Below are 72,089 nucleotides of genomic sequence, written 5' to 3'. Positions count from 1 at the left end.
AACCTGCCCATGTTTCTGAGTGCTGGTAGGGTTTCTGGCAAGGCTGGCTCATGCAGGGCATCCTCTGGCTCCACACTTTGTATTTCCCTGAGAAAGGAGCCAGGCCAATTTGACCTGCCACCTGGCTGGGACATCAGGCAGTTTTCTGCATCCTTTGGATTCAAACAATGTACAAAGCTTCATGTGCTCTCCTGGCTCTCACAGCAGGTTTTGAGGAGAGGTTTTTGTACTGTTATAATTTTCTTTTGTTGTCTTTTAGGCAAGAACATACGAAAAGTCTCACTAGGCCAGTGCAATGATTGCCCCAGCCCAGCACCTTGTAGTGACTACAGAGATGGCATTTTGAGTTGACTTGTGGACAAGGATCACCACCTGTGTCTCTTCACACTGACTGCTTTGTGCTTTGATTGGAGCCGAGCCCATTCTTTCCAAAAAGTCTGGCTTTGAAGATTCCCATGAAGGACACCAGTGGCACCTCCTACTAAGTTCTTCCAAAGATTATGTATCTTCACCACTAGCATTTTTTATAATATTTTCAGTCTGAATTATTTTCCTACATGAGCTTCTGACTCCAGAAAGTCATTGTGCTTTCCCTCACTGGGCTGGGGCAATCTCTGCCATCACAGACTTTCTGCATGTAAAGACCCAATTTTTACCCAAAACCTCCTCCACCAAACCCAATAGACAGGTACTGTTTCCTTTGCAAAGCACCTTTCTTGCCCAAGGTCAGGTCACTCTTGCAGCTTCTCTGTGTATTTTCTCTACCTCCTCCTCCTCTTCCTCCCCCTTCTCCTCTCTTCTCGAACCTGATCTGCCTTTCACCATCAATGAGTACAGAAGCAAAGAGACATCATGGTACTCTGGTTACAAGCATGACCTGCCCACTCCTTGGGGTCTCCATTCCACACCTCCACTTTTCTTGCAGGGCAGGTTTAACACCAGTGCAGCTACAAGGAAGCCAGAGCTGCCTGAGGGCATGGAGGAGAATCACAGATCTCCCCCAAAAATGCAGGGAGCTACTCCCTCCTCTCATCTTATTGGGTGACTGCAATGATGGGAGGTGAGAATATAAGCAGATTTTTTTTCTCTTATTTAATAATCATCTGTCTTTTTTCAAAAGCAAAGTGTTGTCAGAAGGTGTTTGCTTTACCAAAATTCTTTATCTGTGGTGAATTATTTTGCCAAAAAAGTTTTCAGAAATCCATTTTGACTACATTTATAGCAATATATAAGCAATAGCTGCACTGGAACTGTACACATGCTTTAAGCAGAAATTGATCCTAAATGTCTCAACAGTTTTTATTTTCTCAGAAGAACAGCTTTCATTGGGCAAGAACTATCAAAAGCAGTTAAATAACACACCAATTAAGATATCAGTGATAAATGCCACAGACAATCTTTCAAAACTTGTGAGAAAACAGAATTTGCTGAACTGTAGCCAATTTTGCAACTCTGCCATTTTTCCCAGTGTTTCCTGAGTGCTGCCTTTCTGCTTCCCCTGGGCAGTTCACCTTCAACAGTGCATGGTCATTGCCCTCAGAGCTGCTTTGCAACGCTGCAATCCAACACCATCATTGGAATAACTGGGGATTCACACTGCCATTTTTTTACACACTTGGGCCAGGTCTCCCCCATCTGTCACAGAGCAAAAGTCATTTCTGTACCCCCTGGCCACCTGCAGAGCATTGTCACTGCACAGCTGCTGAGCTGGTCTCTTCCCTGTTAATCTTCCCCTCAGCAGAGACTTAAATTTCTTGCTGGTATTGGAGGGCACTGATGTGGCAAGATGTGTTTTTCTTTTATTCCTTTCAAAGCCATCCTTCCTACATTAATATTAGCACTACATGAGTTTTCTAGTTCTTGGGTCAAGAGGGAAATTCTTAATTTCTCCCTGGGGTACATCTGCTGCTGAGGGAAAAATGTTGCTGCTTCTACCATCTTAATTTTGTCCTTTCACATAGCTGCATTAGGTATTCTCTGCCTTCCCCTGCTCGCTTATTAAAGGAGGAGTTTATGGCAGTATCTCATGCCACTTCTCTGCAAATGTTATACCCGAGAGAGCATCTCCTTTAACTCTCACCAGCAAGCCAGCAGCTCAATAAAGGCACTTCACATTTTCATGCTGTTACTCAATAAAGTAACTGCCATCATTTCCTATTCATAGTGCTTGCCTGGTGCCCAAATTACCATAAAGACCTATTGCTTTCAATTGCCAGCCTAACAGTGCCCACCGGAGACTTCTGCTGCCCCAGGCCACAGCGGCTGGGTGGAGGGACCGTATGGAGCGAAGAAGCTCCTGGAGCCAGAAATGACGCACGGAGGAGACTCCTTTTCCTGCTGACAGCGTGAGCAACAGCTTCTTCAGAGGCAGCCTCTGACTCTGAGGAGGTTTTAAGGGATGAGGAGCTTTCCTGTGGCTGGGAGGCCTGCTTGAGAGGTTGTCTCTGCCCTCTCTTTGCTCCCAGAGCTGTGCCGAGCCAGGGGAAGCGGCAGTCGGCAACGCAGGCTGGTGGCAGCTGTGCTGCTGCCCTTTAATCTCCTCAGTGTGCTCTCAGCTCCAGTGTGGTGTGCAATCAGGATGCTGGGGGCCTCCCTAGGAGCCTGCCAGAGTCCCAGTGGGCTTTTTTCAGTCCAGCTGCTTTAGAACAGACACAGAGACACATGCATGGGGACGTGCAAAAGAACGGACAGGTAGCAGGAAGGAGACAAACTCGCTGCGCTCATGTCAAATGGTGAGAAGATTTTTGGGGCTGCAGAGGAGCCCTGATGAACCAGGTACTGCTGCTCCTGACTCCCCCACCAAGGAGGAGGGCATGGAGGAAGAGGTGGAGGGCTGTTATCCAAACGACTCAGCAACACAAAATGAAGTCCCTGCTCTTCTGGGTCATAAGAATGATAAATTATTCAAGTTGGGAATGGTTGAACAAGTGACTGAATTTCTGACCCCTTTTCTAAATTTCCAATCACTTTTCATAAGAGTTTCTGGGACAGATTACAGCAGTATCTTCCCTTGTAGTCCTGGTGAGACCAGGGGCCACCTTCACTATCTGAGGGTCTCACCAGCTCCCGTCAGCTAAAGGCTCATAGATCCCACAGATGACCACTTGCCAAGATGCACGTGTAGCCTTTCCAAATCTGTATTTAGTCATTTGAAAAATGTGCCTGCCAAAGCCAGTGTTTCTGAGGCGCTGCTGCAAAGCTCAATTAGCTAATGGCACAGAGACTGGGAGCGATGAGGATGAGAGGCCGTATCCAGTGCCAAGTGCTGTTAAGATGATTGCCGTGTCCCAGCGTGTCACCAGAGGCGCCCGTCCTGCATGAGCTACACCCAGGAACAGCTTGCTTGGAATGAGTCCTTTCACATCTGCACAAGTACCAAAGGCATGCTGGCAGCTGGTGGCATTTTTCCAGCCTACACATAGCTTAGGTTGAGCCCATCAAAGTCAGAGACAGTGCAGGGACTCATCTGCCCAGAAACTGTGCACAAAAATAGATGTTGAAGAAGAAGGGCCTCACCTGGAGGACCAGATCCTCTTCCTGTGTTCACATGTGGTGGTCCCATGACACCAGTGGCATTTGTAGACAGGTATCTGATGGCAAAACTTCCCTCTTAGACTATTTATTTCACCCTCAGGGTAATCTCAGGAGGAAAAAAAATGAGGTGGCTCCCCTCTGTTTCAGTCCTCCCTGAAACAAATTCTGGGGCTGTCCTTCAGCTCAATATACCCCTGTGACTATGCTGAATGAAGTGGAGATGAAGCAGAGCAATGATTGCAATTGCCAGGTGCCCAGGGCAGTGAAAGCCCCCCAGCTCCATCTGGGCTACATTCTGCTGGGATTGTGCCTCCCTGTGCCCCTGGATTAGCATCTCACAAGTCAGACACAGGCTGAGGTGTCCAGGCTCTGCATCACACAGCCCATCTGGCCTTGGATAATGTGGCAAATACCACAGCAAGAAATGCTGGGGAGAATTTTCCAAATATGACTTCTTTTTACCTCTTGTTTGCATCCCAGGTGGAAGAGCAATGCCATGTTTTAGGTGTGGCTGGAGTCATGGACAGGGCAAAGTATGTTGGTAAAAGAGTGGAGAGGGACAGAAGGTGACAGCTAGGGGGGTAGGACTTCTGCCTATAAATAATTCACTTTCCTTGTGTGGTAGAAGGAGATATATCTGAAGTTATTAACCTTGGTTATAAACCCTTAATTCACTATTTCCATGGAGCAAGACAGCACAACTTCCCTTTGTGCTGGTGGGCATGTCACCCAGAGTCCCTCTGGACAGGTAATTCCTCACCATTATTGGCTTTCAACAGAGCTTGAAGTAAATTTAAAATATGTAGCACTGGAAATGACAACAACCAAATGAATACTTGCAGCCACATCACATTTCTGGTTTCCCTGGGGAGAGCAGTTTCAATACTGACAGTGTTGCCTGTTTTGGGGCACAGCCACATGACAGACCTTATTGCTTTTCTTCCCGTGTTTGTAAATGTAACTAAATTAATTTGATTTATATAGTCAATAAACAGGTGCTTTTGCCCCATGCTCTCAGACACAATTGTCAAGTGGACTGCTCCTGCAGCCACTTCTCCACCAGTAATAACAACATCTTTTAGTGGAAAATAATAATTTTAAGGAGCAATGGCCCTAATTGCATAATGTCTTTATGGGGGCTCTGTTTTCCAGAGAACAACTAATGTTTTTCGCAACGAGATCAGTTATCATCCCTGGGGATACAGCCACCTCCTTCCTGGAATGCTTTTTCATGCTGGAGGACGCTGACTGAAACCAAGAGCAATATTGTCAGCACAAATCCCAGCTGACACCACGCGTTCCTGGCTGTGATACAGCCAACTCCCGAGGGGCGAGCAGAGCCTGACCTTGGGCAGCCAGCAGAGACCAAGGCTGAAAGCTCCAGCCTGGGCTATAACTCTGCTGCTTTCTGCTTTACTCTGGGGGGAAAATTCCCAGAGTCTGCTCTCCAAGGTTTTCCCAGCAAAGCGACTACTTCGAGTGAAATGTCTTGATGTGGAAGCGTCCCTCTGCTGGCAGGAGTAGCTGAGGGAGCCTTCCCAGTGTGATTTGTGTGCAGTAGCACTGGGACTAAAACTGTGTGTGTTGATCCTCATGGCACACCACACTCAGGCAGTAATTCAAAGCCTGATTTCCTTTCTTTGGGGGCTCAGGGTTTCAGCTGCTTTTTGACATTTCTTACCAGGAGTCAAAGCCCTCAGTAAAACTGAGCATCCAGATGGCTCAACACAAAACCCTAAAGCAAGTTCTCAAGACCAACCTGACTATATCTTGACCTATTACTAGAAAATAAACAGCTCCTGCAGATCTCTTGCCAGTAATTAGCCAGCAGGCCCCAAAATGCTCCTCCTCAAGCCCTTCCACCACTGCCACTTTCCCCCTGAGCTGTCGCCCTCAATCAAGGAAAGCCCCAGTGAGCAGATGAGCCCTGACCTCTGGCCTCAAGGCCACCATGCTCTGGCTCAGGGGGTCTCAGGGGACTTCCTTCCAGAATGCTCATTGGTTTACATTTTAAATGGCAATTTAAAAACCATGATGCAGCTAACACTGAAAACATGACTTGTTTGAAAGCAATCCCTGTCACACAGCATAACAATGGCATGCCTCAGGATTTGCCTTGCTTCTTTTTTTTTTTTATTAAATGTAAAGATATTAAATGATCAGCTGACTCTCACAGTGTTATTTCACCTCTCCATGTGAAGCAAGCCCATCAGACACACTTTTCTTAATTACTCAGCAATCCCACTGAGATTCATTTATCTCCAAGGTTAAAATATGCCAGGCATTTAAAATACAAACCAAATTATTGTATTAAAAGTTTGCCAGAAGGAGTATCAGCCTTTTATGGGTGTAAACTTCCCTGTTTGAATGATTCAGAAAGGTGGCTGTGATATATTCAGTTTAATTATTTCTTTCGATGGCTTTATAAATGTCTTCTCTACTATCTACAAGAAGTGTACATCTCAATTATATATGACATGTTTGTTTTTAACCAAAAGCAAATCAATAAAGGGACTCCATTTTTTATTTAATCTTGTTGGTGGATGGCTGCACACAACCTAAAACCCTATGAATATAAGTTGAATCATAAAAATCCAAACAGCTACTTAACAAAGCATAAAAAATAGATGCTAAGTCTTTGTTTTTTGGAATTGGGCTATAAACCATGCCCCTGCATCTGAAATGCAAAGTAGCAAAACTGGAGGATAAGACATGAAGCAGAATCTTCTGGTGTGGTGGCTTTGAATCAAAGTCCAAGAGGAGTCATCCTGCCTCAAAGAACATCTACCACCCATCCTGGCCCGTGGCCCACCATAAGAAAGGAGGAGCTGGGACAAATTGCAGTCTCAAAGTTCAGATTGGGAATTTTTTTTCCTCGAATTTTTATTTTTCAAATTTTTTAAAATCCCAATATCATTCAGTGCCTGATCCAGTGTGCAGCCTGAGCATTGCCACCTTGTCTGCATTTCTGCTGTGCCTGCTGAGGGTGAGATGTTCCCGTGCACAAGCACAAGTGGGACAAAGTCCTGAAGGAGGACCTCACCCCTCTGGTGATCTTGGCTCCTGAATACATTTCCTTTGAGCAAAGAAAATAAGCACACTTTTTCCTCCAAAACACCACTGGGGGAGGCTTGGCCACCCTGTGTCTCTTGGCCCTTTGGTGCCTGGCTGAGCCTGCCTGGGGCTGGAGCCCTTCAGCAGGAGGTCAGAGGTGTGGGCCTGGGGACAGCATGGTCACATCCCCATGCCAAGATTTGGCATAGAGTCTGGGTGCTCCAGGGTGAGGCAGGCATGGGAGGCAGCCATGGCACCCTAATCTCACCTGAAGGAGCATTGAGACCACACAGGGGTCCTCAAGCCCCTGACAAATCCAACCTTTCCCAGCTCATGCATTTTTCACAATCACAGTCCCGTTCATCTCCTGCTGCCCAGCCTTGGAGTGGTGATCTCTCGTCTCCTGTAGCTTGTCTGGGTCTGGCCACATCCATGGGTGATAGGGGCTTCTCTGCCTCCAAGGCCAGGGCAAGGAATGTGGGGGAGGAGGAACACAGCAGCACCCTGATTAATTCACACTTAGCAGCTGTTTCTAGTATTACTGGTTTCCATCATGAGAAAGTTGGGCAAAGAAAAGAGCTTAAATGGCTTTTGCTTCTTGTACATCTGATTTTCCACTGTTTGCAGATCTCATCAATTGATTTCTCCTGAAGAAGAGAAAGTCCTTATAGATGGTTTTCCAAGGCTTTGTGACCAATGTAATCGGAGCCCTGATGGGTGTTGATTTGTGTAAGAGCGTCAGTCTCATTTGCAGGTAACCTGGGACAGATCCACTCCACTTCACTTTGCTGGGCTGTAGCCCAGTCAGGTCTGTGAGATGCACTTTGTTACCGCAGAGGTGCCCTCAGGGCACGGCATCAATTTGGAAATACTTTCTGCTCCTTTTCAACCCTCTGGACCACCAGGTTATTTCAATGTTGTAAGTTAAATAAACTGTATTCGGTGGCTGACTGGGGTAAATAGGAATTTCTTTAGCTATTTAATCTGGTGTGAGTAAGGCAGATGAATTTATCCTGGTAATATTGTCATTGCACATTGATATTTCAGCTGAGGATCTTGGGCAACATTATGTGACAGGGCGGGGGACAGGGCAGAGGGGTGGGTTGACACTGAGTATGAGAGTGTCCCCCATGGATCAACACAGGGGTAGAGTGACCCATTGCTGCCTGCAGCAGAGCCTGTGCAGGGCCTGGAAGTTTCCCTCATTTCTGTGCCCTACTCCCCGTTTCCAGCTCCAGCCTTCTCCTGCTTCCAGAAGTAAATCTGTTAGTTGGTTTTCCCCTGACACCAGAGGACATGAAATTCCACTGGTCTCCGGGACATTTAAATGATGCTGACAGGCTTTTGCAGGGGCAGGGAGCTCCGACCCTTTGACCATGCACTGACCCTTTGACCACAGCACCACCTCTGTCACTGGCAGAGAGGGAGAGAGGCACTTGGGCAGAAGGAGGCAAAACACCTGGAAATGAAGCAGGGTAGGAAAGGAGCTAAGGCTAATGTGTGACTTGATCTGCCAGACTGGTGAAGAAAATTGTCCCTGATGTTTTCCAGTGAAAAACAACATTTGCACTCAATACATGTTTTCAAGCACATGATTATTTTAATGATTTTTCATGATCTGAAAAGTTTTGATTGTCAAGAAACTCCTAAATGTTTCTGTTTTGCAACCTATGGGTTTCTCATGCAGAAACTTGAAAATCAGCACAGACAACAGAAGTCCCTAATTCCAGGGGGAAAAGAATCCCATGAGCTCTGGCTGCAGCCTAGAATCAACCCTGAAGGTAGTACCCAAGAACAATCTCCCATCCTATTTGCTCAATTCAGCATCAAGGAAAACTTCTCCCTTGTTTAGGGCTCCAGAGCAGGCTTCCTCCTGCATCCTCACAAGAGGGAGTAACTGTTACTCCACATAGCAAATGGAAGAGGCAATGATGCCATGTCCTATGTCAAGGTTAGTGTTCTTCTAGACTCTTACAGAAAATATTGAGAGAGGAGAGAAGTGGACCCCTCTTGCAGCAGCTTTAATGAAAGCTGGGTCAGGAAAAGCCCAGAAGCGAGGGGCAGTAAAACTGGGATGTGCAGCAAATGCTAACAGGAGAGTGTATTAAGAGGGTTTAAATGGGCAGCTTGCACACAAAGCATTTTAAATCCAATGGTAAATGACAATTCTGCTCCTTTGTGCCTTATTATTAAATTGTGTGGGATTAATTTGACATTAAGTGGTATTTCTGACTCTCTCAGTTATGTGGATGCATCATTCTCGTGAAACACAGTGTTCACTTGTGCCTCAACCAGCAGAGTGGGACCAGCTTCTGTTTGCAGAGGTAAGAAGTGGTTTCCTCTTCCCTAGTGCTTTCATAGACTATTTTGCTAGATACTATAGGGAAAAAGGAAGTCTGCAAAATGGGGATATTGACTGTTCAGGTTCAGCTTGGCTGCTTCTGTTCTTCCTAATCAAAATCTGACTATCTTGAAGAAATTTTACACTCATGAAAATTGCACTGTGCTGCTACCAGACAGAATTGTGATGTTCCACCTTGGAGAACACAACAATTAAGAGATAGCTCTTCAGGACACATTTTCTCAGGTGCTCTGGGATGTCTTGGCATATAAGGAACAATGGGCCTCAGGTGCAAACAGAAACAAACATCCTTTAAGAAAGTTCACTTTTCATACAGCCGCACTGAAGAGTGAAAGGAACAGCCCCGAGAGCTGTGTTGCTCCTTTGAAAGTGACCCTAGGACTATAAGCCAAAAGTAATGGGTTCTCTGCAAGATTTTCCACTGATCTCAGTAATTTGGACAACTTTCAATTCTTCTGTTTTAGACCTCAAAGCTGGACTAAAAATAATAATTTAAAAAGAAATTTAAATAGCAGTAATTCCTGGAAATTCTCCCGAGCTTTCTGGTACGGTCCTAGTAACATGTATCAGGAAGCAGTGAGTGACTGCATAAAGCATCTGACATTGATTGAATATATAGATTGGTGGTGTCTCAACCCCCATTTTAATCTTTCCATTACCTATGATATTTTTTTTTACAGAGAAAGTCTTATTTAGAAAACAATTTCTTGCAGCCTTCAAATAGAGGAGAAGCTGCAGCATCTTAATGGAAGGTAAATTACTGGTGCTTTCACAGCCAAAGCCTCTCCCTGTCTGATGGAAAGGTTAACCATTTAGCACCTCCTCTGTCTGAGCACTACTCTTCATGAACATGAATTTGGCAGAATTTGTCACAGTGTACTCTGCACTGGGAAAAGCTTCTCCACATTTGCTGCGAGGGGTAGTGATTTCATGCCAAAGGGGATGAAATAGCTTACAAATAAATAAATTTTCAGCAGTGGGGAAATCTCATATGGAGGGAGCATCTGGTAGGGGAACTTGCAGGGAGCCAATGGCCCTGGTTGCAGTGGCTGCCACCACCCCTGGTTGCCAGATGACCACACAAATTCACGTGGTCGGTCCCCACCTCCCTCCCCCGAAGCAAATGGGCAATTACATGAAAATCGGATTCCAGCCAAGGTGTCTAGGTGGGAAAGGCAATTCCTTTAATCCACTAAGCTACTTTAGTTCCCCATCTTTATCTGAAACTCACAGACAGAAAGTGTCACTGGGAACCTGATGGACCGAACTACTTAATGCAATCAGCATTTCGGGGTGCAAATTGGGGTTTCTTGGTTACCTTGTTTAAAAGGGAAACAGACAAAAAAACCCCAAACATTTTATTACAACATTCTATTGGATGTTGGAGATAGTATTTTGGAACCAAATCCTCATCAGACAATCTGTGCAGGTCAAAAAAATGTCTCAGCATAGGATGGGGAGGACAGAGTAGGGTGGGGTGTTTAGTCTCAAAATGTCTGCAAGCCTGAAAGTCTGTCTGCTTTTAAAAGCAAAGCAAATTCACCACAATTGTTAAAATATGTGGAGCTGGTTAAGTCCATCGGCCTGCTAGCAGACACCGTGTGACATGTTGATTTTCCTGTCTCTCCCTGTTATTTGGTAAACCACAGAGGCTTCCCACACCTCCACCCTGAATCCAGCTGTCACAGATCCAATTTGGGGAGTGCACCAGCATCGCAGCGCTTGGATGACTGCAAGCAGTGTGATGAAAGTCACTTTTGACATCAGGCTTTTAAAGCTCCCCCCAGCTCTTATTGTTCTTAGATTTTGGCATGGGGGAACTCCTCTGACAAGAGGTAATGCTCAAACTTCCCTCTAGCTCTTCCTGTGGGTGGGCAGCAGGTGTGGGGCTCGGGGGATCCTCCTTCTGTCCTGCACCCTTGTACTGTCTCAGCCCAAAATTTCCACATGAAAGTCACAGAGGGACTAAAGAAAATGTGGGAAAAGATGTGGAGCTGGCATTGAATGGGGCAGGGAGTTCTCAGCTGAAACTGCTGCAGCAGCATCCTGACCCTGGGGCTGAGCCTTGGGATGTCACATTCCCACCCCAGGCCCCTGCTCAAAGACATCTCAAAGCCTTGACCCAATTTCCCAAAGCCTTTCCTGCCCCCACCACACCAGTCAGCTTGACACAAAACTTAAAATGCTTCATTACCCTTCATGAGGTTATTAGAGACAATAAAGTGGGGAACTCTGGGAGGGGAAGGTTACTTCCAGTGCCACTGAAGCAGGGAGGGGTGTAACAGCTGAACAACGTGCCCTCATAGGGCTTTGAAAGTCAAAGGCAGGGGCACCAGGATGATTTGTTGTTATTTGTTGTTTTTTATATTTGTTGTTTGCCTTTGTAATCCACTCAGGCATTTTATTCCATAAAGAGTCCATTCTACATTTTGCTCTGACACTCTGACCATGTTCCAGGGCTCCCTATTTGTCCTCTTCACTCACAGGATCAGGAGATGGCTGCTCTTGGGTAGCTTCACCCCTGCCTGTGTTTTACTGGGGAACAGCATTCTGCCCCTATGGCCATCAAGTCCATTTCCAAACAGTGATCATTACCCAGAGTTTCCCTTCATCCATCTCTCCTTACTTCCTTTTCCATACACGTGCAATCCTGGGGCTTTTGTCCTACTATGTTTTCCCTCTTATTCCTTTTTGCTCTGGAAATTGACACTTCAGAAGTTTCTAGCTCTTCTCTCACCTTCAGGTCAGATCTTTGCTCCTCCCTGGGCAACAGTTCCCAGTCTAGGACCCAGCTGAGGAGACAGGACAGTGGTGCCCTGGAGAAGAGACCACAACCACCTGGAGAACAATCTCCTATTTGTGCAGCCCTGAGTCTGGCTCCAGACCTGAGGACATCACAGCTCTCCCTGTGTTTCTCTCATCATCCCTACAGGGGTCTCCAGCTGTTTCCTGAACCTCATGGCTGTTACAATCATATCCCCAAAACTGAGATGTACCACAGTTTAGAGGGAGTTCATTCCACAGCCCTTCCCAGGGGGGATTACTGACAACAGCCACGTGGGTGAGAACCAGGAGTAAATTGAAGGCCCCCTTGAAAACAGGGGAAACAGATGTTCAGAAGGCTCACACTCCTCATCATTAACTTCAGAATGTAAATGCCTGATAATTCCTCATTTTATTGCCCAGCCTCCAGTTAGTGTCAGGAGATCATGCAGGGATGCTTCATACCTCAGTTCTGAAGGTCAGAGCAGTGGTGGGAACATACCCAAACAGGAGAGGGAAAAGGGAGATGGGGACCATTGCTGCACTGGCTGGGATGTGGTTGGAAACAAAACAGTGTCCTGAGCAATGAGAAAATGAAATACCATGGTCTGAAAGCAAAGAGGGAAAGGGGGACACCTGTCCTGGACAAACAGGACTACTGGAGTTGCAGATTATCCTCAGCTGGATTCCTGATCATGGCATTCAGATTTTTATCGGTAAAAAGACACAGCATTTTTTTGCTTAAAAAGAATCTTGTAAAAGACAAGTCCCTGAATCCAACATGACTTTGTTGGGAGCTAGGTCTGTCCTGGAAAGCAAATTACTTTTCTCTGTGTAAATTTTTACTACCTGATGAATAGAAATTTCACAATATATGCTCTTAAATTTTCTAACTCTTGCACTTCCTTTTTCCAGACATTTGTTTGCACTCTTGTCACTTGCTTTTCCTTTTCATCTTTCCTTTTCTCTCTTCCCTAGCACTGTCACAGTTCAGACCCAGCTGACAGTGGTTAGGGTCACAGGTTAGGATGTGGTAGTGAGCTGGGAGGGAGCGAAGTTTAGCACCCTCCAACCTTGTCACTGACCCCCACACTGAAGCTCACACTCACTTGGGATCTAACTCCTTCTGTACAGAAAGGACCCTGCAAGAATAACATTGATAAGGAGATTTTACTGAGGACAGCACATGGACAATTTTGTGGTGTTGTATCTAGAAGGTTCCTGCACTTACTGCAGCAGCTCAGCTGGCCTCTGCTGCAGAAAGAGGGACCTGGTATTGCTCATGGAAGAAGGTACAATGGAAAGCAAGAGACTGGAAGACACAGGACATGGAAGGGGTGCCACAGCCCACAACATGAAGGAGTGGCTTACTGAACCTTGATGCACAGCAGGAAACACTGGACCTTGATGCACAGCAGGAAGCAGCACTGCTGATAATATTAAGCTGGATTTACAATGCAAAGGCTTCTCTAGTGAGCTGTATTTCCATGCAAATGGATTTCTATGAATGCATGTATGGAAAAACAGCAGCATGGATGAGTGGAGCGGAGCTGAGGCAGGCAGGTGCATCCAGCATGAGCAATTTACTGTGTTAGTTGGGAGACCAGTGGAAACTCCTCTTGTGTTCTCTTAATGTCTAGAGTTTGGCTTAATAAGCATAGAAAACATGCATATTTATTCTAACCTTTAGCAGTGTTTACCCAGGATAGGTCAAATATATCTTTGAAGACAGCACGACCACAGCAGTATTTCTCAGGGATCTGAGTAATACAAAGGCACCTCTAAGTTTTCCACTTAACAGACCTCTGTATATCATCATGGACACTTGTCCACACTTGAAATGTGGCCATTTAATAACCATGAAGCAACTGGAAATAATAAATGAGAAAATGTCTGACTAGGGCCGTACTAATTATTTGTAACAAAACCCATGTTTGCACTGCAGCCAATATGACGTTGTACATGCAACATTAGCTTCAGTTACTGCATTAAAAGGTCAGTATGAAATGAGGGGTAGAAAAACATCTCTGGTTTGTGAACATGTGCTGTAGACAGTCAGGAGTGAGTTATTACAGCCCTCATCCTGATGTTTAAAAAAGCACAGGGTTGTGTTATTCTAATCACTCACTTACCATTTATGAATTTCAGCTCAAACTAACCAAACAGAAATCATGTGCACATGCACAAACTACTTCTGATTAGTAGCTAAGGCCCATTCCCAAAAAGACCACAGGCACAGAGAGACTCTGCAGCTGTGCCTACAACCAGGATAACATCTTGGCAGGGACCAAACCTCCATTATCCTTGAGGAATAAAATATGCACAGTAATCAGGCAAGGGAGATGTCCAATGTACAGTTAATTTTGGTGAGGCATATTGATCATTTTGCAGTAGTAATGAAGTGAGGCAATATTTAGAGGTCTCCAAGGGTTTGCTAATCAAGAAGGTTTTGCCTTGGTGCTTCAATGTGATACATTAAAGACCACATAGACAACCCAGAGAAGCCAGTCCATGGACCACTAAGTGATGATCTCTGCTATGACCACACTCCCGAAGTGCAAGACTCTTATCAGTATTCAAGTGTGCCTAGCAAAAGACCATGAAAGAAATCTGTGAGTTGTCAAAGGCTGGTCACAGAGGAGTCAGGCATGCAAGGATCTGATCTCACCTAGACACACCCAGGTTTTGCCAAGGGGGTGTGTGCAGTATATTAAACATGGAGCCAGCGAGAATTCAGGCAAGATAAAACCCAAACATCAAAAATACAGGTATGCATGAATGCATTTTTGTCATATTGCCATTTTCATGTTATAAATTCTCTGCCTAGCCATTTTTGAGATCATTTCATACAAAACAAATGTAATCACACACTGAATGGGATATTCAGATCATGGGATGCAGGCACACACAGAGTCAACACCTCTGAGTGGGGAAGGGACTCTAGTGACAAACTCATATCCTTTCTGAATTACTAACACCAGACATTCAAGGACAAATTATTCGTTTCCAACCTTTCTTTTTATGGACTCTTTCTCTTCTCCCAAAAGATGTAACGTGTGTGTTAAAAGGGAGCTCAAGGCAGTAGGTAACATCTCGTGCAGAGAATTATAATGCCTTCCAAAACAAATGTTTAATCTTAAGCATGGGCACCTTGCTCCATGGCTAAAACCTGAGCACTCACTGCTAAAAATGCTGTGAAGCATAAGGGCAATCTGGTCACACTGCCTTTTACTGTGGCATCAAATTGTATCGAGCAGAGGGTTTATCCAGTTCATTAATATGAAGGGATTTTTGATCTTGTTTGTCTTTTTAGGATAAGCAGATGACATTAGAGTTTGTGTCAGATTCTGCCTTCCTGATCAGTGGAACCTGCCTCCCTCAGATAAGTGTGACAGGTTTAATTTATGCCACAACAGAACAGTGATGAAAACCACTGAATCTAAATAAGATTTTTGACAAATCTTATTTGTCAAAAGATTTTCTTTCTTACCAGAAGAGGAAAGAGCACAGTAATTCATACACACACGTACACTCAGTTGTACATCCACAGCCACTGAACCTTATGACATTATTAATGGAGACGTTTGGCTTTGTTATTTTTAATGCCTAAAATATCTTCTTTGTTGGATGGCTAACTTTAATGTCATATTGGCCCTGGATTTCCCCCCGAGGGAACTTGCAATCTGTACTAACAACCCAGTTCAACAGAGAGGCCTATTCAACACTCTTATTAGCTCAGTACAAAGATTAATTAAGCAATGATCTCTTCCTCATCAGTGGTTAATAACATGTTTGTTAGTTAAATTCCTAAGGCTAGATCCATGATGAGGAATGTTCTAGTGTGCTGGTTAACTGTTTTAGCAATTGTTAAAGATTTTATTGTCAATGTAAATTGTACTTCAGGATTTGTAACAGGAGCAGTGTTCATAAATTTTTATCTGGAAAAAAAAAAGTACATTTAACCATGTAGATAGAAAGTCAGTCATTTAACCAGTAGGAGTCTAAGACTCAATTAGAAGGAAAGCCATATTAAAGATTACTATATCTCTAAAATGGTCTTTGCTATTTTCTTTGCAATGTATTTTAAGACATACCTAATACTTCTTCTGACTTTTTGAATGTTTTTTGTTTAAAATAGCTTTCTATTGCCATCTAGTAACCCTTCCATGACTCCTTTTCCAGCAAGCTTCTGTGCAGCAGCCAGCCTACAAGCAGTAGCACATGTCAGCACGGGAGGGATGGAGCAGGCTAGTGGTGACAGCTAAGAAATAATTGGGATCAGGCTTTATATTGCTCTGTCCACCACTAATCCAGGTCAAAAGAAGCATGAAATTTAATTTTGTAAGTCTGGAAAGAAACTTTCCCTGCTCTTGATCAATGAATCACAAAGCTACCCTAGTCTTGAAAAAGCAAGAGGAAAGAAACCCCAACACTTCAAATTAATTTAGGGTTACATTGATTTCTCCTCCATCCCTTTATGGGACTGTGTCAGCATTTATCAGATGATTGTCTGCAGATAAAATATTTCTTTTGTAGCTGCAGACCTTGTGCTTTTGTGCCATGCTTTAAAACAGTGACATCACGTAAATCCTCCTAAAGATGCTGATTGCAAACATGCTTAGGGTACCTCTGCCCACAGGCAGCCTGAGCTGTGACAGCCCCCTGGGCCATGGCCAACATGTTGGTGCTTCTCATTGGAGCTGTGCACGGCCAGGAGCAGAACACTGAGCCCATGGCCCCTCCATGGCACCAAGACCACCACGGGGGCACCCCACAGGCTCAAGCATGATGGCAGTAACTCCATTGCCTGTGTCCCATGGCCAGATCAGAGAAATTACCCTCTGGGAGCTGTAGTAAAAATATATATGTGTATTCCAGTAACAATCAGTGACAAAAGCCAAGAAAACTCCTGCTCTTTAACTAATATTCCCTTTTGATACAGAAATCAATACCATGGTGATTAGGTGCTTTCAGAGCAACATAAAATACTTCTAAAGAAAAAAATAACCCCACGTGATAAATCTTCCTCTGCTGTTCTCGGGTGAAGAGCTGAAAACCAATTTCTACGGTTCAGAAGCAAGCAGGGAAGGAAAACATCTTTCCAGATATTGGATTTATCACTTCGGTAGTACATCAATTTTATCATGTCATTCTCTTCACACTTCACATTGGTTTATACAGGTGAAAATTAGAGTTGAATCTCCCATACATAAATGTGATATTTCCTTTCTATCCAGATGTGCATGGTTGAGCTGAGCCTAGAACTGATATATGCTTGTTGCCAGAAAAAAAAAAAAAGTCTGACTCTCAAACTCTATCCAGTTGCCTTATTTATTAACTACCCAATACATTTTGTTATAGGCTCCAGCAATTTACGCAAAAGAAAGCTGGTTTATTCTTACTGAATTTGAAGAGGCTTAAATTGCTTTTCCTAAAATGATGCTGAAAGTGGGACCCTAATTTGAGCATTTCCTTATGAACAGATCTGGTGTTTACGTAGCCCTCCCCTGATGACATTTCAGTGTAAATGGTGGTGCCATTGGTACTATGTTCCAGGAGAAGGCTCATGTGTCCACTCAAACCTGTACAACAAACAGAACAGCAGCACAACTCTATTTTTCACAGGTTTAGAAATGTTTTAAAAGTGCTGTTTATGCCTCTTCTTTTTTGTTTTAAGCTTCAGATCTGCTAAGGTTCCATGCTTCCACTTTGGCCAGAGGATACCATGATTTACACCAAGCTGTCATCAGGCAGCACTCCCACTTTTTATGTGTAGTTATGAGTGCAGCATTAACTAGACCAAACAACAAGACAGGATTGTGCATCACACACTGCATGCACTTTAGATTCTACTGATGAATAGGCAAGGCCATATTCATAACTTGTGCACTAAGAAAGAAAAAAAAAGTGGGTGAGATTATAGCAATAAAAATGGAAATTAAAGGCATGAATACAGCAAATAGATTTTGCTATCATTCCAGAGCAGACAGTAGAAAAGTCACAGTTGCCCATTTATGTTTTGACAGTTCATGTATCAGATGAGATTTTCAAAGAGGAGTACCACTGTTTGGGGGAGTGGAGAACAGAATAGTTGCTGCTAAGTGTGGATTTAACTGCATTTATTATTTGCACAACTTGCTTTTGGATAAGCTGGCAAAAAAAGCCAGTTCCCTAAAGAAAAAAAAATAGAAATTCAGATCATGCAGGAAAAATGTCACAGTCAGACATGTTATCTCTCAATTTATCTATCTCTTACTCTGGTCCTAACCAGACACCTCAAAGGGAAATTCAAAAACCATCAGAGAGATCCTCCTAATTTCTACCAGAGTTACACACAGGCTGACATAGGCTGCTCAGCAGCTCTTACAGTCTCCAAGAGATGAGCCATTTAAGCCTCACATATGAAACCCTGAAAGTTTCAAACATGCCCAGGATGGTTCCCAAGTGCAGGAACGTGTCTGAGTCTGAACGACTGTGTGATGGAACCTGGCTCACCCCAACATGAATTTTTCCCGACCAAATGCTCTGTGTGATCTGGAGCTGGGTCAGGGACTTTTCCCAGCAGGCAGCTATCCCATTTCAGGAGTTAAGACAGCTTGCTCATACAGAAACAAACTGCTGGATACCACGAGCTCACAATGTCTGACAGCCTTCCCCACTGTGGAAAAGTTCATGTAATAGAAGCTGGTTTAGACACAGTCTTAGTTTACCTCCCAGAAACAGCTGTATGTGCTCACAGTATGCCTAAATCTTTTGAAAATTTTGTTAAGTTTTAGCTTCTGCCATATCCTACAGCTTGAACTCTTAACCTAATTAGACATTGTGAGGAAAACAAGAATTTCTATTTCATTGTTCAGTTCTGCCAGTCAGATATTCAATATTACTGAATATCGACTGAGCTTTGTCATAAGGAGTAGAAAAAAATTATCTTCCATGCTTCTTTTTCTGGACCACTACTTCACATAATTTATAATAATATCTACTATTACTCCTTTCCTTTCTAAGGGCACAGTCCCTAGAATTTTAATATCCTTGATGTAAGATCTTACATGCCTTTCCCAGGTTCTCACCTGCTTTGCAATAGGCTTTCTTACGTTAGAAACCTACTCATTGTGCAGTTTCTACCTCTGCATACATAATTTTTTTTCTGTATATTCTTCTATTTTTGGCTTTACACATATCTCCCTACATCAGACTGAAGTTTCCTGTGAACTGTAGGTTTCCTTCTGGCACCAATACCACAAACTTATTGCACTACAAGGTATAGACATTGATTAAATTTTCTGCTTCAGTGTTATGTCAATATGGTGGGTTGACCCTGGCTGGACACCAGGTGCCCACCAAAGCCACTGGATTCACTTCCCTCAGCTGGGCAGGGGAGAGGAAATATAATGAAAGGCTTTGGGACAAGATAAGGACAGAGAGAGATCACTCACCAATTACTGTCATGGGCAAAACAGACTCAAGCTGGGGAAATTTTATTTAACTTATTATCAGAGTAGAGCAATGAGAAATAAACCCCAAGTCTTAGAACCTTAGAGAACCTTAGAACCTTCCCTCATTCTTCCCCTCTCCCTGGGCTTAACTTTACTCTTGAACTCCCTGTCTCCCCCACCTCAGTGGCACCAATGAATGGAGAATGGGTCAGTGGTCAGTTCATCAGTTGTCATCTCTGCTGCTGCTTCCTCTTTCTCAGAAGGACTCTCACTCTTACTTGCTCCAATGTGAGGTGCTCCTCTGGAAGACAGTCCTCTATTAATTTCAACCTGAAAACTTCCCATGGGCTGCAGTTCTTCAAGAACTGCTCCAGGGTGGGTCCCCACAGGGTCACAAGTCCTGCAAGCAAGCAAGCCTGTTCCAGTGTGGGCTCCTCTCTGCACAGGACCACAGGTGCTGCCAGGAGGCTGCTCCAGCATGGACTGCCCACAGGATCACAGCCTCCTTTGGGCATCCCTTTGCTCTGGTGTGGGCTCTTCCACGTGCTGCAGTGTCCATAGGCTGCACGGGCTCAGCTGCCTCCCCATGATCTGCACCAGGGGCTGCAGGGGAATCTCGGCTCTGATGCCTGGGGCACCTCCTGCCCCTCCTTCTCCACTGGCCTTGCTGTCTGCAGGGCTCTTCTCTCATATATTCTCACTCCCCTCTCCATCTACAATGGTACAGGCTTTTTCCTTCCCCTTCCTAACTGTGTTATCCCAGAGGCACCACCACTGTCACTGCTGGGCTCAGCCTTGGCCTGTGGGGGTCTGCCCTGGAGCCAGCTGCCAGATATGGGGGAAGATTCCAGCAGTTCCTCACTGAACCCATCCCTGTAGACTCCTGTGAGCAAACCCATGCTGAGCAAACCAAATAAAGTCACTTTTGGACATCTCGATGCTGGTTGGCAGAAGGACTTGAAATGGGCTAAATGAATGAGCCACATGGCAGCAAACACATCTCTTTGGGTTTCCCTCCAGTTGTAATTGGGATTTGCAAATTTTCTCATCTTGCTTCTCAGTCAGCTCCTTCCCAAATCACAAATGTACAGGGAGGTCACCCACTGTGAGCTGTTTGTGATGAGACATGATCAGTTAATCCTCTATTTTTCCTTCTGTTTCCTTGTTAATTTTAAATTCATGTCATTTCTTTATTCTTCACTCAACAGAGCCTAATTTTTTCCTGCTAACCTTGTGTGAGACATTTCAGAAGTCCTCTGAAACCTCTTGCTAGCACATTTTCTGTGAGCATACAAGGCACAGATGTAGGCACAATGTCTAAGAGCCAACTGTATGTTTTGTACTGGCACAAAGCACCTCTGCAACTCAGAGAGAAGGTAAATCTTGTGGGCACCTATGCAGATCTCAGTAGCCATCTTAAAAATACATATCAGCAGCGTAGGTCCCCACCTGTTCTTTTTCTGACCTTCAGTTTTTTCTCCCCATTTCTCAGTTTTTCAGAAGACAGAATTCCTATTCCATGCTCCTCCTCATGTTCAGAGCTCTTTGAGTCTGTATGTTGAATCCAGCTTCTAAAAGCACAGGGAAGCAGACCAGGGCAGACCAGGTGAGAATGCACAGGTACTACAGAGAGCAGTAAAACCACTCTTCTCCCTGCTGGAAACATCCATCTGGAGTCATGTTACAGCCACACAGCCTGTTTCCAGAGCTATTTCACCAGTGGCTCATGTACTCACCTAGCACACCTAGATCCTTCTGCCTCCTTCATTCTGATGAGCGAGCTCCCAGCTTCTAGGAGTGTAAAGCCAAGGTCCTGGGCTGAAAACTACAACCTATGCCACTCAAATTCACTCAAATATGCCCCATTTCTGTTACTCCCTTCCTCAAGTACTTTCCAGGCAGTGCCCCGAGCACTCCTCATACCCATAATATATCCAAACAATGAATTGAATCATTAAGTCGATGAGAAGAACATTTTCCATTCCACTCAAAGCTGAGAGCTTTCCTAAAATCCTCATCCAAAATCCTCTGCTTCAGTCTTCCCATGGTTAGGATCTGCATGCTTGCAGCTATCACAGCCCTTTCACATATGAATATACAATTAAAATCTGGCAGCACATCACTCTGTGCCTCAGCAGTTTGTACTAACATGTATTCTGACACTTCAATTTTTATAGGTAATACCTCAGCTCCATCACTAATGAAAGAAAGCAAGCCTGTGGTAGATGCACCTCCAGCAGTGAAAACTGATATTAAGAAATTGAGCTTTTCCAGAAGATGTTTATCTTCCCCCTTTCATCAATTGATCCTGCTGATAGGGCAGAGGCAATAATACTGGCTGTTCAGTACAAAACCAGTCTTCTTCCATAAAACTCTGGGCATTTGTTTTAGTACTTGTCTCTCCCACATGATTGGTATCCATTATAGAGTTTGATGGGACCAATTTTCAAATATTCTGGGGACTAGTTGTTGGAGAAACTCCTCACATTTTGACGTTTGGTCACATTGCTTTACTTTGGAGTTTAGGGCTTTGCTTAGAGCTTTTTATTATTATTTTAACAATTCATTTGCCATTCTCAATTGCATCCAAATCCAAATTGCATCCAAAAACACTTGGACACCCACACTGCCCACAATCCCTTACTCACTTTACAATGTGTGCAGTGAGACCAAGCATTTGGTACTATAACTTTGGCCCTCCAATTGGCATTAAAACAAAGACTTGCACAGTAAAAACAGCTGCTTTGTGAAAGGACCCTTTGAAAAACAGACTTTGACTGCTACTGCAAAACAAGAGGTTCCTGAACTCTTTTAGCTGGTAGCAAATTTGGAATTGAACACACAGGCTGTGTCCAGCTCCACTCAGCCTGTTCCCTGCTGAAGGGCATCCCTACAGGAGAATACAACTGTGTCAAGACAATTCAAATAAAAGCCTTAATCTAGCAAAATTGTTTAAACTCTGCCTTTTGAGTACACTGTGCAGATGGCCCACTGTCAAAATCCCTATCTCCCTTCACTAGTTGAAGCAGGAATAGCCCTAAAGTACTGTTTGGGATAATGAATGTGACACTACCCCAAGATACAGGTCATAGTCCCATTTGTGTCTCGAGGCTCTAAAAATCTGCTGTGCCTTTGAATCTGTTCTGGCTGCAGGAGCTGGGCCCAGCATTTCACTGGGACAAAAGCCTGGTTCATGCACCAGCACAGGCACAGCTCGTTGTCCTGCAGTGCCACGTGCCAGTGGCACCTCAGGGATGCTTAAAACTAATTTATCATCCAACTAGGCACAGCATGGGCTCAGCAGCAGAGAGGGCAGACGTCTCTAATCTGGTTCAGGGACTGCTTTAAAGTCACTGCCACAGCTTAAAAGAAGAAACTGAGTAGGGAGAGATGCTTCTCCATGTTTTCTGACTTGAAGCCAGGGCACAAAGGGGCACCCAAGGCATGCATTTAGACCCACTGTTGGATACATTAGTCTCTTGTATCCTCCTGAAGCCTTGCAAAATGTGAAATGGACTAAAATTCTTCCACCCATTCTTTTTCCAAAAGAAAATCAAGCTAGGAGAGAAATGGGAAGAAGGAAAAGATGCAAGAAGACCTGTCACAGAAATGATGATCAACACAGGGAAGGTGTGTAGGGTCCAAAGATGGGAGGTCCTAAAGCAAGGTCTGCAGTTCAGACAAGTTTTATGCCCTTTTCTGAAATTGGGATGTGGGCAATTCTCCTTTTCTTAAAGCTATTGTAAAACTATCCAATGACAGTTTTTAACTTACATTCCCTGCAAACTAAACATTATTTTTAGTTAAAATGATGGAGACCAAAATACTCATACACAGGAACTTCACACTTAATGGGCTCTACCTGTGCAGTAATTCCTGCCAGGTGAAGGGAAATGCTTGAAAAAAAATCTTAGTGCTTCCCACAGGAACCCACATGTTTTCTCCCAGTACTGTAACATACTTTTTCAGTTGTAAGTGCTGCAAATTAAATAAAAGTGAAGGTGTGTAAGAGGTAATTTCAGCACTATTCTTTGTATAATCCCAACAAATGATGGTACAGGTCAGCACTGGATTTGATGGGACCCTATCACTTCAGGAGATACTCATAGTAGCCCATCAGACCTACTTTATTTTGCATTTTCTAGGGTAATGTGAAATATTCTTCTCCAAACTAAGTGCATATATACACTTTGACTGTTTTACAGGAAAATGGTTTAAAGCACAGTGTAATTAAATGCCACACCATTGATCTATTTTGTGTACTGCGGTCTTAGATAAGACTGTTTCTAGCTATCAAATATTTTTATGTCTTTTAGAGACAGAGGTTAAAATAGGCTTTAACATAATTGGTAGCAATGATCTGATACTTTCAGCTTAAAGGCAGCATTATTATAGCTATAAAACAGGTGAGAACATTTAAATACTGAATAGAATTGGTTTGTTAACTCTTGCTCAGGTGCTACAGCGTTTAAGACGTTATTTTTTTATAAGCGTACATAAAATCATCAATGACATCACAAATAATAGTTAGCAAGCTAAGAATGTTCAGCAAGTGAAAAACATAAAATTAAGTTTGGCCTGAATCACATAATTTAGTAAGAATTAAAAAAAAAAAAAGAAGGCAGAGATTTCTCACATTATTTATATTTCATATGAATGCTATACACTGCTGCGTGGGCACTCAAAAAAATAGAACTAAAAACAGAACTAGAAACTTCCTCATGTCTTATTCAACAATTCTTTAAATGTAGTGGAAGAACATTTAGGCACTAGGTGTTACAGCAAGCATCATAGTAAGAAATCTCTGTATTTGAATTGCATTGCTGTTCATAGTTAGGCCTTTGCTTGAAGGCAATACAACTGTCAGCAATCACAACAGATGTGAGACAGACCTGCTGTTAGCACACTCAACATCCCACCACAGTGTGCTGGTTCCAAGTGGAGAAAAAGGATAAGAAACTGATATAAACTTGTCAAAAAATTTAGTGGTTCATGACTCATTTTCAACCTGTGTGAGAACAACAAAAGCAAGTTGCTCTGCAGCAATCCAGTATCAAGGTATAGCTATCGATTTTTTTTTTTGATTCTCTATGAGCAGAATTCAAAGTAACAGTTCAAGTTTAATGCCAGGAAAAGTACAGAGGTGTATACAGAGACTCAGTCTGAGGTTTTAGAAGTCTTGGTTTCATATGGAGGACAACACAGACTACCTAAAGATACCTTACTGGTATGATCCAAAGATCCCTCACCCCTTTTGTAATAAAACAATTCTTACAAAATTGAGCCCAGGCTTGACAAGTCCCTAACATGCCTCTGAAATCTTAATAACCAGCAAAAACATAATTGGTCACTGCCTCTACACCTAACATACAAAAACTCCTGAAACTCAGCAACTATGAAACACCCTCAGGCTGCTGCATGGGATTGATCTGCCCTGATAATTAACAGAATATAAAAATCATCACAGAACATCCTGAGTTGGAAGGAACCTACAGGAATCATCCAAGTCACACTCCTGGCCTGCAGAGAACACCCCAGGAATCACACCATATGCCTGAAAGCCTTGTCCAAATGCTTCTTGAACTCTGTCAAGCTTGGTGCTGTGACCACTTCCCTGGAGAGCTGTTCCAGTGCCCAACCACCCTCTGGGTGAGGAATATTTTCCTGGCATCCAACCTAAACCTCCCATCTCAGCTTCATGCTGTTTCCTCTGATCCTGTAACTGGTCACCAGAGAGATCAGTGCCTGCCCCTCCTCTTCCCCTTCTGAGGATGCTGAAAACCACAACGAGGTCTCCACTCTCCTCCAGGCTGAATGGACCAAGTGACCTCAGCTGCTCCTCCTATGGCATCCCCTCAGGGCCCTCCACTATCCTCACTGTCCTCATTTCAGACACTCTTTAATAGTTTAATGTCTTGTTAATATTGTGGCACCCAAAACTGCCCCCAGCACTCGAGGTGAGGCCACCCCAGCTCAGAGCAGAGTAGGACAATCCCCTCCCTTGCCCAGCTGGTGATGCTGTACCTGATGTAGCCCAGCCCGGACAGGGTTGGCTACCAGGGCACTCCTGACCTGCCATCAACCAGGGCCCCCAGGACCCTTTCCATGGCACTGCTCTCCAGCCTCTCATTCCCCAGTCTGTCTGTACTTCCAGGGCTGTCCCATCCCAGGTGCAGAATCCGGCACTTGCCCCTGTTGAACTTCACATGGGTGGTGATTGCCCATCTCTAATTTATCCAGGTCTCTCTTCAGGTCCCCTCTGCCTTCCAGGGAATCAAGAGTTCCTCCCAACTTAGTATCACTAGGAAGCTTACTTAGCCCTTAATGAAGATGTTGAAGAGCACAGGGCTGAGGATGGAGCCCTGTGGAACCCCACTAGTGACAGTCACCACTCTGATGTCACCCCATTCACTATAACCTTGTGTACCTGATCCATGAGGCAGTTGCTCACCTATCACACGATGTGCTTATCCAGCTGCGTCCTGGGTATCCCTTTTGTCCAGAATGGTATTTGAGAGACAGTACCAAAAACTTTACTGACATCCAAGCAGATTACATCAACTGGCTTTCCTTGATCAACCAAGTAGGGTTACCTTATTGTAAAAGGAAATCAGGTTTGAAAAGCAATTTCCACACAAAGCCCTGCTGGCTGTGACCAATGACTGTGTTCCTCTTCAGATATTTTTCAATATGCACCAGTCAGTCCTTTTGAAAGCAGGCAGCATTTCCAAAATGCAGTTAGTCTCATAAGTATAGAAACTGCTCATAAATAATTTCTGCAAGCTTTTTTTTTTTTTGTTTGGTTTATTTTTTTTTAACTTTCTCTTTAATCAACAAAAAAGGAGCCTTAACTGACTGGACTAGGTTTTTGTGTCCAGAAGGAATTAAAGGAAATTTTCTTTACATTAAAAAACCACGTTAAAGATGGAAAAGAGCTAGAGTTTGATCCAAATCCACACCAGAGGCTACTATAAGAAAGAGGATTTGGAAAAAAGAAGGCAAACAGACTCACAGCTATTTAACAAATTTCAGAAGTGTACTGAGGGACCAAGGTGGTGGTGGAAATACCCATTCATAATAAGAAAAAAGATACACTGACAGTTTTCCTCAGTTTAATATCATTTGATGTTATAAACTGCTAAACCCAGACATCTTCACATTATTACACTTGATGCACCATAAAACAGGTTTATGTTACAGTGTAAGGTTCAATATTACAAAAATTGCAAAGACCTCCACACAGAAGTCTCAATTTTTCACTCCTATTCACATCTAAAACCAATACTCTTAACTGTGTACAAATGGAGTATTTCCTTTCATCTTCTAGAGCCGCTTTACAACCACCAGTTCTAAACAGCAACACCAACACTGGTAGCGAGAAATCAACTCAAAATCAAGGAAGTGCCAGTGCAGCCATTTTCTCAAGTCACACACACTTCCTGCTGGAGAGCTGGCTGTGGAATTTTGCTGTCCTCTGTCTTTTCCTGCCCAGGAACCTGGCACACAGTCTTTCGTTTGAATAACCGTAGACTCAACCGTAACAAGTCGCTGTCCATTGCTGCAGAATTTGTGTAAGTTTGTTTTGTTGCACCCTGTTGAAATTGGAAATGGAATTTTAAAAAAGGAAAAGCTGAAAACAATGTCTTTTAATATGCAAGCTGGGAAATTAACCTCAAGTACTCTCAATAATTACAGGTTTAATCATACTAATCGTACCACTAGAAAAGATTTGGAGAATTAATGATTTTTCTACTAGCATACAAAATCACAAAACCCACTGCAGAAGTTTTAATTTTAACTTGGATTCTTACAATTCTTATAAAACCACATGGAATCTTAAGCAAGAAAGTCATTCAACAGTTACCTTTGAAATAATATTTTACCTAATTATTTTTATTATGTATACTCTAAATATAGAAAATGATTTCCAGAATTTAAACACCAAAATTATAAGAAACAGGAACTAGCTCTAGTCTCAAATTTATATTAAGCTCTCATTTTACATAAAAAATAAATACCTTGCAACCTCTCTAAATAAAACTCAGTTTATTATTTAAAAGACTAGATTTCCTTCAGAACAGCAAACACAAAAATTATCTCTCACAGAAAAGCTCTGCTTCGGGGCATCTGTGCTCCCACACTTTGACCCAGCCTTGTCAGCAGCCCACTTGCCTTTTCATTCTTCATGAGCTGCTTCCGAATTGCAGAGTCCCGGCGGAAGCAGAGCGCTTTGCAGCAAGGACCCAGATTGCTGAGAAGACCTGCTCTCTCTTCTTTCCGCCGAAGTGCAGCCATGTTCAGTGCTCCCAGTTCGTGCTCAAAAAGGTTTTCTGCATCTAGAAAGAATTGAGATTTGCAGAGATTAATATACACATGGTATTTTTGAACAGCACCACACAATCGTATGAATTTTCTTCATGTTTTTATTATTTGTATTTCTGCCTTCTAAACAATATCAAGGTTTGGTAAAAAAAAAAAGAGTATTTGAGTTTATAAAATAACACTAATAAATCCTTCACCATGGAAAGGGAAGAATGGATACCCTTGTATTTAGTTTTAGCACTGGAAAGCAATATTGAGACAGCAATCACTGGGAAGCCTAAAAATCAAGTGACAGCTTTAGACAGAAGACAGGGTATGATTTATGGTCAGACATGTGATGGACAAAAGGTGTTTGCTTACCACTTGCATTAATCATAAAGTAGCCCAAGTTTCACTTCTTTGCAAGATATCAGGTAACTGTGCTAGTGTCAACACTGTTTTTGTATGGCTATGCAGAAGTGAAACACAACTGTCTGGAATAATTTTTTCATTTGTGGTGGATGAACCTGGAGAACAAGTCAGCAGCTGCCAATGGACTACCCCTTCCTACTGGCTCACCTAAAGCATTTAACAGAACTCAAGGTGACAGGACCAGTCCTTCAACACATTAACCAGAAGAAACAGTGCACAGAAAGAACACTTTTAGAAAAGATGGCTGTGAGGTGAATCTTGTCCTGCAACAAGTCTGTTTCTATGAAATGCAAAGACTAAAAGAGCACACAGGGCTAGACCAGAGCTCATTGATTTATAGCCCCTTTACAATAAATAGGAAGACTGTCATGTAATAGACAAAAAGCTGGAAAGGTACATGGCTGAGTCCAATCCTGCTGAGAGGGCAAATATGCATTTTTTAAACCATTCAGAACACGGATGAAACTCAGTAGTTTTTAAACAAGGTGAAAAGAAAAAAGAAAGTTACATGAAATGAAGGGCAGGTTAAAGAGAACTGCACTGAAGTCAAAGACAACCTCAATGGACAATCAAAAAATGGAAATAAGTGACAAGACACAAAAAGGCCACTTCAAAGGTAACATGGACAGCTTGCAGAGTCTTCTCAGATGCCAGATGCTTGCTGAGCATATCTTGCAAGTAAGCATGTCCATATCCTTAGAGGAAGAATTGCATATAAAAGAGGGCAAGTCAGCTAAAAATCCCAATACCACCACATCACATATTACAGATTTTTGGTTCCAAAGAAAAAATAATTTGAAAAGCACACCCTGAAACAAGGTATCATTTCCCTACTTTCTGCATTTAATAGTATTACCAGAAATATTTCAATTTATTCCTCAACAAGAACAAAGATGGGAACACCAACCTCAGGAATAAGACAGGGAGACAAACTATACAACCATGAAGTCCAGAGTGAAAATGCTACATTTGCACTGTTACACACACTGAGCACACCTAGCCCAGATTCATTCAGTTTTCAGGGCACCGTATTTGTGCATTTCTTTGCACTATATGTGCTGTGGCTCTGTAACCTCTATACAGAGAACATTCACCTGGCAGATTGCAGAGGAAGTGCATACACTTGAAAGCCTACTGGCAGTGTAGAACTCTGATGTGTGAGACTGCACACACACAGCACAGGGAAATCAAGAGAGGCACTTCAAATCTCCCATCCTCTCCAGAGCAAGCTTCTGCTGAATCCAAGTATACTTAAGACAGTCCAAAGGCAGTGCTGGAGAGCCTCCTATCATCACTAAGGACTTTATTTCTAGGGAAGCATGCAAAGATTGGTGAGATTAGTTCAGGATCATTTTAAACAGCCAGGTGGAGTGATCCTGCAGTGCAATTGCTGTTGCAAGGAATCCCTGCTAAGAACTGTTGAAGTATACAGTGAAATTAAAGCTCACAGGGAGAGAGATACAGTTCATACCTTGACTATATCAGTTTGTATGCTCAGGAAGACTCAATATTTTTATTTGATTAAAAAAAATGCAGGAGCAGGTGTAATAGCTCACAATTCCTACAGTTAAATAATTTAAATGGCTCAAGATGGAGATTATGAAGATTACCACAGCTAAAAGTTTTGGATATTCCCTCCCACCCCCCCCCCCCCCCACCCCCATCTGAGACTGTGAGGTTCTCAGAACAAGACGACTGCATAAAGAATAATGTAAAGTGAAAGGCATTGTTTCAAATTAAGAACTAGAATTTACTGAGTTAAAAAAACATGAGCTCCACAGATACTATTATTTATAAGACAATTTTCTAACATTTAGATCCTGCAATCATTTGCATAGAGGTCTTATAGAAAGCAAATGTTTCATAATCCCAAAAGAACCATTCTACCATGCAAGTTGTTGCAAGCAGCTCAACAAGTTCCTGAGATGTGAAAGAGAAAAATTAGTATTCCTTCTCATGGAAAAGCCCTGCTAACACTCAGAACTGTAATAAACAGCACTAGTACAATTGATGCCTTTGCCATTTGTTGTGCCTGTCTTATGACATACACTTTGTTCAAATTCCAAACCTGTAAATTATTGTATTTCCCACTTTTAGTAGAGGTATAATATACATATTTAACTTAGTGCCTTCATTCTGATCCAAATCCCCCATCTATGAATTCTAGAAAGGATCCTTAGAATGAGAATAAGAAATCTTGTTTCTTTCTTGAAATACTACTACATAATAATAATAATACAGTTCACTGGAAAAGATATTTAGCTCTCTAAGAAACTGCTAATACACTTTAGGCTAGGAAAGCATGAATGGTCTCACAAATAATTCACAATATTCCACTAAGATGAAATCAATTTTGTTTTGTTTATTAGCCTAGACTTCCTCACCATTGCTGAAATCAAAACACTAATCTGACTAACATGCTGCTGTATCACATTTCTGTAATTTTCACACAATACTCATTATACACTTTCTGTGGTCTTTGAAACCTAAAGTAATGAACTAATGCACATTTTGTAAGGACTTCTTCACTACACCAAAAAGACAGTTTAATCCCCGCAGCAGTTACCTTTAGGTTTTTCCAACACTCTCTGGCACGTCTCTTTTATTTTGGTGAAGAGTTCTGGTCCAGCCAATCGCTTGGAAATGCCAACTCTCAACATAACAGCACCTGGTGTGAATTTTAAGAGCGCAGCCCCAGGCTCACGTGGTTCTTTTGGCTGCTTTGGCATAAGACTGGACCAGTCTACATCTATAACATCCACTGGATCTGCAAAAACATTGACAGAGAATGAGTTATCACATCACCACCCCTTACTATCGCTGATTAATTTCACATGCTGTGCACACAGCTGTCTCCTGAAAGCAATATTTATTAGACGTACTTTGTTCTGCAGACCTCTTGGACCTTTCACGTAAGAATGGCAAAACTCAGTTGGATGGGTGGAAAATGGCAGAAATACAAAAAGAAATAGAAATAAAAAGCTATATGGATTAAAAAAACTCAACCCATGCCTAATATTCTGTTTTATTTTTATTGCAATCCCTTCGTGAAAGGTTGCTCAGATCCTGCTTAGCCAGCAGGTTTGGAGATATTACTTATGCATTCAGAAAGTCACAGTACAACTGAACATGCTAAGATGGATTCAAATTAAGTGCTCAGAAAGGTAGTTCACAGAGCCCAGATTACCCAATTGAACTTAGGACAATTAAGCAATTCCATTCTTCCCAATGCACTTGGAAAGTATTCAAGCACAGACAGAATCTGCTCACAGACTGCACTCCTAATTCAGAAATACTGTCAACATCACAACAGCATTATGTGCACACGGATCTAATGTTTATATTCAAATAATCACAAAAGGGGGTTGATATACTTTTACCAGGCATCTTCTCATCCTCCTGTTGATCCTCACGCTTTTCAGCATCACCTGCCAGAATTTCATCCAGTTCATCATCACTGATAGGCTCGTATTCTCCAGCACCAGACCCCAGTGACTGCACATCATTAGTCTTTGCCTCATCCTCTCCTCCTACAGAGACAGATACATACTGTAGCTTTAAAGCAATCATATCTGTTGTCTAAACGTGCTGTACACTGCCTGAAGACAAAAAGGCTTAGCAAAATAAACTGTTAGCTTTTAAGAACAAGTATATTCAACATAAAAACTGGTATTAACCCAGAGAAACAGTGAAGTTATACCTCCCATACACAATGTAGCAGTTTGAATTTTACATATACTGGTCAATTTTTTGGTGCAGTATTAGTCAAACTACTCAGAGAAGGTCATTTTCACAACATACATGTTGATGATCTGATATCAGACATGAAGTTTACAATCATAAATAGTTTATAAAAAATTAAATTACTGCCACAAAGTCTTTCAGATGCTTTAGCATATTAATCTAAAATCAGGATTAAGTCCAAAGGCCCTAAAATAAGTAACAAAACTCCAAAATACAAAAGGTAACAGGTATCCTGAATGAAACAATATGTACAGAATTTTAGATTCTTTGCAGCAGTCACTAGAAGAGCTTTTAGAAAGCCATGCCAAACTTCTTTTAGCTGTTACCCTTCTTTCCATCCACATACTATCTGCACACACAAATACATATGCTTTATTTGGAAACATTCCTTAGGGCCTATGAACACAAGACATTCAAACACTGAATTCTGCAGTTCACAAAAGGGACATCCTCTCACCTCCAAGACTGAAAGATCTGACTCAAGCACTTAAAAATTCCATTGCTCCAAACTTAGGCTTTATTATGGTTCTCCACCATGGGTACTAACAATGAGCTGTGCCACACAAACTGGACAGAATTGACAGGGATCCTCCTCTGTGAATGACTATTCTGATACGTTCCAGCTCCCTCAGCCAGAGGGAAACTGTTTCCATTTTAAGTTTCCCACCTGTTCTTTGGGGTTCTTTTCGGCTTGCTTTTGTGAGGGAAGAAAAAGTAGTAACCTCAACTAACCTAAAAATGAGCAAGGAAAAAGCAAGTAAAAGACAAACCAGTAGAGCATAAACAAACTACTCAGACCATCTGGCAATGCTTTGGAGGAAGCATATAGCATCTTAAGTATCATTTAAGCCCACTCCTAAAGCAAACACATCAGGTTCAAAACATTAAAATAATTTAGTAATATCCTGACATATTTTGTTAAGACAATATACAACACTAATTTGCCCAAGTAAATACTACATACCTTCCTAACATCAGCCCATCTAACAAGTTTTCTAACAAGTTTTTCCTTTTTAGAAAGGAGAATAAGGTGATCCACACTAGATTTCATTTTGTGTCTTATAACTTTAAATATTCGCTGCCTGTAAGATCCGTCTGCTGCATCCACACTGATATACCAGATACACTAGTTTACCAGTACTACATGCCTGGACCCATTAAAAAATTACTGTATTAAGAAATTTAAAATAATACAATTCATAGTTCTCAATGTGTAATTTTTAAAAATTATTTTGTATTTTGAATTTCAAGTAAAAATTTGATAATTTCTAGACTATCTTTTACCACTCTTATGTGGAAGTGTACTTTTATATTAATTCTGCATTAAAAACTCAACACACTCATCAGCTGAATGGAGCAATGTAAAGAGGAGTTACAAAGTAATGAAGATAATGAAGTATACTAAACCTTAGAAAATCATAACCATGCTACATACAATGTTTTAATAAAATGGAATGCCATCTAATTTTTACAAAATAGATTTTCCTAAAAAAAAAAAAGAAATCCTAAATATACCATAACACTCTACAGATAATAACCTGCAGAGAATTTAGAACACAACCCTTGAAAAACAGACAAAAGAATACACAACAAAACTGAAAGGCTAGACCTAAGAACACATTTAACATGCACAGCCTATATGGTTACAGATGCCCTCTTGGCAACAGGTCATGCACCTAAGAATGGCCTTTCATTACCTCTTTTCTCAAGTTACATGGTACCCTCAGATTTATCACACCATGCTTTTCCTCTAGTTTAAAAATAGTTAATTTTGTCTATTGTAGCAAAATCAAGCTTTTCCAGGCTCATTTCAAACACTGTCTTTGTCAAGTGCTTCCACTCCACAGATAATCTCCTTAAATGAAACTTTCCCAACAGGATCTCTCACCTCTAAAGACCACTTTATGAGTAATCAGGTACAAGACCTAAGTACTAAATATTCCTCACCATGCTCTTGAGACAGCATTTGATTTAACTGCCCACATCAACAATGAACGCTACAGGTAATTCTTACCAAGAACGGCAAACACAATGAGCATAAGCATAACATGCGCCAGTTACTCTGGATTTAGACTCTTTCTTTTATGCTGTTCATGTAAAAGCACTTCCTAACTCCCTATTCTTGCAAAGCTCAAGCTTCTAATCCATGTAACAAACTGCTAGGAATTTGTCAGTGTTTGCCCCTTTCTAAGCACACTTACCCCAGTATCATTAGGGCCAGCAAAATGAAGCTGCATTTTCAGCTGATATTACTGAGATCACCTCAGATAAGGTTAGATCTGGAAAGACCTGTAAGATTACTTCAGGAAAGTTATTTTGGGACTACTGTGCCAAGCCATACATATGTTTCACCTACTAATCAGACAAACAGTTCTGATAATTGGGCTCTGGCAGAAAAAAACCCCTAAGAAACAGTTCCAAGTCCACATTCTTTCTTTTTCACTTATTACCTGTCACTCCCAAAATAAGAAATAGATCTTAAAATGATATAACAAGGCAATTAAATTTTGGTGTTATCTTTTAGTAAACTGCTTATTCAGAAACATTTCATTTTTGTGAAATTATCTCGGATAATTAATGCTTCTTTGCTTCAAGACTTCTCTCGAAATTAAGAAACAGCACTAACATAACTAACAATAAGAAAGATGCTCATCAGATTTCTCTCATTGTCTGCTTCCACAGCAGAGAAGCTGAAGCCAATAAGCTTTTCAGTAGAAAATTATTCTATTTAGCACTATGCTAAAAGAGGAAGAATAAAACACTTGTTAGTCCAGGTTCTTTCCCAGAATAGCTCACCTTCTAGACTCTCTACCTTTTCGGCCTCATTTCCATCTTCAAAGCCTTGTGAAGGTCCTAAATCTTTGTCTGTTTTCTCCTTCTCTGAAGCTGCTGAGTCCCGGCAAGCACCATCAAACTCCTTTTCGTGATCCCTGTCCAGTTTTGTTTCACTGTGCTTTGTTGATTCCTTTTGAGAGGAGATGTCAAGAGTTCTCTCTCTCTCCCTTTCAGCAGGATCAGGCAGCTGTCGGTCCCTCTCTCTCTCCAGCTCCCGTCTTTTCTCCCTATCCCTCTCTCGCTCCCTGAGTCTGTCTCGCTCCCGGCTCCTTGGCCAGTCCTTGTCCACATCTCGGTCCCAGTCCCTTTGTCTCCCCTCTCTCCTGTCTCTCTCTCGTTCTCGATCGTGGTCATGTCGATCTCGCTCCTGGAGCCTTTCCCTGCTATCAAAGGACCCGGATCTGGAATGAACCTGACGATCTGACTCAGGGGAACTTCTTCTTGAGCTGTGGCTTCTTGAATCTTGACGATCTGGATAAAAGATTATATATATAAGCATGACTATGACACATAAATGTAATACCATTTTACTAGACCAAAGCATTTTAAAGATTCAGGAATGAAAATATACTTCTCAAAAGAAGCATCTTCAAATTAGCAATGCTTTCACATTGCCTTAGAAGATTTAACCTTACTTAAAAACACGAGGTAACTTTTGCCACTTCCAAATTTTTATAACATGTCTTTTAAAAGCTACAAATGCCTTAGTTAACAAATGATGAATTCAGAAAAATAATTTCAGGCATGTAACCATGAGAAGAATAGAGAACCAAAATGCTTTCAAGAAGAAAATATTTTTGTATTGATGCTGTTTCAGTTTTAAAATATTTTACCTATTTTTTTTTCACAGCAACTACACACAAAAAAATGTGACTATTTTGATTTGCAATGAAGATGATTTCTATGTGCATTAAAAGTATGCCTAACAGGAACCATAAAAAATGCACCTAATTTTGCATAATTTCAGGAATTTCCATACCAAAATTAACACTAATAATGAATTTAAGAACATTATTTAGATGATAAAACTACCTCAATGTTCTGTTAGCACAAGCATTTACTCCATGAGGTTTTTCTGTCCTACAATTTACTTTCTTCCCCAGACAGCATGAACCAAATCCAACTGAATGTTTTGGTGTAAACAAAATGGTAATCCTGCCCACTGAGAATCAGCTTTTCAAATATATTAACACTTGCAGAAATCTTAATTCATTCTAGTTTTACAATGAAATGCAGACAGGACCTCCCTCTCCTATCACACTAATTAGAGCCATGAAGAACAATTTGGGACTGGTACACAGAATGATAGGTCAGTCTCACTAAAATATATCTCATTACCTGAAGATGTGCTGCGACTGGGTTCCCCTCGTTTCAGCTGATCAATTCGGGACTTCCTTTCAGTGATTTCTAAGCTCTTCTTCTCCCTGTCCCTATCCCTATCCCTAGAGCTACTGTGCAGGATCCTCTTCCGTGCAGCCTGATCGTCTCCACTGCGATGCGCTGACTCATTGGAGGGGGATCTGAGCCTACTGGAGGCATGGCTCCGATTGCTGCCGAGGCTGCTGCTGCGCTTCTGGTCCACAGGCTTACGGTGTGGTCCATCCTCTATAGTAACATGAGGGGCTTCCACCTTTTCTACCCTCGTCCTGTGACTTTTTCTGTGGGAATCGTCAGTGGTTCTTTCTGGAACAACAATGTCACCACGTTCAGGAACATCTTCATCTGACCAGTCACTAAATGTTGTATCTTCTCTCTTCGTGGGGGCTTCTGCCACTGCTTTCTCAGGTGGTGCTTCAACCAGTTCTTCTTTAGTTACAGGAGGGGTTCTTGGGCCTTTTTTCTTTTTATGATGTGGAACAATTTCTTCATCGGAAACTTCAGAATCACCCTTAGATCTCTTCCGCTTTTTCTCCACATTTTTCCTTTTTTGACCTTTCTTAGGGGAAAAGACCTGGCTTTCCTCAGTTGCTGGTTCATTAGTGTACCTTTCCACCCCACTGTCATCATCTTTCTTCTTCTTTGTGGCCTTTTTCTGTATCTTAGATTTCTTCTTGCTGTCATCATGCATTCTATCAGAAGCATCCCTTTCTTCAGAAGGACGGTGTCCAAGATTTTCCTGAACCCTGGACCGGGAACCTTCTGAAGCATCTGGCTGCTCTCTTTGCTTATCTGCTGAAGAAACCCTGTCTTTAAACTCTGGTTCTTCATAGCGTCGGGAACTTTCCTTTCTGTCCGATTTTCGCTCTTCTTCTTTCCAGCGACTCTGCCGCTCCTCCGTGACGTGAGAGGGGCTCAGTGACCGGGATTCCTGCGGCCGCACAACCTGGCTCAGGAGTCTGTGCTTTTCATCTGCAAAATGAGAAGGAAATGAGGAAAAGAACATCCTGTTCTAAGAAGAACATTTTTTCATAGCCTTTATTGTGTAGGAAGAACATGTGAGCATTTGCTGTCTTCTGTATGCCAAAAAAAGTGTCCATTAAAACACATAGCCCATTACTTCAGTTAGATTTCTTAGGTTTTTCTACTGTTGCAGCAGCAAAAGACAATTTCCAATTTGGTAAACATGCACCTTAAACAAAAGAGGTGGAAGTCACTATCAGCTGGTAGACATAGCACATAATGACAAAATGAAGATAAATGACAAATTAAGATGAAGAAAAATTGTAGTGCTCATAAAAATATGGAGAACAGTTACAAAACTTTCCCCATGTTTTTTCTGTTTAAAATTGGAAGTTATTTTCCACAGACAGTGGATAACCTGCGTCCAGCTGCAGAGAGAGCTCACTCCCACTTACTTTTATCATCTCCACTGTTGTAGGCATCACTATCAGGAGAATGATCACGACGACGTTTGGGTGATTGACGGGGACTTGGACTGCTTTCATTTCTGTGACGCTTCCTGCAAAAGGAACATGAACCATCAAATTTCTTTAGAATGCTTTGAGTTTATCATCAATGCAATTCCTGAAGTCTAAGCACCTCATACAGAAGACATTTAAAGATGTCATGAAGTTCTGTAGTTTTCTAAGTTGCCATTCCAAGTAACAGCTACGCACTTAAAGGAAGCACAACACAACACTAGGGATACTTTTCACGCCTTCACTGGTAGCCTTCTGGTGTTGGAAATTTGGTAGTGCAAAGGGTAATGCATGTTCCAAAGAAATTTAATTAACAAAGTCACAAACCCTGACCCAGATGTCTGCTATTTGAATTTCAGACTTCATAATGTACCACAGTTTTCTACTAAGCTTCCATTAGTGATTGTATTATTAAAGGCAAGACAATGCAAGCATACATAAAAGGGAAAATTACATTATCAGACTCAACTCTTAGCTCATGAGCAGTTCCATGATTCAGCACTAACAAAACACTGGAATAACTTTACCAGCATAGTACCAATTTGGGGGCTACCAGCATGTGCCACACAGATGCAGGGGAGACAGCCCCAGACCAAGCCTATGCATAAATAGGTTGTCTTCTTCCTTAAGATACTCCCCTGTCTACTAACTTACCAAATTCAGCAGTAAAAGACTAACTTTTTTTTTTCTTTGACTGAAGTAACATTTAGATCCACTCACTTGGATTTTCTTTCCTCATGGACATCTCTTGAGCCTCTTTCTTCTCGAATATCTTCTCTCTTATCCCTGCGTTCTTCCCTTCCTTTTTCTTTGTCGTCCCAGTCTCTCTGGCGGTCTCTCTCTTTGTCTCTGTCTCGACCTCTCTCCCTTTCGCGCTCCCGCTCCCGATCTCTCTCTCGTTCTCGCTCCCTTTCTCGTTCCTCCCGCTCTCGCTCCCGCTCCTTCTCCCTCTCCCTCTCTCGTTCCCTTTCCCTGTCGTGGTCTCTGTCTCGGTCCCGCTCACGCTCCCTGTCTTTGTCCCGCTCTCTGTCCCTCTCCCGTTCCCGAGCACGATCTCGTTCCAACTCTCTCTCTTTCTCCCTCTCTCTTTCCCGGTCTCTTTCTCTTTCTCTCTCTCGGTCCCTCTCCCTTTCCCGCTCTCTCTCCCGGGCCCTTTCATCTCTCCTGTCATCAGACCGATCAACCCTTCGCTCCTCTCTCCTCTCATCCCGCTCGAGATCATCACTCCGTCCTTGGTGCCGTACTGGTGAGCTTGCTCTCTGATCTGCAAACACAAGCAGGTTTGATTACCAAGTGCTAAACAGATACACACAGCTTCCCCTGCACTAATAAAAAAAGAGCCTATGTCTTGACAATCTAGATCTTGGTTTGCATTAAATGAAAAGCAACTCCCTGCAGAAACTTGAATATTCCCTTTGGGGAGGAAGGAAGACACAAAGCAGAACTAATTTTGAAAGAATTTTTCAACATTTAGGAAGTGGGCTTTGCCTACTTAACCAAAAGTTGCCAAAAAAATCTTTACTTTTTTACCGGATTTTTCTGAATAGCTTCAAAAGACAAATGTATGCCTCACAATGTACCTATTACTATAGCATTACTCAATGATTCCAAATCTGGTATAAAATCTTAAAAAGCTGGGAATGGCATGCATAACAAATGTTAAGACTTCTGTACAAAGATTTTACTTCCTAAATCTATTAAGAATCAAGTACTTTACAAGGATTCAAGCTGTTTACAACACAGAGTAAAAGTTTCTGCAAAATTAGAAATATTGGCTTGTCTCGTCACAGATGAGATCCCTGCACAGAAACACACAACCAAATCTACCAGATAGGGGAGAGGCAAGGATGAGATAGGGGAAGCAGAGCTGCCAGAAGTTTTAATTTGTGTTCATTGCAGAGTCTTACAGTTTAGAATCTGAGTTTGCTCTTGTTCAGACAGTGGATTAGAGTCAGAGGGAAAACTAAACATGCAGAAAATGACTGATCCAGAAGGATAGTGAAATCTGATTTGTCCAATTGTATTCATTCTCCACAGACTTATCTATGTATTCTTCATTGTATTTTGGATATTTTTGAGCATTTCTATAAGTTTTGACTACTTCATAGCAATTTCTATGCTCACATTAGTAGTATTTGAGCCACAACAAATCAATAAAACTATTTTCCTACAACATATATATAAAAACACTACACAAAAGAGGGAAAAAATGGCATGAACAGAGATTGGTATTTCTCGGTCCATTACTCTGAGGCTGAGTGCACTTTGCTGTAAATTGAGACAATGTCCAGTAGGCGTGAGCAGGCAGAGTTTGGACAGAACTAAATCAATAAAATGTGCATTTCCATCACTTTAATCAATTTTCATCCCTGAGTGAATTAACAATGATTTAGTGCTCCCCTGTTACCACATAAAATTAAAAGCAAAGCTGAGTGACATTTCTGCCTTTTTAAAAAGGTAAACCATCAATCCATGCAATCGGTTCTGTGAACAGGTTTCATATTTTTCAATGGGCCCTATAGCACCTCTACTATGATTTACTCTGCATACCAAGTATTAGATTTTTATAAAGAAGTTCTGTAACTCCTATTTGTTATGTCAGTTTTGGTGACAAAACATCCACATGAAAGTCTTATGTGAATCAAACACTGCAAGTGTATTACCCATTTAAGTGCAGCTAGTCAGCACTTCTTATGTGACTTCATTTTTTGAAGTACTGTTCCAGTGGTTGTTTGGAACATTTGCATATTTGCCTTAGTTGAATAAAGACAGCTCAAATTTGCAAGCTTGCATTTTTAAATCATACTCCTTGCATATCACAGAATCAAAATATATCTCAATTTTTCTCAGAATGACAGATACTAAAACTGCAGTCTAATTAGGGAAACTGTCTTGAATTGTAACTCTGAGGACTTACTACTACAAAAAGCGATCTAAGTTTTTAAGGAAGAAGACAACAAATTTTGAATTTATGCTCTCTATTTTTCCCCCCAAAGGGAAACACAACCCATTCAAAGCAACTTCCTTCCTAGAAATTTATTTTGTTGTCATTGCATGCTCTTATTTCTAATGTTTTTTTTTCTGTTGGTTTGGGGTTTTGTTTTGGGTTTTTTTGGGGGTGGATGTTTGTTGTTTTTCTTAATAAATTAAAAACCTGTTAGGATATGAAGAGCACAGAATTATATTATATATATCTGTAGGATTTATTTGGGCTGGGGAGGTGAAAGAGATGAAAGCCAGACTGCAAAAGCCAACCCCCAGGACATGTTCAGTCTTCAGGATTTTTCAGCTGACATGAAAAAGGAAGCCTGGAGTTTAGGTCTGTTGAAATCCTGCCTTGAAGATGAGAGAGAATCTGAAGCAGAGCCTTTCACAGGAACAAGCCACAACAGATCTGTTTCAATAGGCTAAAAAGTATCTTTTGAAGTGGCATACAAAATAGCTCTTTGAAAAACTGAAATTACACAGCAGCTAGAATGTATCTGTCACCTGTAAATCAAAATTCAAGGCAGAAAATAACCCACTGTAATTTCATGTTTAGCCTTCACAGCTCCTCTTTCAATTTTCACGCTATTTTCATTTCCCTAACTCCTCCTGTTCTCTTAATTGGTGAGCAATACAAATATATTCCAGAGTGTAAGCTGGTGCTAAGCTCCTTCAAGCCGACACCGTGCACTTTCTGGTACAGAAGTCTGACATCTTGCATACTATGTCAAAATAAGTCTTGCATGCTGTTTTCCTGATCATTGGTATCTGTATCAATGCTTAGTTAATCATTATTGACAATAGCAAAGCACTCATCACTATTCAACTCCTCAGACAATAAATATTTGAATTAAGCATAAATTTAAATTGTCACTTACTTTAGTAACAAGTAGTCCATAATTGTCACTCTAGTTTAGGCCTTCCCCAAAACACACTCAAGCAATTTACAGAACAAAAGCATAATGCTTCTATATAGGCAAACAGAATCAGTAACAAAATGCAATCATGACTCTAAGCTTAACATGCTTGTGGAACCATGAAGTGGAGGAGGAGGCAAAAATATTTTACACTGAAGTCGTACAATGAGATCCTTTGAAGTTCAGTTTTTTTAATAATTGAAACACAGTTTAATAATTGTGATGAATAAACACAGAAGATGCCAAAACCTAGCCATAGGGCTGGAGAAAAGGTGACAGCATTCGTGCACACACTGCCAATGAATGATCTTTCAACAGAAGTTATGTCAAGGATAGGAGTAGTGTCAGTGTGTGGGGTCAGGTGAGCTATTTATGAATTGGTGTGGGGGCAGAACAAGATAGAAAAAGGAGGGAAACACACACATTCATACATGTCCATTTGACTACAAATGTATGAGTAAAACCAGACATGAAAATACCTCTTTCTCTGTTGTCACGCCTATCCCGTTCACTGTGTCTTCTCTCAAAGGAGGAGTCCCTTGCTTGATCCCGACTGTCATAGCGATCCCGATCAGCGTAGCTACTCCTCGATTCCCAGCTGTCGTGGTAGTTCCCACTACTGCTGTGACCATCAGCCTGGGATCCTCTAGTCCCCCGACTTCCTAATGGAGATGGAGCAACACAAAACATGAGCTTCCACACGTGAGGAAATCCACTGATATTTTATACCAACTGATGTACTGACATCTAATAAATTTGAATTAGCTGTTCATGGGCTGAAGATTGTAACACCAAACTCTACTTAACCAACAACTCAAATTTCATATGTTTTAACTGTTTAAAGTTATTTGCAAACTGCAAAATCAAGACTTCCTGAATCCTCACACCCTGGTCATAGTATGGGGTGTCCTGACTAGAAGTATCAGTCCAAAAGCCAGTTCACAATTATTCTGAATAGGCTGTAAGCTAATAGTGCAGCAAGAATAGGCAGGGAAAGCAGAGATCATTCTCCTGTAAAAACTGCACATAATTTCCCCAATGAAAATGTTACAACAAGCAAAATAAATTATAGATTATTAAAAGTTGTTGTTTTTTATAATTATTATTATTATTAATGCATCAGACTTCAGAAGCCATTTTAAAGAATAAAGTCACACTTTTTGGAAATCAAACAGGGCAGGGCAGTGAAGCAGGGAGAGGTGGGTGTGTGTGAGAAATGGTTTCCAGGCACCACACACCATGCAGTTGTTTTTGAAAGAGCATAAGAAACCTGCTGCCCAGTGCTTTGAGATGCACTACCACCTATGAATTTTCCACTACACATCAGCCTCTTGTATTTGTAGCCAATGGGAAAACCTAGGGTTGCAGAAACATTAAACAGAGTGATGTAAGGGTTAGGCTTTGTTTTAAAATGGGATGGCAGAATACCAATCTTATGCCACTTTAATGAATGGAGAAGACAGAAGTGCTATAAATTTCAACAATAGTTTTAATTTAATGACAACAGAATTGAACACAGCTTTAAAAGCATGAACTATTTGGCAGTACTTGCATATCAAATACCAAACAAGGCAGTATGAATGCAAATGCTCAATCTTCAATGATAGGGACATGTGAATTTTTTAAATTACACAATACCTTTGTCAGATAATTCTGGACCTCGGCCTCGACTTCTGCCAATTCTATCACTTCTGCTCTCATTTCTGGAGTCACTTCTGGAGTCATTCCTCGTTTCAGCACGAGAGCTCTCCTCTCTGCCATGGGACCTCCCATAGCTACGCAAGTCATCCTGATACTGGTCATCCTTTTTATGGGCATCTCGACTCTCTCTGTCCCTGTAGTCATGGGAGTCTCGTGTGGAGCGTGAGTCCCTCTGGTCACGACTGTCCTTGGTGTCCCTGCTATAATCCCGCGTGTCTCTGGAGTCTCGAGTATCTCTGGATTCCCGCGGCTCCCGCCGATCTCTGGTGTCTCTCGTGTCCCTCCGGTCTCTTCCATCACGAGACTCTCTGTCATCCCTGTGGTCCCTGGAGGTACTCTGCTCTTGGTCATAGTCACGATCATCTCTTGTTTCTCTTTCTTTTTCTCTTTTCCCTCTCGTTTCTGTAAAACAGAATTTTCAAAAGAATGTTATATACCTGGCTTAATCTGAGCAAGCAAATATTTAGCACACAAAGAACACTAAAACAACATACTCAAAATACACTTACCAAATCAAAATTAATACATAAATAGGACAAGATCATGCTAGATTATCCATCTATACATTCAGTAAGTTTTAATGATCTTATTCTGAATATGAATCTCTACAGATATTTACCATTGAAAACACAGTAAGAATAATAAAAATAAATGTCAAACATACTAAAGAGCAAGAGCACTTCAAAAATTTTAAGGTAGGGTCATCACTCCTCTGATCATGGATTCCTCTTATTTTCTACACACACACAGAGACATTTCCAAAACATTTGTGCTATATTTAGACCACTTGTAAGGCCCCAGTGCCCTGCTGAAATCTGTTGGTTTGGGGGTCTGTTTTGTTTTGGGTTTTTTCTACAACATATTTATAATATTACTGCAATAGAAAGGTAAGTTTACAGCCAGTCTAAAATAGAGCTGACATACATACTCTTTGTAATCTGTCTCTTGAGGCAAACAGCATGTTTGCTCATCACATATTACCCAAACAGAAGGAATGGCTGTTTCTTTGCAGACACCTCACTTAATGTCAATTACAGAGATAACAGAAAGCCATCAGTGGGGACTGGATTTTGGCACCTCTCAGAAAAGAGTAATAGTTACTTTGGTGTAGCCTACTGTGAAAATCACTTTCCTACTGACACCACCATTGCATTACACACAGAACACCTACACAGATACCTTCAAGCACCTTTACAATCAGTTGAGCCTACATAAGCAGTTCTGCTAGGGGTACATTATTACACAGTACCTGCAAACAGCATCACCAGCACAGCCAGAGTAAACACAGCCAGTATTTTCTTCAACCCCTAGCCACTGGGATGGGTGCACACAATGCCACAATTTGAAAATCAAGTTTCAAAATGCAATTTGCAAACGAACAAACACCACTCTGAAGTGCTATTTTCATTCATACCGTCCCGCCTTTCGTGGCGCCGGTCATGAGACTGTGAAGTCCGATCGCGATCGTGCCTTCCCTTGTCTCTTGCAGGAGAGCGGTGTCTCGAAGGACTTCGCTTCCTCTGAGGTGGAGAGGAAGAGTGTGGGGGATAGGGGGAAGATGACCGCCTTGCAGGCGGGGAGGCTGTCCTTTGATAGGATGGAGAAGGAGTCCTTTTGCGGTGTGGGGAAGGAGAATGTCTTTGAACAGAGGAGCCTGACTGTGAGGACGAGGAGTGATGTCTCGAGGATATGGGAGAATGATGCTGACCTGATGGAGAAGCAGACCTGCAAGGAAGAGTTAAAACAGGCACGTGTAATAATTTGACTTAAAAGGTTCTTGACATACCATACAAAAAAGCAAATAAAATAATTTTTGTATTGTCTACCCTCTGACTGCTGAAAATACGTGCTGTTTCTATAAAACATCAAGCTTGGCCTCCCTCCAGGGTGGCAAGTATATGTTTTCAAAATAGGCTTATCTTTAAATGATTATTGTTTATTTAATGCCCAGGAAAACTTTCTCCAATCAAAATTGTATTAGATAGCTACCAGAATGTAGGGGAAGGGAAGGAAGAGTCAGGAAAAAAATCATTATCTTCTTTCGCATTCCCAAACAAAAACCAATTTTTCTTCAATATAAAATAGTTTTTTGGAGTTCATAATAAAACTACACAGATAATTTTTATGAGGTGTAAGTAAGATTTTTTGTTTACAACAGCACTGAATTTTTTTTACAAAAAAAAGTGTCTCCTCCTTATACACTTCTAAATACCTTTTATTGCAAGGACTGATCTTCAAGGAGTTCTTAGATCCAGAAAAACCATACACATACCTACTTAAAATGTTAGCCAACATGACTATTTACACAAACACGGAAAACTCACATCTGACAGAGTAAGAAAACGTACACAAAATATTTCTGATCTTCGAAATTCTGTCACCAACTAAAGATAACTTACACAACAATAAAAAATTTCCTCATAATATGACTAACATGGGTAAAAACACACTTCAAGTCTTTAGGCTCAGTAGTGGTGTATTTTTCCCCTTATCAGCACCAAAGTAACTTGCAAATATCTTTTCTCATGAAATATATACTGTCTTTAACTCCAACTGCCTTCTACTTCACAAAACTCCAGAGATGACAAAGAGAAGAGTGGGGATTATAAAGCCACACCTGGACAACATATCTTCAAAAATCTCACTGTTCCTGAGGAAACATGTAGCCTGCATCCCTCTAAGATGACAATTTATATGCAAATGAAACAGATAACCTGGAATTAGTAGTAAAACTTCCAAAGCAGTCAATGTAAAATTCTGTCAAGACTAGATATGACTGACAAAATCCAAAATACTTTCATTACTTACTGTCTTTAAACTAAGACTACATTTATTTTTCCCTGTGAAATCATTATTTTGAGACTCAGAGTTACCAAGATTGGCTTGCATGGAAGGCTTTCAATGGTATGGAGACAAAATATTTCAAATAGCCTTCCCTGCTTCTAGCAGAAGGCCCATTTATCTTCCCTGCTTAACATTCCCTTGCACAACATTTGATACAAGCAGGCAGCGATGAGCAAAATACTGGATGTCATGCTTTAACCCCAGACAGCAGCTAAGTACCACACAGCTGCTTGCACACTCCCTCACCCACCCCCAGCAGGGTGGGGAGAAGAATGGGGAAAAAGTAAAGCCCCTGGGTTGAGATAAGAACAGTTTAGAAACTGAAATAAAGTAAAACATAACCATGATGGTAACAATAATAGCAATCAAAAGGGAGATAACAAAAAGAGAGAGAAAAAGAAGAAAACCAAGAGAAATGGTGATGTACAACATATTTGCTCACCTCAACTGATGCCCAGCCTGTCTCTGAGCAGCAATTGGATTCTCCTGGCCAACTCCCCCAGTGTATACACTGAACATGATGTTCCATGGTATGGAATATCTTTTTGGCCAGTTCAGGTCAGCTGTCCTGGCCATGCTCCCTCCCAGCATTTTGTGCACCTGCTCACTGGCAGGGTGTGGGAAACTGTGGTAATCATTACTAAAACATCAGTGTGTTATCAGTCTTGTTCTCATGCTAAATCCAAAACACAGCACTGCAGTAGCTACTAGGACGAAAATTAACTCTACCCCAGCTGAAACCAGGACACTGGAGTAAGTTAAAAAACAGGGAAAAGAGTACCAAAGAGATATTTTGCAGACTCCAGACTCTGTACTACTGCTCCAGGAAGGACTCTCTTCCCTATGAAGAATCCAATATAGCAAAAATGTCCAGCAGTCACATCTACCATAAAACAATCCAATGTTGTTCCAGCTGAACGGAGTCACCACAAAAGCCAAACAGTTTGCTTACAACTCTTTGGATTGCTGAATGGATGGGTTTTATTTTGCTTTTGATAAATCAGCATGCAGAAATATGTATGACATCTGGAGCTTCCACCACCCTTCAACAGAGGTGCAGAAAATAAGAATGCCTTGCTTTCCATTATACAAACATGGGACTACAGTAGTATTTATCACTGCCATCCTAAACCTGAGCTTATACTCTTTCAGGCCAAAATAAGGATTCCATTTTTAATGGATGGTAAAACATTTTTTCAAAGTCTCAAGAACTAACAGATATGATACCTTCCCTAAAACTTCCTGCAAGAAGCTTTGTACAGCATTGTTTAGCCAGTTGTGACTGCTTCTCAAGAAAGAGGTGCAGAACCAGGACCTGCGTATCATTTTACCCATTCTAGAAGAAACTCTGCCCATTTCCAATCTCAAAGGTAAAATATTTTTCCACGTTCCACTTCTTAAAAAGGGGAAGGTTAGGGAGGAAGAAAGTTCCCTAAGGCTCACAGACTGACTGTATCTCATATCAGACTTCTGAAGTTCTACCTGAAGGCAAAACATTTGCATGACAGATAACCTCCATGTAGTAACATTGCAAAAAAAAAAAAAAGTCTCAGAGCTCAAGTGTTTGAGGCACAAACATTCACAACAGACTCACAAACAAGTAGCCAAACCAAGAGAGGAAGTTTCCAAACCAGAAGTATTAAAGGAAATAAAATCCACAGAATTGACCTCCCACCTGCGCGAGGGAGAGAAGTTATGTTTGTGAGTGGTTGACTTGGCTGGAGCTCGGGAGGTTTGCTTTCGCCTTGCAGCAGGTGGTGAGTACTCCCTGGAAGGGGAAGAATTACTGCCAGAGTGATCTGCAGGACTAGGAGAACGTTTCTGTCTACGGGAGCTTTCAGACGGATCCCTGGGAAACATAAACAGCAGCTTGTTTAACAGGGCTAAGATGGCATTAGCACAATTCTAAGAAACTACAGACACCTCCAAGACAGAACCTGTGATTACCATGTCAAGAGCAATGTTATACAGTCATTTGTTATGATCTCACATATGAAATTATCTTAAGCTAGCAAATCTCAAGAATGCAAGATATGCACTAAATTTCTTGCTACACTGGACTGTAAAAACTAGAACATGGTAAAACAAAAAAAAAAACTTATTGTAATTTTACCTAACATTTCATGTGGTGGTAAATCAGAATTCTTACAATGGAGAAATAGTTTGCTACCTTATTAAAAAATTTCTGTAATATCAGAACTTTATTTACGCAGCTTCAAGCTCAAACACATTTTAAAGGCTAATCCCAGCAGCAAGTGAATGAAAGTAATCCATTAAAACCTTCAACTATTTCACTGACCATACCTCACAGAGATTTGACATTTCAACTTCATTTTTATTATGTAGGAGAAAAAAATGACAAAAATCCAACAGTGAAAAACAGAGAAAAAAATTACAAAAATCCAACAGAATACTACAAGGCTGTAGTCACTACAGCAATACCTGGTAATAGTACAATGATAAGACAAGTACTGTCATGGTGCTTTCAGCACTACCTAGAATGCTCCTTTCTATTGCTCGTGACTTCTTTCCAGTAATGGAGTGTGTAATCATGAGAGAAATAAAATAGTTTCAAGTAAGTATGGTGGAATTTATTTAATCAATTAAAAATGCATGATTCACTGCTCTTCCAATCCTTAGTCTGCTATGCCAGTTACAAAGTACAACTTCACAACATGTACCCTACTTTCATCAGGAAAATTCAGGACATAAAAATGCAGATCATGTATCTTTCAGCTTAAGTGGACATGTATGCTCCAGGAAATAATAGAATAGTCATAGTAGTCCACCATTTTTTTAATATATAAATATGTATAAATGCAAAAGTGAAGCAATTCTAAAATGTCACTAGTCTTTGACAACCTCAAAAATACTTGAACCTACTGAAGATTAGGGAAAGTTTAAATGCACACTGCCAACTTGTGAAGATATCAGTCCTCTAAGATTTCAGAAAAGCATGCAATCAGACCAGTGAATGACTTCAATAAAGATTTTGGCAAACAACCTGCTCCACTGGTGAAGATCCAAATTCTTGAGAAATAATGAAGCTTTCAAAGAGGCATTTCACAAACTTACTAAGTAATGCAATTAAAACCTACCAATCTGTTAGTTATAGTCTATCAACCCACCTACATAACATACTGAAAATACTTCACTGAGGACTGAAAAGGTTGTTGGCAAAGTAGGTAATACCACCCTTATTATTCAGTGTTCTATAGAATTTAATTATAAAAGCAAGGTTAGAGTTAAAAGCTAATGATGCAACACAACTTACCTCTGCTTCTCTTTTTTCTCCTTGTGCCTTTCAAAGTCACGCCCTCTCTCTTTCACGTCCCTTGCCTTTTCTTCTGAACGTTCTTTTGCTTTATGTTTTTCCTTGTGTTTTTTCCCCAGGGGAGTTTCCTCTTGTACTGGAGGAGGAGGGCTAGGGGTACGAGGACCTTTCTTTTTACTCTGAGTACTTTTAGAACTCCTAGAGAGAAATTAACAGGGTGGGGGGGGGTATAAAAATGAAGAGTTGACAACTATTTCAAACAATAATTTCTCGAAATTGACAGGAAAGTTCTAACATAAAAGGCCTTGAAGCTTTTAGGCTGGGATTTACCAACTCCCTTAGCAAGCACCATTCAATAGCAGAACTTGACAGAAAGGTGAGTAGAGATAGTAAAAATTTATGTTGAGCTCCTAGATTTATAGCCTTTTTTTCTGAAGGAAGTAAACATAAATAGGAATTGTTCCTGTTCAGAGAGAACCAGTTCTCAAAGATAAAATGCCCTTACATGAACTGTGTACATCAGAAGACAAAAACCATACAGTACCCTGTTTATACTCCCATTTCTGCAATGCAATATCCGAATGACACACACACACTTGAACTACTCATGTTTTCAATTTAATGTTAACTACCAGACAGGATGAAGCATCTAAACATTCTTGAGTATGCATCTCACAATATGAAACATTATGTATTTTCTGCATAATTTACCACTAAGATAAATCCTATCAACTAGGTATCACTGCATATGTCAGCAGTATACCAGCACATGCTATATCATTCCTGCAGCAGAAACAATGTCGTTCTGTCTCTACTTTAAAGGGGATTTTAACAAAGAGGTTAAACAGAGGATTTTCCCAAACACAGATGTGTCTGGTTACACTGCTGCAGTAATTTCTTTCCTATCTAAAAGCTGCAAACAACAATTCAAAATATCTTGTGGCCAGCAAGAACTTTAGAAGCAGCTTTGGTGATTGACTTTGGTGGCACTGCAGCTGGTTAAAATCCCCTGATTTTTACATATTTTATCCTTAATTCTTCTCTGCCCCCCCACATTCCTCACTTCTTATTCTCTCCTGAATTCTCAGAAATTCCCTGCTTAAAAGCCACACATTTTATCTTGAACAGTAACATGCAATACCAACACAATGGGCAATTGGTCAAATTTAAACATTTAGAGAGGCTGCTTCACAGGCTGCAGCATTTCAAACAGAAATGTTTTCCTCTTTTCAATGGTTTATATTTTCTCATTGCCTCACAAAGATTCTGGAGATTCAGAGAAACGATCCGCTTGTAAACCATGAAAATAATCAACTGAAAACTACATCCATATGACAATTATCTGCATAAGATGATTCACAATGCACAATTTAGAGATCTTCTCCTGAATTTATATAATCAGGGGCACTGAAAGGAAGGAAAATGGAAAACATTATTTATGAAAACTCCAGTAATAAATGTAAGTGTGGTTCTCTTCTCATTCTCTTGCAAGATGCATCTATATACTGACCTCTGCTGCTCCAAAAGTGGTGAAGAGACAGTAGATGCTTTCTTGTCTTTCTTACTAGCTGAAGATGATGATTTGGGACTGGATCTTCGTTTTGGAGATTTGCTGGACTTTCGTGGTGATGGTGATGGTGATAATTTAGATCTAACCACCTCTGGAGAAATCTTGAAGGAAAGAATATAATTAACCAGTTATATATTGATGCTCAAAAGTGTAACCGTATGCCGATATGTGTGTCTAACATGTAAATTCAGCAAGTGAGAGAGTATGAGAACCATGTACATCTCTCCTTCAACCTCATCACACTGTTTGTGGAGAACAGCATAAAAGGAAGACAACATACAAAGTGTGGAGGAAGAGAAGGTGACGCACTCTGTAATATGTTACAAAAACTGCAACTTAAGGTTTAAAATCAGTATACTCACAACTAACACTCACATTTGTCTGGAAAAGAAAGACATCCTTAGAGGATTTTTTTTTTAGTCTTCCCCAAAATTTTAGAGTTTCTAACAGCTACAGCTTTGTCTCTGTCACTCTATTCTGTTACTACAAGGCAAGCAGGAAAGTGTGATTGGGAAATGCCTTGTGTTTTCCTTTTTCTATCTTCTTTGTTACAGATCTTACTAGTTTTGTATCACTAAAATGCATTAAATCTTACTCATTTAATAGCTGACTTCACAAAGGAGAAAACTTGGTTACTGTGCTGGATGCCTGATCAGATACTCACTTCAAGTACTCAAGTCACATACTAATTATATAGGTGCCAGTTATTTACTACCATGTAACACAACTGTGCATTTGTGGCTCAAAAATTTTAAGTATTCTGAGAAACAATTACAAGCCTATGAAGTGGCCGATGACTTGGTTTTTTTTATTTCACATTTACGTAATACAAACCTCTTTTTTAATTACTATTTCCTCTCGTTTCTCCATGTTTTCCTGTTCCAATTTCATGAGTTCTCTCTGAATCTTTTGGCGCTTCATTTCCAAAGACAGCTCATGATCATAATCATAATTAACATCTCCATTATCAGAGTCTTTATTTGAAGAAAAAAAAAAAGTAAATTGATTAGTAGACAATTTCTTATGAAAAATACAACAATAACATTTAGCATACTAGATGCCAACCATAAATATTACTCCATGACTTTTAAGCAGTGCATGAATGGACCAAGGAAATTTGGCATTCATGCCAAATTTCTTCTCCAATTCTGTGTGCAATCCTGAAGTAATTCCAGTTAGTTCCATACAACCTGAAGTTCAACTCTTAAACTTCATTAAAAAGAACACCTTAACTTCTTTCATGGACATTCATCCGAGGAGGCAAGGGAAACAAAGTAAACCACTTTATATTTAAATAACAAGAAAATTAAAACTGTGTGTCTTCACAGGGAGTGAAAATATGTGGAGCACTACTTAACTGGGGAATTCACATGAGACAGATTCATATAGTGATGCATGATACTGGAGGGGTTTATTTAATACAGTGTCTTACAAATCAATTGATATACTTAATTAATTACATGTAAACATTGATTTTAAAATAAGAGAGGAGTTATGTATTAACCCTTTCATTGGATGAACATACACTTCAAGAGTTTACATCTGGTTTTACAACATTACCACTGTTTGGTTTTCACAGTAGAAAAAATGCTATTTCTCACACTTTTTCATTAAGTCATGGACAGTTAATATCTTAAGCTTCCAACCTGGCAACTGAAATCTTACTGAAAATTGAATTTATTCACTCTGTTTATATTAATTTTGTTTATGGATATTTAAGTCTAATATCCAAAAAGCATTTTGGGAAAATATCTGTCGGAAAAAAGACAACTTCATTAAAAAGTTATTAGCTTTCACTCCCTTCCTACATACATACTACATAACTACATAAAAGATGAAATTCATTGCAAATATATTCATTATATGTGAATTCTCTCCGATGGGATCAGAATTCCCATTTTTTTCTTGCAATGTTGTAACTACTTCTGAAACACAGATTCTCAGAAAACTACAGAAACATCACAGCTCAGTAGAAGTTCTTGTAACATTACTATCAGGTCAACCTGGACTCTAACAGAAGTGAAACTTAGGAGAGAAAAAAAGTGCCCACAGCAACAATGAAACTTTCAGTAAGTACTAAAAGTCCTCCAAATCCAAAAACTCCCACCCACCAACTCATACAGAAGTGACCACAAAGGTAATGCAAGACACTTAGCATTCTTCAATATTTTTAAAACATAAATATTTCACCAATGTCCACCTTCAACTGTTGTTATTCTAACAGAGACCTTGTTAATGACAGCTTACACCATTAAAAATTATGCAACAAAAATGGCTGACTTTTAAATTCAAAGGAGTTCCCACTTTCTTCTCAGACTGACAGGTTCCAAAATTACTTTAGATGCAACTTGGATTCATCTAGTGACCTTAATGTGAAAGATTCACCATGGAGTAGACTATACCAAAAAAAGCCTGTTTTTAAAGCTAGTTGGTTTAACCACTGAACCACTGTAGCAGTCCAACTCAGGTAACTTGTTAGTTCTCCTCAAAAAAAAAAAAAAAAAAAAAAAAAATTAACAGCTACTGCATCAAAGTATTCTGCTTAGAAACCAAATCTTGAAGCATTCTACTTGACAGACAGCCCAGAAATCTCACACTTCTCTGAGGCATCAGGGGACTGTCAGTTCAATACATACCTTCTCTATTTGTTTCCCAATCCCCATTTTCCTCTTCGCTTTCTGGTGTTCGCTCCTTTGTAATTTTGATATCCTCCTTTTCTCTATGTCTTCCTCGTGAGGACTCTTTCTATAAAGGGAAAAATGCCGCATTAGAGTAAACAACTTTATTTCAAAAGAAGCCTGAAGAAGCAGGTGTATTTTACATGGTATTTTGGGGTTTTTTCATAGCACAAAAACCATTTTTCCCTTTAGCCTGTTGAACAAATACTCTCCTAAACAAGCAGAGACTCCACAGGCTACACGTTCTAATGCAATTTCATATAATCAGAATGCAAATAGGAGATGAGGAAAAGAGAAGAAAGCATTCATAAAATAAGAAGGCTTAAAGGCAGGGCTAGAGTCAAGCACATATCAGAGAATAAAGTTTAAAATAGGCACCAAAATAAGAGATTAAGTTCTAAAGACCAGAAGTTTAATGAACACTTAAAGAGTATATTTTTAACAGCCTGAGCAAGAATTCTCAGCTGTAAATAAGAATATTTATATTCAAGGCAGATGAGCCTCAGAAGTGGAACCATTGAACTCTTCCAAGGATAAAGAATATGGAAGGGGAGGAGATAATAAATAAACCCAGAGAGACTTGGCTGGCAGAAGGGGAAAAATTCTAAAGCAACACAATCAAATCAAATTCCATTGACAGCTTTGTGTTTGACTTTCACTGTCTCCAAGAGAAGTCTAACTAATGCAGTAGCACCCATTTCCTATGTCCTGTGAACACCTAAGAAAGCCAGAGACTATCTGTACAAGAAAAAAGATGTTTTCAAGTCAACTGCTCTTGTGTCCCTGCTAAATTCCAGTACAGAGCTCCACAGCTGCACCTCTGCATCTGCTGAAGCAACATTCTCTGTGTGATGTACCTGGACTCAAGTGGAACACAGGACAAAGTTTCTTCACTACTAGCAAAAGAAGAAAATTCAAGCTTAAAGTATCTCAGGTTAATTTATTAAACAGGAAACCAGAACAGCAAAATCTGTCCCACAGCCCTGTTGTTCTCAGCTCACATAGTGCCCTCTTGTTTTTCTGGGGATTCTTTCATGTTGGTATGTGGGAGAAACATCAAGAAAAGGAGATGCTTGAGAATTTCACTAGCTATTCCTTATTGGTACTTGGATCTTGATTTAATTTAAAACTTCAACATTACCTTAGAAATACACTGAGGAAACAAAATAAAATTGCAGTCAGCCACTCAAAAATGAGTAAAATTCAACTATTCCTTTTTATTCAGTAACAATGTTAAAACCTTATCTCTAGTTAAATGATGTAAATCTCTAAAATTATGCAGAAGGTCATAACTTACTGAGTCGTGCTGGTTTCTGACATCAACTGCAGACAAGTCTACATCCACTAAGCTACTGTCCCAACATGTACTAAAGACATTCAGTCTACGGGCCAGAATTCTACTATGCCCCAAAGCAAATTACTTTAAAAGAAAATTACTCTGATGAGATCTAAATATATTTAAGCATAACAAGTCTTCTCTGCAACTATTCTTTTCTTTTGTAAGACTGTTCTTATTTTTCTAGCCCACCCTCCATGAAGGCCACAGCTGTTCTACTGGGCTGTATACTTCTACATACTTCAACTACACCCTATAACATAAACGAAACCATAATTTCTTAAATATGAACTAGCTTCTTTTAATTCAACACTACCTCTTACTAGCAAGCTGAAATATGAACAGTAGGACAACCTCTCTAAGCCAATTTAAAAAAATCTCCCAAAGAAAATTCATCAAATACCTCGTCATCAAAGAACATGCAGCAAGTCAGTGCTTCAAGTCCCATTTAATAACCCATGTTAAAAATACTACACAACCTGTATGTATCATGCCTACCTCCTCAGACTTAAAAGCCAATACAAGCATCTTGCAAGAGCCTGTATTTTCTCCTTTCAGTGGAAAGATTCAGTAGTGGCACAATCGTATTTCTACAGAAGAACTGAGAACAAAACCAGCTATCAAACTGAAATACTGAATATAGGGGAAGCATGGTATTTCACACTAATGTTGCTTAGTTGTCAAGAAAAAAGATGTTGACAACATTGCACCTTGAAAAATAAATATCAGTTTAGAAATTGAGTGTATTTTTCCTGGGGCATGCTAATTAAGAATTTAAGTTATGATGGTTTAGAACACACACCTAATTTTTCTCACTGAAAAATCTTCAACGTATTCCTTTTATTTTACTTGTTACACTTGTAACACATTTGATTCCCTCATACTATGGGAATTAAATGTTCCCTTCATATACTTACAGACTTTTTTTGTCTCTCCCTTAACAAGCCAAGAATAAAGTAAGTTAAGTTCCTAAAGGCCAATAGCATGACTGTCACTGGTACCTGAAGATGCTGCATATTCACTCTTGTTAACAACTTCTCTGAAGACTCTGAAAAAATGCCATTTACTAGACAAGAACCATTATACTTACATTATTATATATTTATTTATTAAAAAGCAATGTAGCTTGTCTTAAGAGGAAATGATTTAGGAGACTTTGTCTATGCTGGTTTTAGGTATATGCTTACAGCTAAACATAGCAGGTGTTGGATAGATGTTTACAGTTTCATATGTTGATGTTTAGGAGAGATGCCACATAAGAAAGGGAAAAACTCAGGACATTATGGCTGACTTCTGTGAGATTTTATTTAATGTCTATTCAAGTTGAAGTTCTATGTCCCATGTGATCGGCCCTCTACAGCCCAAGACTTGATGTCTACTTGAATAAATTTCCCACTACTGCCACAAAAGCCTGGCCAAGTACAAAAGGACTCATCCAATCTGTAAAACATGCTTCTAGCCAAGAAGTGTTACTTTGCCAACACTGATGGAAAGAATAGAAGACTGATACAACCTACAATTCTTGCATTGCAGAAATCTCAGTTTCAACCTTATCGGGTTGCACACATACACGCAGCAGCAAAATAAAGTCATTCCAAAGCACAGATTCCTTTAAACCTACAGTAAGCTACACGTATTACAGCTACAACCTTTTGGGCAAGCTAGTACTACAGTACTACTTTGCTCCAGGTATAGTATCTTTATAGTGTAAACTACTATCATGCTACAGAAACACATAAGTAAATTAATCTGAAGTTCTCCTGACATTAAGTGGTATTTGTTCCCATTTCAGAGATGGAAGACAATGCTGAGTCCTATTTCCAGTGGAAATAAAAGCTACAGTGACAAAATCCACAGATACGAAACAAGTGATACACATTCCTTACAAAAACCTTCCTAAATGTACATTAAGCTCCTCCCACTGTTTCTCCCAAATCACACACACCTTCCACGTTAAGACTTTAGGTAAGACTTCATACACACCAACGTAACTGTCTTCTCATAATTTAAAATAAAAATTTCCAACTGAATACAGTAACAGCAGGAACTTCATCTAATTATTTGTATAATGATTCATACACTAACATACAGTGCTGAAGTAATTCCAAACACAAATCCAAGAAACACAAAAACAACTGAGTTTAATGTAGGTGTCCACATAACACAGCATATCGTCTCTGCAAATAATAATACAAAGCATGAAGAAATAAAAAGGGATATAGTCTATAAACTGCCAGTATAGGAAGTTTCTTCCTAAATACATACAGATTGTACTAGTTATGTCTCAAAAGAATAAAAAATATCTTCTGAAAAGATTTTATCCTAGTTATACTGTCTTAGATTCTTGTGGAACCTATTCAGCTTTGCATGCCTATCTTCTGACAACCAGGCAGAATTATTATATATAACATAAATAACATTTTCCCTTGTCATTTTCTAATTTGCCACCCTTTCTACTGGGTTAAAGTACAAATATGACGCATCTAACTCACATTCTCTCAAACATACATTATACACATTCATCCCATGTCCTTTCTTCTCTCCAGTTTATTTCTCACCTCTTTGCCCACTTCAAGAAGACCTTTGACTGTATTTTCTTGCATACAGGCGATAACAACCAAACAGCATTTCAAATAAAACTGGACCATGAATTTCTACAGCATATTATCAATCATTTTCTATTCCATTTTTATATACCTGAATGTTTGCTTCTACAACTGTGACTTCACTTGGAACACATGGTTACATTGAGCTGTCCACAATAACTTATTTTTCTATTGTGTGGTTTCAGTTACTTTTAAAAAATTCATTCATTTGTTGTTTTAAATACTTTCTTCATTGTGCATGACCTTGCACTTGCCAACACCAAGTTTCATCTGCCATTGTACTGCCAAAAACTATCTTTCCCAAATCCCATGGCATTCCTCAGACTTCAGTAATCCCAAGTACTGTTTTCAAATCTTCTGCAAAGTCTGACATTTGGAATGTCCAACTTTTTTCTACATTCTTTAAAATTATAGTTCTTTAAATTAATTACAATAGCATTATGTGTAATTCAATTTCAAATTAATCTAAAATTTTCCCCTTAGCTGGCTTCTAAACCTAAAATACTATACCTTCTATTTTTTGACTATCTATATATATGCCTCAGAAGTCTTGTTTCAAAACAGGTTTGACCTATGTCAGGCAGTTCTCTCTTAACCACTACTCTCCATCGAAGTTTCAGTCTAGTAGTCTGGTGAAGCACAGATTTTGTCTGCAGAAATGTTTCTGATTGGTCTTTTTTTTTATTTTTAACCAAAATTATGAAACTTCTTATGGAACAAGCTACTTTTCATTATTTCAAAGTTTTCTTATCGAGCTCTGCTGTTACCCCAAAAGCTTTAATGAAGTATGCAAACATAACATATTAGATCTCCACCGTAACAGCAGCTGTACCGATGGAGCAAGATTTTTCTTAGCAGTTCAGCCACTTGAGTCTTCTGTCCTTTTAGATATCCTGGTTCTTTGCAAAGCAACTCTTGACGACTGTCCCTCTTCATCTATTTGTTCCAGAATATTTTCTTTGATATCCTGTATTTTGAGAGTTGCCTCCATGGAACTAAAACAAAAGGTCAGCTGTTTCCTCAATCTTCCATTTTATGAGATTGAAGCAGAGTATGTTTTACTCTGCTGTGTGCTTAATCTATAAATAATTCTTTGATACGTTAACACTAATTCTCCAATTCCTTTAGATTCTTGCTTCCAGATCACTTTCACTTGGGTTTTAGTTGTTTAAGAGGTATTTTATTATTACATTAAGAGAACACTATAAAAAGCAAGGTTAACTACTCAATAGTAAGAATTACATCAAAATTAGAGTTGTACCAGGACAGAAGTTACAGCAAATTTTTAATGACGGTTGGAAAAAAAATTTTCCCACCAACCATGTACTCAATAACTGAACAGTTTATTCAAACTATTAGAAAATAAAAGAAACACATTTCAGTAAAAAGATTGAGAGTTTACAAAAATTAACAGCAACTGAAAACATGATTGGAAGGTAAGCCAAAGTTAAATTTAATGATAGCAGCTGCTGCTGATTTATTTACAGCTGACATAAAAAGATTTATTTTACACAACAAGTAGGAACAGACCAAGAGGAAATGATAGAACATTGTCAATACCTGCAGAAGCAAAACTGATTTTTTACAAATAAAACCTTTTAAAAATTATTCATATGAAGATGGTGTTAAACACACGGTGCAGGAACACAGTGGTGCTACTGCTTCATAGGTACAGGGTCACACTACGGACTCTATCCCTATTTGTCTGTAACATCAGAAACAGGTAACACAGTTTTAAAATAATTAAATTTTTATATTTGAGGGCCACAGGGTTGCAGAAAGATGCTTACAAAATAAGAACAATAATGAATTTTTTGCAAAATTCATTAATTAAGCAGTTGGGGTGCCTGATGAGTATGTGAGGAGGAAGGCAAAATGAACCAGCACAATCATAACTGCATGGTTTCATCAAAGGCAAATTTGGGGTGAACAACTTAGGTCGGGATGCATGAGTAAGTGCTGGGGGGAAAATAGTGGACAACTGAAACAATGGTTAGTATACTTCCTTGGTAATAATCAAAGAGTCTGCACTGTTATTAAATACCTGTTTATCAGTATTTATAACACATTTTATGTCTGTGGGGTTTATAAAATCTTTGGGAACCAAAAGACCAGAAAGCACTACAAAATTGCAAAACAGTACAATTGTTAAGACACTTCATAACAAAAAATGTGATATGCTATGTACAAAATGATCAGTTCCTTAAAACATTTTCAATATTACAAGTCACAACAATAAGGTTTCTAGGACACACTGCCCAATTGTTACTGAGGGATTCTGGAGTTCTGCAAACTCCACTCTTACCCTAACAGGAGAGGATGATTCCTCTGTACTTCGTTTCTGGGGCTCTGCCTCAACATCTTGACGTTTGTTCTTCATTCTTTCCCGAAGATCTCCAGTGGGTCTTTCTGGTGACCTGTACAATACAGAAACATAATATAACCAGTTCTATGGGACTATTCTTAAAGGAGTATTATCTGTCTTTTAATTATTATTTTATTAGTATATCCAGAAAATTCTAAACCTCCCACCCAGAGGCAAGGTGGATGCGTAAGAAAATATGCCATTCTAAAGGGCTTAAGCATTATAAAAACTTTCCTTTCAGAAAGTCAAGGAAGACTTGACTCTAAGAAGAAAAATTATTTGTATGTATATATGGCATTACTCAGTTACTACTTTAGATCAGCTTCCCATCCAGAATAACCTTTTTCTGACCATCATGCAGATGTGTTTCATAATCACTCTTACCAAATACTTGAAGATTTAGCCTTCTCCTTAATCTAAGCTGCAACAACTTTTATATATATTACATAAATATAAGTGTCTCTCTCTATATATTACCTATATATATGTAAAATCACAATTAATACAGAATCAAACTACTATAGACTAGCAATGAGAGTCACAGAGAAGCACAACTCTGAATGTGGATGAAGTCTGCAAGCAGAGATAACCTAAGCACCATCCTCCCATGGTCTAGGTGAAGCTGCTACACAGGAAAACACTGCTGCAAGACCATGAACCAGAAATGAACTCCTGGAGGCCTCTTCCATTTTCCATCTTGCACTAATAACTATTTCATTATTTAATTACAAAATACTGGATGAACTCTGCTAGTCATGCACCTTTACAATATAATTTCTGTAAGAGATATTACTGTGATGTGGGAGGAGGAACATCCTACACTACTATAATTTTAGTATGGATTCATGAGTTCATTCACCCCTTATGTGCTAGAAGAGAACAACCATTGCATTGCTGAGGCACTGGCACAAGTTGCCCAGAGAAGCTGCACATGCCCCATCCCTGGCAGTGTTCCAGGCCACTGGATGGGGCTCTGAACAACCAGGTGGAGTGGAAGGTGTCCCTGCCCATGGCAGGGGGGTCGGAACCAGATGATCTTTAAGGTCCCTTCCAACCCAAACCATTCTGTGATTCTGTGATTCAAACAAATTCCTAAGCTAAGGAAATGTAGGAACTGTTTCAGAAGACCTTTCAGTTCAAGAAAACAAATTTTCTCTTCATATACATTTGTCTTGATACTGAGTCTTGTACTTCTGTGATGGCCGTTTCACAGTCAATGCATACAAAAATTTAATTTAATACCATTTCATTTTCAAGCTGTACATATTTGAAAAAGTAATTTTTTCCATTTCCTCCTCTGCACTGTTTCCTAGATTTAATTCTTTAAACTGCATCACAGGGTTAAATGTATGAGGACCTACAGAGACAAAGATCAATGACTGCTCTCATTTTTTATAGCATTTAATTCTCCATGAAATTGTAAGTACAGGTCAATCTAGATCAGAGGAAATGTACAGAAGAGTAGAGCTCTGCTTTTTTCATCACTAAGGATCAAATAATAACCAGCATAAAATGTATAAATAAGTTATTTTCTTTGCATGCATGACTATATGAACTTTAAAGTGTCTGGATTTAGTAAAGGTTGTGACTCTAAGTATTTTTCCCCTCCCTCCATATTAAAAAGGTAATTATTTGCATTACCAAAACTCTCTGAAGCATCCCAACCATCAGCTATCTCAACAAATAAACTGTCTTTCAGCATTAAAGTGTAATTCAACACCTTAATTTTTAATAATATTTAAGCCACAAATACAAAGGATTTGGATTAGTGAAACTGAAAATTAAGCTAAGAGGCAGAATGATTATCAATAATGTATTTGTAATACTGTTCCTCGAGAGGAATACCTTCAGGAAAAAAATTCCGTTAGCTGAAGGAGAAAGCAAGAGAACATGCACTGAGTGCAGCTCACGTACCTTATAGAGTCACATCTGACATTCTAATACTTTTTTTTTTTTTAAGTTACAGGCTGGGGTACAAAACAAAGTATCCAAACCAACTGGATTCAAAGTATCCAATTTCGTCGCCAATTAAAAAATTTTTTGTTCCCTCCCATGCTGAAAAAAAGGTATTGTGCTAAAGCATTATTCAAATCTACTTAAATATTATAAAAGCTATGAAAAAAACTCACAAAGTTAAAAGGTACACATTCAGGGCTGGGGTTTGCTGGACAATTTTTTGTTTGGTTTTGCTGTCACTCGGTAAGCTTTTTTCAGCTTTAGGAGAACACCAAAGCAAAGTCATGGTAATCACCTTATCTCTCCTTCCCCAAAGACATCATAACCCTCCAAAAACTCTAATAAAATAAGGCTGACAATTAGTCAAACTTTAAGAAATAATTACTCATGAAGCCATGACTGTTTTCAGATGCTTTGGCTGAATGCACAGAAAAACAAGCTGGTCTACTAGCTGATTTTCTTTTATGTGTGCCACAGCTTCATTTCTACATAACTTTCTCCCAGCCCACTCCAAAAGGGATCTTTGGTTATTCCAGGTCATGCTCACTGTTGAACTTTAACAGTTCATGACAAATTACCTCTGCAGCTTAAGACAATGTAGCTATACTGCAACTTTCAGTTGCAGAAAAACTGAAAACAGAACCTTTCACACAAAAGGCATTATGCAATTTCTTTTTAATATTTTGAGCTGGGCCTATCTTTTAAATAAGGCCTAAAATGAAGAATTTCCTCATTTCAAATTCTAAGGCAGTTAAGTGATTTCAAACAGCATTACTTCCTGCAACAGTTCAGTTCTCCATGTTTAACAGCATTTAGGAAATGCACATTTGTAACAGTGACTTGATTTGCTCCTGTACTTCTTACAGTGTCAGGAGCAAGTATCCAGCAACAGGCAGACCTTGCAACACACCTACCCGAAGATATTTCTGTGTGCCTGTGTGAGAGCACACGTGCATAGAGGCAGATGACCAATATTTGCGTATTATGTACACGTTATAACTGCTCAACAAACACTGCCCTGTTTCCAGTTTCCCATATTTGAAATTTCAAAATCCATACATTCTTTCCTAGTATGACTGCTGGCTTGGCTTGGTTTTTAAATGCAGTGTGATGATCCCAAATAAAGACGACCAGTCAGATTAAGAAAAGGTCCCAGCAATGGCATAGATCCCAACAAACGCATCAAGGAGCCAGCCAGGAAGTTGCCAAGCAACTAACCAACAATCTACAAGTGCAGAAAGAGCAAAATTCCTCATGGGATAGCATGTTTACACACAGCTCTTAGCTTCACCTAAATTCTGATGTTGGGAAGACTGGCAGATCTAATACTGAGTTCTCAATACTATCATCAGGTATGCTTCATGTAAAAACACATTAGGTTTTATTTTTATAGCAAGATTAAAATTCATGCTGTGAGAAGCAGCATTAGCTCTAAAATCAATCTTTATCATACTTCAGAATCAAGTTTTCCTACTGTCTGCTGATGTTTTGAACTATGGGAAGCATTATGGTCAGATAAAACCATTAGCAAAAGGACTGACTGCAGGCAGGTATGGAACTTGGGGCAGAAGGTATGAAGACAGAAAGGCAGCAAGACATGCTCTGTCCTACCCACTCCTTGCAAAGCAGATGAGAGCTCCCTGGCAGGCTGACTGAACACATGCAGACACACTGCCATTTTGCTATCCCAGATACTTGAACAAGAATATTGCTTTAACTGAACTGATGCAGAAGCAGCATTAGTTTGTCTTGCCTGAAGCCAATAAAATTGCATTTGGAATGCCTGGATAACATTTGTGAAAATCTCTCTAATGTTAAATGGCATGAAAATGCCACCCCACCATTTTATTATGTATATATTATGTACCAGCTTTTTCTATGCCTGGGCAAGAGCTATTAGTGGAAACTTTTGAAGACAGGCACAGCTCTTTCATTTGTCTGTTTTGAGGGGGAGGGGGTGTGTGTGGAGGTGATGGACTTCCTCCTCCTTTTTACTTTTAAGAACACCTTTATTAAACACTGAATGTGCCAAGCAAATAAGCAGGAAGGTTTGTCCTTTGACTTTTCAAATAGTCCTAGTAAAAAAGTTAGCAATAAGAAGAAGGAAATCAACGTTTTTCTTAAATGTCACTGGTGACAGTGAAGCATAAACACAGCTTTAATCATTAAAAGAAATGTCACTTTTCTTCAAATGACCAAGCAGAGCTATGCACTGAGTGTTCCAAAAACTAAAAGCAAGGAGAAAGTGACATTTTAACTGTTTTAAAATATAATCCCTACCAGTAAATCGCTTACTTTATTCATTTGGAACATTCAGCACAGAACAGAGTAAAATGTTTTACACACCAAAAGAAACATTAAACTCAGTATTATGTATTTTGTATCCCAGCTGCTAGCACCTTGGAAGCAATGGAAGATCAAACAAGCAAAGTCAAGATCATCCTAAGAGCAAGCCATATGAATAGGAAAAAGAACCAAACACAGAACCCTAACATCAGGCCAACCTTCCTTTTGTTGCTTTACTCTTTAATGCTTCAGTGTGCCCATCCATAATCTATAGGTAATATTGGCATTATAAAGGACAGCTGTTTGTAAATTGTGAAGCCTTCACAGAAAGATATACTATGCTAAAACCATACCATCTTTTTGTCCTTTATAGAAAGAACACTACAAGCTTGCTGCCATACTTGGCTTCAGTTAAGTTAGGTGTTATGCCACACAAAGGACAGTTGAAAAAAAATTAAATTTTAGAAACATACAAAGAGACATATAACAAAAAATATTCTCTTTTGAAAAATTAGGTAACTTTTTTGATCTCCCCCTACAATACAGGACATTTTTCAATATCTGATAGATAAAGTCACAAAGCCATGTTTTGAAGAGAAGTGTTTTCTCACAACATGAGAGAAACAATAGACATTCATCACATAACATAGCAAAGACAGGAGGGCTGTGAGTGTAAGCACTGCTGTAAGTAATGGCAAACCAGCATTTTAGTACAGGACAGAAAAGTATACCAGAAAGCTGCAGTGACACTATGCCAAAACAAAAAAGTACTAAGGTACTTGAACTTCCCATTTCAAGTAATATATAGTTAATCTGCATCCAGTTGACTATTAATTTTTTAAAGCTGTATACACACAAAAATCCTGCACATTGCCAAAATACTTGCTTTAAGTAGCTTCATAAGGCAATTGGTTATTGATATAACACACAATTAGGCACACCACAGCATTTCACTTAAAAAAAAAAGACCAACAAAACAAAAGACAGAGTTGCAAAAGCTATTTTCCTACAGCATGTGAAGAATTCAAAGTGAGTTCTTGATTTACCTTCTATAACTGCTGCTATAGCCTTTACCTCGTGGTGAAGGGCCATGTACGAATCTACATGTGTTCCCATAGAGGCAGTTGCCAGTCTTCAGCCAGTTACGGCACTGTGTCTAAGAGACAGACATTACTGGGTGAATTTCACACTCCTTTCTGGAAATACCATTGGTGTGAGTGTGGCAGAACAAACAAATGACTCCACATTAAGTCCCATTTATCTGTAATTTCTGTCCACCAGTGATATAATTGATTTTTAAAAAATAATCAACAAAGAGCATCAGGTCTGGCAGAGAAAAATTTAGGTTGGTGGAAACACTATTAATATGCACAGTACTACTGCTCCATCCAGAAGCTGGCACAATACACTGTATTTGAAAATTCTAGTATTAGCATGTTGAACATCCATATGTTAAGGAGTTCTTTTCACCTTTACTTAACCTCAGTAACATCTGAGTATTTGCTGCTTGTGAGCTACTCTTTCCCATAACATAAATCCTGGAAAAGAAGATGCTGGGGTGGGGAGGAAAAGAAGAACACTTTTACAACTCACCTCTGCAGTACTTCCAGTGCTGGGTCCAAGCCTTTCAAACACACTGGGTCTTCGGGATGTGCTATCGGATATGGTCTTGGTATTTTCCACTGTGACCTTCCTTCTAATTTTTGACATTTTGTACTACTTCAACCAAAAAAAAAAGCAAAACTGTAAAATCCTTCAGTTTGGGGCTTTGACACTGAACTCACATGAATAAAATAGTATGAAATACGTTGCAAGAGTTGCTGCAGAGGTGATGAAGAAAGAAAAAGAAGTCATATATGAGTGAAATGTATCTAATAACACGGAATGCTTCTGACTTGAACTAGTCAGCTGAACACCAGTAACAATAATTTTTCATTTCATGACCTGCTTTGGATTCTTCAGCTTCCCCTTGGGAAAGATCATATGACATGTTATTCATTTAGGCAGCAAACACCACACAGGACAGATGCTTTCTTTCATTGTGTATTTTTGGTGCATGAACTCAAGTGATTTAAAGTGAATAGAACCTTTAATGTTATTTCACCAACCTCTCAGAAACCAATTTCAACCACTAAAAACACCTCCCAGTTTTGAAACAAATTAAAAAAAAAAAGAGCTTTATTTTTTTCCCCCCTTGTTGTGTATGACAACCTACTGAAAGCCATCTTGCTATCATCCACGGCCTGTGTTTGTTATCAGTCTGATTTCTACAACTATTTGAAATTACATGAGTTTAGGAAAAAAAACAAAAACACAACTCCATAATGATGATGCACTTCTTAATCTGCTCAAAAAGTAGCTCCTTCTCATTAAGAAAAACAGATTTTAAAGGAAATACAGCGTAACTTTGATAAACAAGAAGACACAATTTATCTTACCTGAGAAAGGAAGGAGTTATAGTGAAAAAAAAACAACCATATTTAAAGAAAAGAAAAGGAACATATATTTTTAGCACTACAGGCAGATCGTACAAAAAGGGCAAAATGGGCCCCAAAAACTAATCTCTGTTCTTTACATTCTACTTGATGAAAACAAAAATAAAATCAATTTAGGAACATCTGGCAGGTACTCATCAATTTATATACAGCTCAAAAGCACACCTCTTTGTTGTACTGCAATGTGCCATCAGCCTCATTATTAGCCAAACACTAATCTCCTACCCTTCTGCTTTTAGGCACTGCACGCATCACCACATTTAGAACACACACACTTAAACTACCCCATACACAAACAGGTTACAAATGACAAACTTCATCCATACAGCCAGAGTAATACACATTTAAACTAGCATCCACCAGAGAGGATTAATACACATTTTCACCATCTGATCAGCAGTATGTTCCCACAGTTTCCATACGGTAAGGTTGTATTTCAGAGAAACAAAATATTATCATGTAAAAACGTGGACACTTCATTATCTGAACCCTACAGTTATTTCCATGACAAGATTTCCCTAGGAGTCTGACAACTGTGCATTTTCTACAAGCAAAATGCTGTGTTGAAGCTCTTGTGAAGCATTTTAGCTCCTTTATAAACAATGGAAGAAAGAAAGCTTACACTGTGTATTTGAGATTTCTCAGTAGACCTCTGCTCTACTGACTCCTTCTCCAAGCCTCTGATTATCTGAAGAATTTTATCTCACAAAAAAGGTTCAGATAATCAAGACACTAACCAAGATGTTCAGGGAGGGTAGAAGTTAACCATATGGTGTATACCAAACATTAAAAACAATGGTTAACATCAATTAGTGGAAGCAGACAGTCAAACATTAGAATTTCCAGTAGTATGAAATTATTTGGGTTAGTAAGAACTGTGGAGAACAGAGATTTCCAGAAAGATCTAATTGAGTTAGAGAATTGAGTTATACAACAGCAGATGAAATGCAAATAAATATAATGCAATGCACACAAGGAGAAATGATTTTGTCTAAATATTTGATGAGACCAAATTAGTCCAGTCTTCTGAGAAAAATAATTAGGAGTCATTGTGGACAGCTCAATGTGCAGCAATAGTTAAAAAGTCTGACAGGATAAACCATTAAAGTTAGAAAGCAAAACAATACCACATCTCACCTAGCTGAGCACCCTTCCATTTCAGGATTCTCATAGAATCTCAGGAAAAAACTACTAAATTTCTACAGCTTCACGCAGTCACATTATTTTAATAGAAGATATAAAAATCAACTGACACATGCAAAAGCATTTTTAATAAGACAATCATATAACAAATGCCTAATTTAGATTCAATATTTACAGTTAAAAGAGCCATATCTGAAATTAAAAGAGTTAGATAAATGACACTGGCAATGGCATTGGGAGAAGGTTCAACACATGAAGGACAGATGAATCTAATACACAAGTACACACTGACATCGTAGCAGCATACAGAAAAATCCCAGTAATTTTGCCTCAATTCCAATGTACTTTTGTTTTCATAGAAACAGAGGCAAAACTTTCATTTTAAATGTTAATTTTTACCCAGCATTTAGTAACTTTTGGGAATTAACTTGTATAGGAAGTTATGATGATGACTAGGCTTAAAAGGATAGTTACAAACGCGGAGAGGATGAAGAGGCACCATCATCCTAACCGAACAGATAATTTAATTCCAACTGCCTTTTTCCCTGCATTTTTGCAGATGGAGATTAGAAGATTTAGGGTTGAATGGTATTCCTCCTAAGGTTTGTAAAACCCCCTGTTTAAAAAAACCAAAACAACTTAAAATGAGAAACAAAAACCTGCGCTATTTTGGGTAGCAATCTGTCAATTCTAACCTCATAGTCTGGCCCATATCTACCAGTTTGCAATTCACAACAGATCCTTTATTAACAGAAGAGATATTTCATGATAGATTACTCTAAAGAAACAAATCCAGAATGAGTGCACAGCATATTATCTTCTGTATGCACATACTATCACATGAGGGCCTCCATCGTGTAACAAGAACTGCAATTCCACTGCTCAGTGAATACAGATGTTATCAAAGGCTGCAGGATTAGAGCCCGGACACATTACTCTGAGGCAAACTGAGGAATTTCACTTTGTCAAACTATGCATTTCAGAGACTGTGTTTGCAAATGCAGTCAGTCCCATTTTCATTTTTTGAGGACCAAGTGAGTTGGAAAAATAGACTATTAAAACAATATTGAAAATCTCAGATGGACAACGACAGTTTTTTTGTTTCTGAGAAGGTTCCTTGCTCATAAACAAGTACTCTAAGTGGAAAAAATTATGTGTTTAATTTCCAAACTTCTCAGACTGCACATTAATGGACAAACAAAAACAATTTAAATGGAACATCCCATAAAGGTTCCCCTTGTGAAACATTTTCACCTTGTGCTGTTTCACCACTGATGATCACAGCCCTGCTACCAATCCCACGCTGATGGCCAGTGCAGTGACTTTCCATCAGACATCTGTGCCTCTGAATTGCCATCTCCTTATCAAACACTAATGTGGGATTAGCTGTGAGCACCAGTGTGGACTGAGCCTTAAGCACTCTCAACATTTCAAATAATTACTATCAGGATTAAAAAAAAATAAATTAAAAAATTTCTAAGTAGAATATTATACACTTCTTTATTTCGGGTACATGACATTGCACTGCTGACTCTTAAGGGCACTGAACTTTCTGCTACTTCTGAAATAGAATGAAGTTTCTGAAACTAAGCAAAGTGAACTTCATCTTCCTAAAATAAATTCTATACCTAAAATTTTAACTGTAAATTATTACTTTTCCATGCATAAATAAAATCCATGACAACCACTAAAATAAATTAGAAATACCATAACACTAGGATAACTCATTCACGGATGCATCTATGTTATTCTTTAATGGAAATAACTTTCCCAGGGTGAGAGACAATCTGTTAATGATATTAATTACACTAGCATTTGAAGGAGTACATATCACAGTGTTATTTACATGAATCATCTAAAATGTGACAGACTTGAGAGAAGTGAGTGCACCTATTGAGCACTGACCAATGAACTGAAATCCATGAAGCATGATATGATTGACAGCATTCACTGAAATTCTGTAATTTTTATTACCAACATTCTTAAATTTCGGTGTCAAGTATGCTTAACATTTTTCTTCAAAATCAGTGTGATACTACTTAAGTCATAATCAAGATATATCTGAAATGCCTGATTTTCTGTTAGAAAAACCTAATCCAGCCCCCCAAATAAATGAATCATGAAGGATTCTACAGGAAAACTTGAAACTGAGATGTAACAGAACAAAAGGAAAGTTCAAAAAACAAGAAAACATTTAGGGAGATAAAAATCTCTTTAGGAAGTCCAAGACATCACTCATAAGCATGTCAATGTCTGCACATGCACACCACACCACACGCAAACTATGCACAACATCACTCCAGAAAATCCTACCTGTGAAGAAATAAATAATATGCCATTTCAAATAACAAGTGAAATTACTTCAGTCCCATAGATATTCAGATACAAACTCATTATTAGCACTCCTTGATAAACTAAATACGTGTTGAAAACTGAATAACAGCTTTGAGAATGGTTCCCTGCACTTTTTAAAATTAAGATCTTTTACTGACAATATTTCGGGTGCTATTACCATGTTAACATTTCTGTGTCACATCGCTAATAAAATAGCAATATTTGAAGAAGCTCCATGGGTTTACTACCTAAAAATATTACTAAAAATGGTAAAATGCATTCATAATGAACCTTCCAAAAGAGCAGTCAAATACTCACACAGAGAAGCCTGTTTGACAGAAAACTATAAATTAATCCAAATTGAAAAACTCCTTGCTGGTAACCCATCACCATAGTTACCCGAACCTATCCCTCTAATTTCACATAGGATATTCTCCATTAGTAGCAACAAGCAACTGCACAGGTATAAAATCATGGTTGGCCTTCCACAGGCAAATAAAAACATGGGGCCTCAGTACCATATCAGGAAATACAGAGTATTCCCTGCCTTGTCTAACAAAGCCTTCACACTCAAAGAAGATGTTTCCTCAGCCTAAGAGACAGTCTGTGAAGACTGGAGTGGACAGGTCCAAGTTCACTGCCTTAGTGAACTGACATCACCTCCCATCTGTGAGCTGGATCAGCACACTGCCGTGCCGTCACTCTCTGCACTCATGCCGAGAAGCAGGGTGTATTACCTCGGGCACAGCCCCATAAAGCCACACTGCTTCAGTTTTCAGGTGCATTGGCTGAGTCTGTCCACTCCCATGTGCACAGAGGAACCGTGAGTGTTCCAGCACCAGCCCAAGATCCCTCAAAGCGCTGGCTGCTAACTCACTGAGAGCCAAACACCTGACCTTCAAGCGCTCTCGCAGAAGGCTGACAAGAAATCAATGGTGGAGTGAGACCCCATCGAGAAGCCAAAGGCGAGGCCCTGAGTAGACCACCCACAACACACTAATCCAACGTGCCCGGCTACGAGTTCTGGAAGGGATGCGAGTCAGCTGTAGGCGCTACCTGAAGGAATGGTGGTGCGTGAATTCATACAAGCGAAATTAGCAGCCCCTCTTGAGCACATAGAGCAGAAACTATTTTACTACCAGAAAGTGGGAGAAGAGCACTACTGAAGTGGAAGGAAAAAACCCAAACAAAACCAAAATCCAACCATAACCCCCCACGATCAGGCACTACACGGGAAGCAGACTCCAGCACGACCACCGACTGACGGAAGGGCACCCCGAGCACACGGCGGGATGGCGCCTCCGGGCGTTCACCCCGCCCCTCCTCGGGGAGCCCCCCGTGCGCCCCCGGCCCCGCACCAAGCCGGGCGAGAGCGCAGCCCTTCCCCGCCGCTGGCTCCGCAGCCGAGGCCCGGCGGCCACGGGCCGGGGCCCAGGCTCGGGCCGGGGCCGGGCGGGGGGAAGGGAACGCGGGGGGGCCGCCCCGCCTCTCCGCCCCACCCTCCGCGCCCGCGGCCGCCCCGCCGCACTCACCTGCTCCTTGCGCTGCCGCGCCGCTCCCCGCCGCCTCCTCCGCCGCCGCCCGGGGCGGAGAGGGTGGGAGGGGGCGAGGGGGGGGTCCGTCCTCCCGGGCCTGAGCGCGGAGCGGCGCGGGCAGGAGGGGGAGGAGCGCGCGGAGCGGCGCGCGCCCCCGCGGACCCGCCGCTCCCGCCCCGCGCGCCGGGACAGCCGTCGGGGGAGCGCCGCCGCCGCCACCGCCTCCGCGCGCCCTTCCCGGCGGCCTTCGCGCCGCCCGCGCCGCCGCCGATGATGACGGCGGTGACGACGGCGGTGACGTCGCAGCTGGGAGGGCGGTGGCGGGAAGGGCGGAAGCGGCAGCGCCGCCATCTTGGGGAGGGCGGGGCAGGCGCCCGGCTCCGCCCCCGGGGAGGGGCAATGGGGCGGGCGGGGGCGCTTGGGCAGAGTGAGCGGGAGGAGGGGCTGAGGGAGCTCGGGGGTGACCTGATCGTTCCCTACAACCGCCTTAAAGGAGATTTAGCCAGGTGTTGTCCCTGGCCACAAGTAACAGGACGAGAACACCTGGTGTTAAGCTGCACCAATAGAGGTTCAAGTGGCACATTACGAATAAAATTCTTCACAGAAAGGATGATTAAACGTTGGAATGGATGCTTAGGGAGGTGATGGAATCACTGTAGCAGGAAGTGTTTAAGGAAATACTGTACATGTATTGTGTTGTCCCTGGCCACAAGTAACAGGACGAGAACACCTGGTGTTAAGCTGC

General features: G+C 40.3%; 1 protein-coding gene across 6 annotated transcripts; it reads right to left on the bottom strand.

Annotated features, from left to right (window-relative positions):
• Positions 1 to 26,244: 26,244 nt before the first annotated feature.
• Positions 26,245 to 71,618, bottom strand: ZC3H13 (zinc finger CCCH-type containing 13). 6 transcript variants are annotated; one of them, XM_071448487.1, is made up of 20 exons: positions 71,342 to 71,618; positions 65,431 to 65,553; positions 64,884 to 64,993; positions 59,536 to 59,647; positions 53,247 to 53,355; positions 51,445 to 51,584; positions 50,551 to 50,711; positions 49,041 to 49,238; positions 47,442 to 47,615; positions 44,337 to 44,647; positions 42,860 to 43,324; positions 41,701 to 41,883; positions 38,040 to 38,583; positions 37,257 to 37,360; positions 35,800 to 36,810; positions 34,423 to 34,932; positions 31,257 to 31,412; positions 30,449 to 30,649; positions 27,322 to 27,485; positions 26,245 to 26,741 (listed from the first exon to the last, which is right to left on the bottom strand). In XM_071448487.1, the coding sequence occupies exons 2-20, from the start codon at positions 65,545 to 65,547 to the stop codon at positions 26,571 to 26,573; spliced, it is 4,941 nt and encodes a 1,646-aa protein (XP_071304588.1). In that variant the 5' UTR covers positions 65,548 to 65,553; positions 71,342 to 71,618; the 3' UTR covers positions 26,245 to 26,570. The 6 variants fall into 6 exon arrangements, with proteins under 6 accessions (XP_071304588.1, XP_071304584.1, XP_071304585.1 ...); XM_071448483.1 differs by having other exon boundaries at positions 65,431 to 65,556; positions 71,342 to 71,481; XM_071448484.1 differs by having other exon boundaries at positions 31,263 to 31,412; positions 65,431 to 65,556; positions 71,342 to 71,481.
• Positions 71,619 to 72,089: the final 471 nt, after the last annotated feature.

This window comes from Agelaius tricolor, unplaced genomic scaffold (assembly GCF_023055355.1).
Source record: "Agelaius tricolor isolate 1412-34295 unplaced genomic scaffold, bAgeTri1.0.p SCAF_26, whole genome shotgun sequence".
Classification (NCBI taxonomy): Eukaryota; Metazoa; Chordata; class Aves; order Passeriformes; family Icteridae; genus Agelaius; species Agelaius tricolor.
This window is presented reverse-complemented; position numbering and strand designations above follow the sequence as displayed.

What these genes read in the sequence shown, in the direction of transcription:
- ZC3H13 (XM_071448487.1), bottom strand. Translation starts at nt 65,547, where the DNA reads ATGTCAAAAATTAGAAGGAAGGTCACAGTGGAAAATACCAAGACCATA. An exon ending in TCCAGAATTATCTGACAAAG is followed by an intron (nt 41,884 to 42,859) that starts GTATTGTGTAAT and finishes CATCTCCATTAG; the next exon opens with GAAGTCGGGGGACTAGAGGA. An exon ending in GCGTGACAACAGAGAAAGAG is followed by an intron (nt 38,584 to 41,700) that starts GTATTTTCATGT and finishes TTGTGTTTGCAG; the next exon opens with ATCAGAGAGCAAGCTCACCA.